General features: G+C 44.8%; 3 protein-coding genes and 1 long non-coding RNA gene across 11 annotated transcripts in view; 1 reads left to right on the top strand and 3 right to left on the bottom strand.

Annotated features, from left to right (window-relative positions):
- Positions 1–16,502: 16,502 nt before the first annotated feature.
- Positions 16,503–23,828, bottom strand: LOC131104320 (uncharacterized). 3 transcript variants are annotated; one of them, XR_009119772.1, is made up of 6 exons: positions 22,988–23,828; positions 22,556–22,718; positions 22,363–22,475; positions 18,730–18,973; positions 17,843–17,920; positions 16,503–16,563 (listed from the first exon to the last, which is right to left on the bottom strand). It is a non-coding gene; the product is annotated as an uncharacterized LOC131104320 (long non-coding RNA). The 3 variants fall into 3 exon arrangements; XR_009119773.1 differs by lacking the exon at positions 16,503–16,563 and having other exon boundaries at positions 16,570–17,920; positions 22,984–23,828; XR_009119771.1 differs by lacking the exon at positions 16,503–16,563 and having other exon boundaries at positions 16,570–17,920; positions 22,988–23,820.
- Positions 23,829–24,696: 868 nt separating this feature from the next.
- pofut1 (protein O-fucosyltransferase 1) lies at positions 24,697–48,365 on the bottom strand. 2 transcript variants are annotated; one of them, XR_009119725.1, is made up of 8 exons: positions 48,053–48,365; positions 47,803–47,924; positions 47,527–47,709; positions 46,556–46,668; positions 46,306–46,498; positions 45,993–46,235; positions 42,374–44,441; positions 24,697–25,933 (listed from the first exon to the last, which is right to left on the bottom strand). XR_009119725.1 is itself a non-coding variant. In XM_058050861.1 (7 exons), the coding sequence occupies exons 1-7, from the start codon at positions 48,174–48,176 to the stop codon at positions 44,202–44,204; spliced, it is 1,218 nt and encodes a 405-aa protein (XP_057906844.1). In that variant the 5' UTR covers positions 48,177–48,365; the 3' UTR covers positions 41,720–44,201. The 2 variants fall into 2 exon arrangements, 1 of the variants encoding a protein (XP_057906844.1); XM_058050861.1 differs by lacking the exon at positions 24,697–25,933 and having other exon boundaries at positions 41,720–44,441.
- On the bottom strand, positions 27,774–38,221 carry LOC131104080 (rap guanine nucleotide exchange factor-like 1; the record flags this gene model as incomplete). The annotated part of the gene is made up of 16 exons (XM_058050860.1): positions 27,774–29,722; positions 29,802–29,856; positions 29,928–29,992; positions 30,077–30,164; positions 30,247–30,297; positions 30,649–30,739; positions 31,335–31,513; positions 31,651–31,773; positions 31,969–32,066; positions 32,362–32,529; positions 32,608–32,720; positions 33,735–33,832; positions 33,933–34,101; positions 34,207–34,285; positions 37,708–37,937; positions 38,082–38,221. Coding segments are annotated over 16 exons (1,872 nt in total), but the record flags the coding sequence as incomplete, so codon positions are not given.
- Positions 48,366–52,304: 3,939 nt separating the features above from the next.
- plagl2 (pleiomorphic adenoma gene-like 2) overlaps positions 52,305–72,089 on the top strand; it is a 34,237-nt gene continuing 14,452 nt past the window's right edge. For 2 of the 5 annotated variants that reach the window (XM_058050854.1, XM_058050856.1), the window contains exon 1: positions 52,305–52,584. The gene's annotated coding sequence lies outside the window, so the exon portion shown is untranslated. The remainder of the gene's footprint in view (positions 52,585–72,089) is intronic. The other 3 variants (XM_058050859.1, XM_058050858.1, XM_058050857.1) reach the window with 3 other exon arrangements.

The following is a 72,089-nucleotide window of genomic DNA, read 5'->3' as shown; positions in this document are numbered from 1 at the left end:
TAACCCTAACCCTAACCCTAACCCTAACCCTAACCCTAACCCTAACCCTAACCCTAACCCTAACCCTAACCCTAACCCTAACCCTAACCCTAACCCTAACCCTAACCCTAACCCTAACCCTAACCCTAACCCTAACCCTAACCCTAACCCTAACCCTAACCCTAACCCTAACCCTAACCCTAACCCTAACCCTAACCCTAACCCTAACCCTAACCCTAACCCTAACCCTAACCCTAACCCTAACCCTAACCCTAACCCTAACCCTAACCCTAACCCTAACCCTAACCCTAACCCTAACCCTAACCCTAACCCTAACCCTAACCCTAACCCTAACCCTAACCCTAACCCTAACCCTAACCCTAACCCTAACCCTAACCCTAACCCTAACCCTAACCCTAACCCTAACCCTAACCCTAACCCTAACCCTAACCCTAACCCTAACCCTAACCCTAACCCTAACCCTAACCCTAACCCTAACCCTAACCCTAACCCTAACCCTAACCCTAACCCTAACCCTAACCCTAACCCTAACCCTAACCCTAACCCTAACCCTAACCCTAACCCTAACCCTAACCCTAACCCTAACCCTAACCCTAACCCTAACCCTAACCCTAACCCTAACCCTAACCCTAACCCTAACCCTAACCCTAACCCTAACCCTAACCCTAACCCTAACCCTAACCCTAACCCTAACCCTAACCCTAACCCTAACCCTAACCCTAACCCTAACCCTAACCCTAACCCTAACCCTAACCCTAACCCTAACCCTAACCCTAACCCTAACCCTAACCCTAACCCTAACCCTAACCCTAACCCTAACCCTAACCCTAACCCTAACCCTAACCCTAACCCTAACCCTAACCCTAACCCTAACCCTAACCCTAACCCTAACCCTAACCCTAACCCTAACCCTAACCCTAACCCTAACCCTAACCCTAACCCTAACCCTAACCCTAACCCTAACCCTAACCCTAACCCTAACCCTAACCCTAACCCTAACCCTAACCCTAACCCTAACCCTAACCCTAACCCTAACCCTAACCCTAACCCTAACCCTAACCCTAACCCTAACCCTAACCCTAACCCTAACCCTAACCCTAACCCTAACCCTAACCCTAACCCTAACCCTAACCCTAACCCTAACCCTAACCCTAACCCTAACCCTAACCCTAACCCTAACCCTAACCCTAACCCTAACCCTAACCCTAACCCTAACCCTAACCCTAACCCTAACCCTAACCCTAACCCTAACCCTAACCCTAACCCTAACCCTAACCCTAACCCTAACCCTAACCCTAACCCTAACCCTAACCCTAACCCTAACCCTAACCCTAACCCTAACCCTAACCCTAACCCTAACCCTAACCCTAACCCTAACCCTAACCCTAACCCTAACCCTAACCCTAACCCTAACCCTAACCCTAACCCTAACCCTAACCCTAACCCTAACCCTAACCCTAACCCTAACCCTAACCCTAACCCTAACCCTAACCCTAACCCTAACCCTAACCCTAACCCTAACCCTAACCCTAACCCTAACCCTAACCCTAACCCTAACCCTAACCCTAACCCTAACCCTAACCCTAACCCTAACCCTAACCCTAACCCTAACCCTAACCCTAACCCTAACCCTAACCCTAACCCTAACCCTAACCCTAACCCTAACCCTAACCCTAACCCTAACCCTAACCCTAACCCTAACCCTAACCCTAACCCTAACCCTAACCCTAACCCTAACCCTAACCCTAACCCTAACCCTAACCCTAACCCTAACCCTAACCCTAACCCTAACCCTAACCCTAACCCTAACCCTAACCCTAACCCTAACCCTAACCCTAACCCTAACCCTAACCCTAACCCTAACCCTAACCCTAACCCTAACCCTAACCCTAACCCTAACCCTAACCCTAACCCTAACCCTAACCCTAACCCTAACCCTAACCCTAACCCTAACCCTAACCCTAACCCTAACCCTAACCCTAACCCTAACCCTAACCCTAACCCTAACCCTAACCCTAACCCTAACCCTAACCCTAACCCTAACCCTAACCCTAACCCTAACCCTAACCCTAACCCTAACCCTAACCCTAACCCTAACCCTAACCCTAACCCTAACCCTAACCCTAACCCTAACCCTAACCCTAACCCTAACCCTAACCCTAACCCTAACCCTAACCCTAACCCTAACCCTAACCCTAACCCTAACCCTAACCCTAACCCTAACCCTAACCCTAACCCTAACCCTAACCCTAACCCTAACCCTAACCCTAACCCTAACCCTAACCCTAACCCTAACCCTAACCCTAACCCTAACCCTAACCCTAACCCTAACCCTAACCCTAACCCTAACCCTAACCCTAACCCTAACCCTAACCCTAACCCTAACCCTAACCCTAACCCTAACCCTAACCCTAACCCTAACCCTAACCCTAACCCTAACCCTAACCCTAACCCTAACCCTAACCCTAACCCTAACCCTAACCCTAACCCTAACCCTAACCCTAACCCTAACCCTAACCCTAACCCTAACCCTAACCCTAACCCTAACCCTAACCCTAACCCTAACCCTAACCCTAACCCTAACCCTAACCCTAACCCTAACCCTAACCCTAACCCTAACCCTAACCCTAACCCTAACCCTAACCCTAACCCTAACCCTAACCCTAACCCTAACCCTAACCCTAACCCTAACCCTAACCCTAACCCTAACCCTAACCCTAACCCTAACCCTAACCCTAACCCTAACCCTAACCCTAACCCTAACCCTAACCCTAACCCTAACCCTAACCCTAACCCTAACCCTAACCCTAACCCTAACCCTAACCCTAACCCTAACCCTAACCCTAACCCTAACCCTAACCCTAACCCTAACCCTAACCCTAACCCTAACCCTAACCCTAACCCTAACCCTAACCCTAACCCTAACCCTAACCCTAACCCTAACCCTAACCCTAACCCTAACCCTAACCCTAACCCTAACCCTAACCCTAACCCTAACCCTAACCCTAACCCTAACCCTAACCCTAACCCTAACCCTAACCCTAACCCTAACCCTAACCCTAACCCTAACCCTAACCCTAACCCTAACCCTAACCCTAACCCTAACCCTAACCCTAACCCTAACCCTAACCCTAACCCTAACCCTAACCCTAACCCTAACCCTAACCCTAACCCTAACCCTAACCCTAACCCTAACCCTAACCCTAACCCTAACCCTAACCCTAACCCTAACCCTAACCCTAACCCTAACCCTAACCCTAACCCTAACCCTAACCCTAACCCTAACCCTAACCCTAACCCTAACCCTAACCCTAACCCTAACCCTAACCCTAACCCTAACCCTAACCCTAACCCTAACCCTAACCCTAACCCTAACCCTAACCCTAACCCTAACCCTAACCCTAACCCTAACCCTAACCCTAACCCTAACCCTAACCCTAACCCTAACCCTAACCCTAACCCTAACCCTAACCCTAACCCTAACCCTAACCCTAACCCTAACCCTAACCCTAACCCTAACCCTAACCCTAACCCTAACCCTAACCCTAACCCTAACCCTAACCCTAACCCTAACCCTAACCCTAACCCTAACCCTAACCCTAACCCTAACCCTAACCCTAACCCTAACCCTAACCCTAACCCTAACCCTAACCCTAACCCTAACCCTAACCCTAACCCTAACCCTAACCCTAACCCTAACCCTAACCCTAACCCTAACCCTAACCCTAACCCTAACCCTAACCCTAACCCTAACCCTAACCCTAACCCTAACCCTAACCCTAACCCTAACCCTAACCCTAACCCTAACCCTAACCCTAACCCTAACCCTAACCCTAACCCTAACCCTAACCCTAACCCTAACCCTAACCCTAACCCTAACCCTAACCCTAACCCTAACCCTAACCCTAACCCTAACCCTAACCCTAACCCTAACCCTAACCCTAACCCTAACCCTAACCCTAACCCTAACCCTAACCCTAACCCTAACCCTAACCCTAACCCTAACCCTAACCCTAACCCTAACCCTAACCCTAACCCTAACCCTAACCCTAACCCTAACCCTAACCCTAACCCTAACCCTAACCCTAACCCTAACCCTAACCCTAACCCTAACCCTAACCCTAACCCTAACCCTAACCCTAACCCTAACCCTAACCCTAACCCTAACCCTAACCCTAACCCTAACCCTAACCCTAACCCTAACCCTAACCCTAACCCTAACCCTAACCCTAACCCTAACCCTAACCCTAACCCTAACCCTAACCCTAACCCTAACCCTAACCCTAACCCTAACCCTAACCCTAACCCTAACCCTAACCCTAACCCTAACCCTAACCCTAACCCTAACCCTAACCCTAACCCTAACCCTAACCCTAACCCTAACCCTAACCCTAACCCTAACCCTAACCCTAACCCTAACCCTAACCCTAACCCTAACCCTAACCCTAACCCTAACCCTAACCCTAACCCTAACCCTAACCCTAACCCTAACCCTAACCCTAACCCTAACCCTAACCCTAACCCTAACCCTAACCCTAACCCTAACCCTAACCCTAACCCTAACCCTAACCCTAACCCTAACCCTAACCCTAACCCTAACCCTAACCCTAACCCTAACCCTAACCCTAACCCTAACCCTAACCCTAACCCTAACCCTAACCCTAACCCTAACCCTAACCCTAACCCTAACCCTAACCCTAACCCTAACCCTAACCCTAACCCTAACCCTAACCCTAACCCTAACCCTAACCCTAACCCTAACCCTAACCCTAACCCTAACCCTAACCCTAACCCTAACCCTAACCCTAACCCTAACCCTAACCCTAACCCTAACCCTAACCCTAACCCTAACCCTAACCCTAACCCTAACCCTAACCCTAACCCTAACCCTAACCCTAACCCTAACCCTAACCCTAACCCTAACCCTAACCCTAACCCTAACCCTAACCCTAACCCTAACCCTAACCCTAACCCTAACCCTAACCCTAACCCTAACCCTAACCCTAACCCTAACCCTAACCCTAACCCTAACCCTAACCCTAACCCTAACCCTAACCCTAACCCTAACCCTAACCCTAACCCTAACCCTAACCCTAACCCTAACCCTAACCCTAACCCTAACCCTAACCCTAACCCTAACCCTAACCCTAACCCTAACCCTAACCCTAACCCTAACCCTAACCCTAACCCTAACCCTAACCCTAACCCTAACCCTAACCCTAACCCTAACCCTAACCCTAACCCTAACCCTAACCCTAACCCTAACCCTAACCCTAACCCTAACCCTAACCCTAACCCTAACCCTAACCCTAACCCTAACCCTAACCCTAACCCTAACCCTAACCCTAACCCTAACCCTAACCCTAACCCTAACCCTAACCCTAACCCTAACCCTAACCCTAACCCTAACCCTAACCCTAACCCTAACCCTAACCCTAACCCTAACCCTAACCCTAACCCTAACCCTAACCCTAACCCTAACCCTAACCCTAACCCTAACCCTAACCCTAACCCTAACCCTAACCCTAACCCTAACCCTAACCCTAACCCTAACCCTAACCCTAACCCTAACCCTAACCCTAACCCTAACCCTAACCCTAACCCTAACCCTAACCCTAACCCTAACCCTAACCCTAACCCTAACCCTAACCCTAACCCTAACCCTAACCCTAACCCTAACCCTAACCCTAACCCTAACCCTAACCCTAACCCTAACCCTAACCCTAACCCTAACCCTAACCCTAACCCTAACCCTAACCCTAACCCTAACCCTAACCCTAACCCTAACCCTAACCCTAACCCTAACCCTAACCCTAACCCTAACCCTAACCCTAACCCTAACCCTAACCCTAACCCTAACCCTAACCCTAACCCTAACCCTAACCCTAACCCTAACCCTAACCCTAACCCTAACCCTAACCCTAACCCTAACCCTAACCCTAACCCTAACCCTAACCCTAACCCTAACCCTAACCCTAACCCTAACCCTAACCCTAACCCTAACCCTAACCCTAACCCTAACCCTAACCCTAACCCTAACCCTAACCCTAACCCTAACCCTAACCCTAACCCTAACCCTAACCCTAACCCTAACCCTAACCCTAACCCTAACCCTAACCCTAACCCTAACCCTAACCCTAACCCCTAACCCTAACCCTAACCCTAACCCTAACCCTAACCCTAACCCTAACCCTAACCCTAACCCTAACCCTAACCCTAACCCTAACCCTAACCCTAACCCTAACCCTAACCCTAACCCTAACCCTAACCCTAACCCTAACCCTAACCCTAACCCTAACCCTAACCCTAACCCTAACCCTAACCCTAACCCTAACCCTAACCCTAACCCTAACCCTAACCCTAACCCTAACCCTAACCCTAACCCTAACCCTAACCCTAACCCTAACCCTAACCCTAACCCTAACCCTAACCCTAACCCTAACCCTAACCCTAACCCTAACCCTAACCCTAACCCTAACCCTAACCCTAACCCTAACCCTAACCCTAACCCTAACCCTAACCCTAACCCTAACCCTAACCCTAACCCTAACCCTAACCCTAACCCTAACCCTAACCCTAACCCTAACCCTAACCCTAACCCTAACCCTAACCCTAACCCTAACCCTAACCCTAACCCTAACCCTAACCCTAACCCTAACCCTAACCCTAACCCTAACCCTAACCCTAACCCTAACCCTAACCCTAACCCTAACCCTAACCCTAACCCTAACCCTAACCCTAACCCTAACCCTAACCCTAACCCTAACCCTAACCCTAACCCTAACCCTAACCCTAACCCTAACCCTAACCCTAACCCTAACCCTAACCCTAACCCTAACCCTAACCCTAACCCTAACCCTAACCCTAACCCTAACCCTAACCCTAACCCTAACCCTAACCCTAACCCTAACCCTAACCCTAACCCTAACCCTAACCCTAACCCTAACCCTAACCCTAACCCTAACCCTAACCCTAACCCTAACCCTAACCCTAACCCTAACCCTAACCCTAACCCTAACCCTAACCCTAACCCTAACCCTAACCCTAACCCTAACCCTAACCCTAACCCTAACCCTAACCCTAACCCTAACCCTAACCCTAACCCTAACCCTAACCCTAACCCTAACCCTAACCCTAACCCTAACCCTAACCCTAACCCTAACCCTAACCCTAACCCTAACCCTAACCCTAACCCTAACCCTAACCCTAACCCTAACCCTAACCCTAACCCTAACCCTAACCCTAACCCTAACCCTAACCCTAACCCTAACCCTAACCCTAACCCTAACCCTAACCCTAACCCTAACCCTAACCCTAACCCTAACCCTAACCCTAACCCTAACCCTAACCCTAACCCTAACCCTAACCCTAACCCTAACCCTAACCCTAACCCTAACCCTAACCCTAACCCTAACCCTAACCCTAACCCTAACCCTAACCCTAACCCTAACCCTAACCCTAACCCTAACCCTAACCCTAACCCTAACCCTAACCCTAACCCTAACCCTAACCCTAACCCTAACCCTAACCCTAACCCTAACCCTAACCCTAACCCTAACCCTAACCCTAACCCTAACCCTAACCCTAACCCTAACCCTAACCCTAACCCTAACCCTAACCCTAACCCTAACCCTAACCCTAACCCTAACCCTAACCCTAACCCTAACCCTAACCCTAACCCTAACCCTAACCCTAACCCTAACCCTAACCCTAACCCTAACCCTAACCCTAACCCTAACCCTAACCCTAACCCTAACCCTAACCCTAACCCTAACCCTAACCCTAACCCTAACCCTAACCCTAACCCTAACCCTAACCCTAACCCTAACCCTAACCCTAACCCTAACCCTAACCCTAACCCTAACCCTAACCCTAACCCTAACCCTAACCCTAACCCTAACCCTAACCCTAACCCTAACCCTAACCCTAACCCTAACCCTAACCCTAACCCTAACCCTAACCCTAACCCTAACCCTAACCCTAACCCTAACCCTAACCCTAACCCTAACCCTAACCCTAACCCTAACCCTAACCCTAACCCTAACCCTAACCCTAACCCTAACCCTAACCCTAACCCTAACCCTAACCCTAACCCTAACCCTAACCCTAACCCTAACCCTAACCCTAACCCTAACCCTAACCCTAACCCTAACCCTAACCCTAACCCTAACCCTAACCCTAACCCTAACCCTAACCCTAACCCTAACCCTAACCCTAACCCTAACCCTAACCCTAACCCTAACCCTAACCCTAACCCTAACCCTAACCCTAACCCTAACCCTAACCCTAACCCTAACCCTAACCCTAACCCTAACCCTAACCCTAACCCTAACCCTAACCCTAACCCTAACCCTAACCCTAACCCTAACCCTAACCCTAACCCTAACCCTAACCCTAACCCTAACCCTAACCCTAACCCTAACCCTAACCCTAACCCTAACCCTAACCCTAACCCTAACCCTAACCCTAACCCTAACCCTAACCCTAACCCTAACCCTAACCCTAACCCTAACCCTAACCCTAACCCTAACCCTAACCCTAACCCTAACCCTAACCCTAACCCTAACCCTAACCCTAACCCTAACCCTAACCCTAACCCTAACCCTAACCCTAACCCTAACCCTAACCCTAACCCTAACCCTAACCCTAACCCTAACCCTAACCCTAACCCTAACCCTAACCCTAACCCTAACCCTAACCCTAACCCTAACCCTAACCCTAACCCTAACCCTAACCCTAACCCTAACCCTAACCCTAACCCTAACCCTAACCCTAACCCTAACCCTAACCCTAACCCTAACCCTAACCCTAACCCTAACCCTAACCCTAACCCTAACCCTAACCCTAACCCTAACCCTAACCCTAACCCTAACCCTAACCCTAACCCTAACCCTAACCCTAACCCTAACCCTAACCCTAACCCTAACCCTAACCCTAACCCTAACCCTAACCCTAACCCTAACCCTAACCCTAACCCTAACCCTAACCCTAACCCTAACCCTAACCCTAACCCTAACCCTAACCCTAACCCTAACCCTAACCCTAACCCTAACCCTAACCCTAACCCTAACCCTAACCCTAACCCTAACCCTAACCCTAACCCTAACCCTAACCCTAACCCTAACCCTAACCCTAACCCTAACCCTAACCCTAACCCTAACCCTAACCCTAACCCTAACCCTAACCCTAACCCTAACCCTAACCCTAACCCTAACCCTAACCCTAACCCTAACCCTAACCCTAACCCTAACCCTAACCCTAACCCTAACCCTAACCCTAACCCTAACCCTAACCCTAACCCTAACCCTAACCCTAACCCTAACCCTAACCCTAACCCTAACCCTAACCCTAACCCTAACCCTAACCCTAACCCTAACCCTAACCCTAACCCTAACCCTAACCCTAACCCTAACCCTAACCCTAACCCTAACCCTAACCCTAACCCTAACCCTAACCCTAACCCTAACCCTAACCCTAACCCTAACCCTAACCCTAACCCTAACCCTAACCCTAACCCTAACCCTAACCCTAACCCTAACCCTAACCCTAACCCTAACCCTAACCCTAACCCTAACCCTAACCCTAACCCTAACCCTAACCCTAACCCTAACCCTAACCCTAACCCTAACCCTAACCCTAACCCTAACCCTAACCCTAACCCTAACCCTAACCCTAACCCTAACCCTAACCCTAACCCTAACCCTAACCCTAACCCTAACCCTAACCCTAACCCTAACCCTAACCCTAACCCTAACCCTAACCCTAACCCTAACCCTAACCCTAACCCTAACCCTAACCCTAACCCTAACCCTAACCCTAACCCTAACCCTAACCCTAACCCTAACCCTAACCCTAACCCTAACCCTAACCCTAACCCTAACCCTAACCCTAACCCTAACCCTAACCCTAACCCTAACCCTAACCCTAACCCTAACCCTAACCCTAACCCTAACCCTAACCCTAACCCTAACCCTAACCCTAACCCTAACCCTAACCCTAACCCTAACCCTAACCCTAACCCTAACCCTAACCCTAACCCTAACCCTAACCCTAACCCTAACCCTAACCCTAACCCTAACCCTAACCCTAACCCTAACCCTAACCCTAACCCTAACCCTAACCCTAACCCTAACCCTAACCCTAACCCTAACCCTAACCCTAACCCTAACCCTAACCCTAACCCTAACCCTAACCCTAACCCTAACCCTAACCCTAACCCTAACCCTAACCCTAACCCTAACCCTAACCCTAACCCTAACCCTAACCCTAACCCTAACCCTAACCCTAACCCTAACCCTAACCCTAACCCTAACCCTAACCCTAACCCTAACCCTAACCCTAACCCTAACCCTAACCCTAACCCTAACCCTAACCCTAACCCTAACCCTAACCCTAACCCTAACCCTAACCCTAACCCTAACCCTAACCCTAACCCTAACCCTAACCCTAACCCTAACCCTAACCCTAACCCTAACCCTAACCCTAACCCTAACCCTAACCCTAACCCTAACCCTAACCCTAACCCTAACCCTAACCCTAACCCTAACCCTAACCCTAACCCTAACCCTAACCCTAACCCTAACCCTAACCCTAACCCTAACCCTAACCCTAACCCTAACCCTAACCCTAACCCTAACCCTAACCCTAACCCTAACCCTAACCCTAACCCTAACCCTAACCCTAACCCTAACCCTAACCCTAACCCTAACCCTAACCCTAACCCTAACCCTAACCCTAACCCTAACCCTAACCCTAACCCTAACCCTAACCCTAACCCTAACCCTAACCCTAACCCTAACCCTAACCCTAACCCTAACCCTAACCCTAACCCTAACCCTAACCCTAACCCTAACCCTAACCCTAACCCTAACCCTAACCCTAACCCTAACCCTAACCCTAACCCTAACCCTAACCCTAACCCTAACCCTAACCCTAACCCTAACCCTAACCCTAACCCTAACCCTAACCCTAACCCTAACCCTAACCCTAACCCTAACCCTAACCCTAACCCTAACCCTAACCCTAACCCTAACCCTAACCCTAACCCTAACCCTAACCCTAACCCTAACCCTAACCCTAACCCTAACCCTAACCCTAACCCTAACCCTAACCCTAACCCTAACCCTAACCCTAACCCTAACCCTAACCCTAACCCTAACCCTAACCCTAACCCTAACCCTAACCCTAACCCTAACCCTAACCCTAACCCTAACCCTAACCCTAACCCTAACCCTAACCCTAACCCTAACCCTAACCCTAACCCTAACCCTAACCCTAACCCTAACCCTAACCCTAACCCTAACCCTAACCCTAACCCTAACCCTAACCCTAACCCTAACCCTAACCCTAACCCTAACCCTAACCCTAACCCTAACCCTAACCCTAACCCTAACCCTAACCCTAACCCTAACCCTAACCCTAACCCTAACCCTAACCCTAACCCTAACCCTAACCCTAACCCTAACCCTAACCCTAACCCTAACCCTAACCCTAACCCTAACCCTAACCCTAACCCTAACCCTAACCCTAACCCTAACCCTAACCCTAACCCTAACCCTAACCCTAACCCTAACCCTAACCCTAACCCTAACCCTAACCCTAACCCTAACCCTAACCCTAACCCTAACCCTAACCCTAACCCTAACCCTAACCCTAACCCTAACCCTAACCCTAACCCTAACCCTAACCCTAACCCTAACCCTAACCCTAACCCTAACCCTAACCCTAACCCTAACCCTAACCCTAACCCTAACCCTAACCCTAACCCTAACCCTAACCCTAACCCTAACCCTAACCCTAACCCTAACCCTAACCCTAACCCTAACCCTAACCCTAACCCTAACCCTAACCCTAACCCTAACCCTAACCCTAACCCTAACCCTAACCCTAACCCTAACCCTAACCCTAACCCTAACCCTAACCCTAACCCTAACCCTAACCCTAACCCTAACCCTAACCCTAACCCTAACCCTAACCCTAACCCTAACCCTAACCCTAACCCTAACCCTAACCCTAACCCTAACCCTAACCCTAACCCTAACCCTAACCCTAACCCTAACCCTAACCCTAACCCTAACCCTAACCCTAACCCTAACCCTAACCCTAACCCTAACCCTAACCCTAACCCTAACCCTAACCCTAACCCTAACCCTAACCCTAACCCTAACCCTAACCCTAACCCTAACCCTAACCCTAACCCTAACCCTAACCCTAACCCTAACCCTAACCCTAACCCTAACCCTAACCCTAACCCTAACCCTAACCCTAACCCTAACCCTAACCCTAACCCTAACCCTAACCCTAACCCTAACCCTAACCCTAACCCTAACCCTAACCCTAACCCTAACCCTAACCCTAACCCTAACCCTAACCCTAACCCTAACCCTAACCCTAACCCTAACCCTAACCCTAACCCTAACCCTAACCCTAACCCTAACCCTAACCCTAACCCTAACCCTAACCCTAACCCTAACCCTAACCCTAACCCTAACCCTAACCCTAACCCTAACCCTAACCCTAACCCTAACCCTAACCCTAACCCTAACCCTAACCCTAACCCTAACCCTAACCCTAACCCTAACCCTAACCCTAACCCTAACCCTAACCCTAACCCTAACCCTAACCCTAACCCTAACCCTAACCCTAACCCTAACCCTAACCCTAACCCTAACCCTAACCCTAACCCTAACCCTAACCCTAACCCTAACCCTAACCCTAACCCTAACCCTAACCCTAACCCTAACCCTAACCCTAACCCTAACCCTAACCCTAACCCTAACCCTAACCCTAACCCTAACCCTAACCCTAACCCTAACCCTAACCCTAACCCTAACCCTAACCCTAACCCTAACCCTAACCCTAACCCTAACCCTAACCCTAACCCTAACCCTAACCCTAACCCTAACCCTAACCCTAACCCTAACCCTAACCCTAACCCTAACCCTAACCCTAACCCTAACCCTAACCCTAACCCTAACCCTAACCCTAACCCTAACCCTAACCCTAACCCTAACCCTAACCCTAACCCTAACCCTAACCCTAACCCTAACCCTAACCCTAACCCTAACCCTAACCCTAACCCTAACCCTAACCCTAACCCTAACCCTAACCCTAACCCTAACCCTAACCCTAACCCTAACCCTAACCCTAACCCTAACCCTAACCCTAACCCTAACCCTAACCCTAACCCTAACCCTAACCCTAACCCTAACCCTAACCCTAACCCTAACCCTAACCCTAACCCTAACCCTAACCCTAACCCTAACCCTAACCCTAACCCTAACCCTAACCCTAACCCTAACCCTAACCCTAACCCTAACCCTAACCCTAACCCTAACCCTAACCCTAACCCTAACCCTAACCCTAACCCTAACCCTAACCCTAACCCTAACCCTAACCCTAACCCTAACCCTAACCCTAACCCTAACCCTAACCCTAACCCTAACCCTAACCCTAACCCTAACCCTAACCCTAACCCTAACCCTAACCCTAACCCTAACCCTAACCCTAACCCTAACCCTAACCCTAACCCTAACCCTAACCCTAACCCTAACCCTAACCCTAACCCTAACCCTAACCCTAACCCTAACCCTAACCCTAACCCTAACCCTAACCCTAACCCTAACCCTAACCCTAACCCTAACCCTAACCCTAACCCTAACCCTAACCCTAACCCTAACCCTAACCCTAACCCTAACCCTAACCCTAACCCTAACCCTAACCCTAACCCTAACCCTAACCCTAACCCTAACCCTAACCCTAACCCTAACCCTAACCCTAACCCTAACCCTAACCCTAACCCTAACCCTAACCCTAACCCTAACCCTAACCCTAACCCTAACCCTAACCCTAACCCTAACCCTAACCCTAACCCTAACCCTAACCCTAACCCTAACCCTAACCCTAACCCTAACCCTAACCCTAACCCTAACCCTAACCCTAACCCTAACCCTAACCCTAACCCTAACCCTAACCCTAACCCTAACCCTAACCCTAACCCTAACCCTAACCCTAACCCTAACCCTAACCCTAACCCTAACCCTAACCCTAACCCTAACCCTAACCCTAACCCTAACCCTAACCCTAACCCTAACCCTAACCCTAACCCTAACCCTAACCCTAACCCTAACCCTAACCCTAACCCTAACCCTAACCCTAACCCTAACCCTAACCCTAACCCTAACCCTAACCCTAACCCTAACCCTAACCCTAACCCTAACCCTAACCCTAACCCTAACCCTAACCCTAACCCTAACCCTAACCCTAACCCTAACCCTAACCCTAACCCTAACCCTAACCCTAACCCTAACCCTAACCCTAACCCTAACCCTAACCCTAACCCTAACCCTAACCCTAACCCTAACCCTAACCCTAACCCTAACCCTAACCCTAACCCTAACCCTAACCCTAACCCTAACCCTAACCCTAACCCTAACCCTAACCCTAACCCTAACCCTAACCCTAACCCTAACCCTAACCCTAACCCTAACCCTAACCCTAACCCTAACCCTAACCCTAACCCTAACCCTAACCCTAACCCTAACCCTAACCCTAACCCTAACCCTAACCCTAACCCTAACCCTAACCCTAACCCTAACCCTAACCCTAACCCTAACCCTAACCCTAACCCTAACCCTAACCCTAACCCTAACCCTAACCCTAACCCTAACCCTAACCCTAACCCTAACCCTAACCCTAACCCTAACCCTAACCCTAACCCTAACCCTAACCCTAACCCTAACCCTAACCCTAACCCTAACCCTAACCCTAACCCTAACCCTAACCCTAACCCTAACCCTAACCCTAACCCTAACCCTAACCCTAACCCTAACCCTAACCCTAACCCTAACCCTAACCCTAACCCTAACCCTAACCCTAACCCTAACCCTAACCCTAACCCTAACCCTAACCCTAACCCTAACCCTAACCCTAACCCTAACCCTAACCCTAACCCTAACCCTAACCCTAACCCTAACCCTAACCCTAACCCTAACCCTAACCCTAACCCTAACCCTAACCCTAACCCTAACCCTAACCCTAACCCTAACCCTAACCCTAACCCTAACCCTAACCCTAACCCTAACCCTAACCCTAACCCTAACCCTAACCCTAACCCTAACCCTAACCCTAACCCTAACCCTAACCCTAACCCTAACCCTAACCCTAACCCTAACCCTAACCCTAACCCTAACCCTAACCCTAACCCTAACCCTAACCCTAACCCTAACCCTAACCCTAACCCTAACCCTAACCCTAACCCTAACCCTAACCCTAACCCTAACCCTAACCCTAACCCTAACCCTAACCCTAACCCTAACCCTAACCCTAACCCTAACCCTAACCCTAACCCTAACCCTAACCCTAACCCTAACCCTAACCCTAACCCTAACCCTAACCCTAACCCTAACCCTAACCCTAACCCTAACCCTAACCCTAACCCTAACCCTAACCCTAACCCTAACCCTAACCCTAACCCTAACCCTAACCCTAACCCTAACCCTAACCCTAACCCTAACCCTAACCCTAACCCTAACCCTAACCCTAACCCTAACCCTAACCCTAACCCTAACCCTAACCCTAACCCTAACCCTAACCCTAACCCTAACCCTAACCCTAACCCTAACCCTAACCCTAACCCTAACCCTAACCCTAACCCTAACCCTAACCCTAACCCTAACCCTAACCCTAACCCTAACCCTAACCCTAACCCTAACCCTAACCCTAACCCTAACCCTAACCCTAACCCTAACCCTAACCCTAACCCTAACCCTAACCCTAACCCTAACCCTAACCCTAACCCTAACCCTAACCCTAACCCTAACCCTAACCCTAACCCTAACCCTAACCCTAACCCTAACCCTAACCCTAACCCTAACCCTAACCCTAACCCTAACCCTAACCCTAACCCTAACCCTAACCCTAACCCTAACCCTAACCCTAACCCTAACCCTAACCCTAACCCTAACCCTAACCCTAACCCTAACCCTAACCCTAACCCTAACCCTAACCCTAACCCTAACCCTAACCCTAACCCTAACCCTAACCCTAACCCTAACCCTAACCCTAACCCTAACCCTAACCCTAACCCTAACCCTAACCCTAACCCTAACCCTAACCCTAACCCTAACCCTAACCCTAACCCTAACCCTAACCCTAACCCTAGCCCTAGCCCTAACCCTAACCCTAACCCTAACCCTAACCCTAACCCTAACCCTAACCCTAACCCTAACCCTAACCCTAACCCTAGCCCTAACCCTAACCCTAACCCTAACCCTAACCCTAGCCCTAACCCTAACCCTAACCCTAACCCTAACCCTAACCCTAACCCTAACCCTAACCCTAGTCCAAGTCTAACCCTAACCCTAACCCTAACCCTAACCCTAACCCTAGCCCTAGCCCTAGCCCTAGCCCTAGCCCTAACCCTAACCCTAACCCTAACCCTAACCCTACCCTAGCCCTAACCCTAGCCCTAGCCCTAACCCTAACCCTAACCCTACCCTAGCCCTAACCCTAACCCATACCTAACCCAACTTACCTTGGGGTATTCCGCCATCTGGTGGTCACCTAAAAGCAGTGCAACTTAACATGTGAAATTCCGCCATCTGGTGGTCACCAAAAGCAGTGCAACTTAACATGTGAAATTCCGCCATCTGGTGGTCACCAAAAGCAGTGCAACTTAAAATGTGAAATCCCGCCATCTGGTGGTCACCAAAAGCAGTGCAACTTAAAATGTGAAATTTCGCCATCTAGTGGTCACCAAAAGCAGTGCAACTTAACATGTGAAATTTCGCCATCTAGTGGTGACTTAAAAGTACTGCAACTTAAAATGTGAAATCCCGCCATCTAGTGGTCACCAAAAGCAGTGCAACTTAACATGTGAAATTCCGCCATCTAGTGGTGACTTAAAAGTACTGCAACTTAACATGTGAAATTCCGCCATCTAGTGGTCATCCAAAAGCAGTGCAACTTAAAATGTGAAATCCCGCCATCTAGTGGTCACCAAAAGCAGTGCAACTTAACATGTCAAATTTCGCCATCTGGTGGTCACTTAAAAGTACTGCAACTTAACATGTGGAATTCCGCCATCTGGTGGTCACCAAAAGCAGTGCAACTTAACATGTGAAATTCCGCCATCTAGTGTTGACTTAAAAGTACTGCAACTTAACATGTGAAATCCCGCCATCTAGTGGTCACCAAAAGCAGTGCAACTTAAAATGTGAAATCCCGCCATCTAGTGGTCACCAAAAGCAGTGCAACTTAACATGTGAAATCCCGCCATCTAGTGGTCACCAAAAGCAGTGCAACTTAACATGTGAAATTCCGCCATCTAGTGTTGACTTAAAAGTACTGCAACTTAACATGTGAAATCCCGCCATCTAGTGGTCACCAAAAGCAGTGCAACTTAACATGTGAAATTTCGCCATCTAGTGGTGACTTAAAAGTACTGCAACTTAACATGTGAAATTCCGCCATCTAGTGGTCACCAAAAGCAGTGCAACTTAAAATGTGAAATTTCGCCATCTGGTGGTCACTTAAAAGTACTGCAACTTAAAATGTGAAATTCCGCCATCTAGTGGTCACCAAAAGCAGTGCAACTTAAAATGTGAAATTCCGCCATCTGGTGGTCACTTAAAAGAACTGCAACTTAAAATGTGAAATTCCGCCATCTAGTGGTCACCAAAAGCAGTGCAACTTATAATGTGAAATTCCGCCATCTAGTGGTCACCAAAAGCAGTGCAACTTAAAATGTGAAATTTCGCCATCTGGTGGTCACTTAAAAGTACTGCAACTTAACATGTGAAATCCCGCCATCTGATGGTCACTTAGAAGCAGTGCAACTTACCTTGGGATATTCCGCCATCTAGTGGACACTTGAAATTACTGCAACTATACTTGGGAATTTCCGCCATCTGGTGGTCACCTAAAAGCAGTGCAACTTAAAATGTAAAATTCCGCCATCTGGTGGCCACTTAAAATGACTGCAACTATACTTGGGAATTTCCACCATCTAGTGGCCACTCGAAATTACTGCAACTATACTTGGGAATTTCCGCCATCTGGTGGCCACTTTAAATTACTGCAACTGAAACTGTGAATTTCCGCCATCTAGTGGTCACTTAAAATTACTGCGACTGTACTTGGGAATTTTTTTTTTTTTTTTTTTTTTTTTTTTTTAGGTACTGCTAATATTCTTTGGAAATTCCGCCATATAGTGGTCACTTGCATGCATTTAAAATACTACAAATACAATTATTGAGAAAAAGAAAAGATAGAAACAAATGCTTTTAAAGGTCCAAAAAAGTACACAACAAGTGGAGCGATTGTAACCCATAAATACTGCAAAAACATTCCTTATACAAAGTGTGACATTTTTTGTAAGTACTAACATGACTAGATTATTGCAAAATACTTCCATTGTTGTCAACAGATGCTCCCCTCGTGTAGACAAGTGTTACAGTTGGTTTAGCCTTAAGCTTTAACAAAGAGTACAAGTGGTGATTAAGAAGAGAGTAGCTGTCAGAGCTGGGAAGAAATGTAGGCCAATTGTAATGACCTCCATGTGGCCGGCTAACATTGTGCTGTAACAGCCAGAGCAAACTTTACAGCCAAAGCATTAGTCATGGCACTCGTGTATGAATTGCATATCTTTTGTCATCTATTCATTTATCCTGTGTTACTGTGCTACATGTGTGTATGTATCATGTCATTTACTTGAACAAGTCTTCCTACCTGTGAAGAACGCCGAGGCCATGTTGTTGATGGTGTGCCAACACGGTTACATGAGTCCTTCCCCGGGGGCCGACAGACTGCTGATGGACGCAAAAGGTTGAAGCTCCAGAAAATGGCGTCTTGTGCGTGCAATAGGTGAAACAGTCCACTGGAGAACGTATGGCATCACATGACGATTTGGAGCTCATGTTGAGATGGATGCAGAGGGATCCCACGGGCTGTTAAGCGCCAAGCGGCTTTTCATCTGTAACAGAAGTAGGAAGATTAGCTGCTATTCCATTGCTGTAATGAAATACTGAGTTTTATGAAATTCATTACTGCATTGAATACTTATTGTAATGAAGTGGTGTTTAGAAGTGAGTTTTTTTTTTAGTCGCCATAAAAATAGACCGAATAAGGGGGAAGGGTTATGAGTGTTTTCTCTTCCGTTGTCACAACGATGCTCAAAGATGAAATCAGCGGCTTACACTCACCTAAGAGATGCCTCGCCTCTGATGGCAACAGGCACGAACTTAACACGCCATGCACACGACTTAACCAGGACATCAAGGGATTTTCACGTCAAAAGAAATATTTAAAAATAAAGCACTTTTGACTATGACGAGGGTAGCAAAATATACTTTTAATAAATCGGTGTCAATTTGGGCCAAAGTCGTTGACATTATGTTATGGATTGCAAATGAACCGGTTGAAACAATTGCTTCCGTTATTTGGAGCATGCTGCGCGCCAATTACAGTCCCTGACAAAAGTCTTGTCGCTTATCCAAGTTGTAGGAACAACAAATAATAACTTGACTTGTAGTTGCTCAATTGGAATCAGAAATGACTTATATGAAAGGCAAAGCCCTCTAGATGATGCTTTTTATATCAAAATAAAGTTTTGTACCATTCATTGAGTTTTATCATTTAATTAGGACATAAAGGTCAGATTTTGCTTGGACAAAAGTCTTGTCGCATACAAAAAAATGTAGAAATACAGTGAAGAAAATAAGTATTTGAACACCCTGCTATTTTGCTATTTCTCCCACTTAGAAATCATGGAGGGGTCAGAAATTTTCATCGTAGGTGCATGTCCACTGTGAGAGAGATAAACTAAAAAGAAAAATCCAGAAATCACAATGCATGATTTTTTAACAATTTATTTGTGTGATACAGCTGCAAATAAGTATTTGAACACCTGTGTATCATCTAGAATTCTGACCCTGAAAGACCTGTTAGTCTGCCCATTAGAAGTCCACCTGCACTCCATGTATCATCCTGAATAAGATGCACCTGTTTGAGGTCGTTAGCTGCATAAAGACACCTGTCCACCCCATACAATCAGTAAGACTTTAACTTGTAACATGGCGAAGACCAAAGAGCTGTCCAAAGACACCAGAGACAATATTGTAGACCTCCACAAGGCTGGAAAGGGCTACGGAGCAATTACCAAGCAGCTTGGTGAAAAAAGGTCCACTGTTGGAGCTATCATTAGAAAATGGAAGAAGCTAAACATGACGGTCAATCTCAATCGGAGTGGAGCCCCATGCAAGATATCACCTCGTGGGGTCTCAATGATTCTAAGAAAGGTGAGGAATCAGCCCAGAACTACACGACAGGACTTGGTCAATGACCTGAAAAGAGCTGGGACCACCGTTTCCAAGGTTACTGTAGGTAATACACTAAGACGTCATGATGTGAAATCATGCATGGCACGAAAGGTTCCCCTGCTTAAACCAGCACATGTCAAGGCCCGTCTTAAGTTTGCATATGACCATTTGGATGATACAGAGGAGTCATGGGAGGAAGTTTTATGGTCAGATGAGACCAAAATAGAACTTTTTGGTCATAATTCCAATAAGCGTGTTTGGAGGAAGAAGAATGAAGAGTACAATCCGAAGAACACCATCCCTACTGTGAAGCATGGGGGTGGTAGCATCATGCTTTGGGGGTGTTTTTCTGCACATGGGACAGGACGAGTGCACTGCATTAAAGAGAGGATGACTGGGGCCGTGTATTGTGAGATTTTGGGGAACAACCTCCTTCCCTCTGTCAGAGCATTGAAGATGGGTCGTGGCTGGGTCTTCCAACACGACAACGACCCGAAGCACACAGCCAGGAAAACCAAGGAGTGGCTCCGTAAGAAGCATATCAAGGTTCTAGCATGGCCCAGCCAGTCTCCAGACCTGAACCCAATCGAAAATCTTTGGAGGGAGCTCAAACTCCGTGTTTCTCAGCGACAGCCCAGAAACCTGACTGATCTAGAGAAGATCTGTGTGGAGGAGTGGGCCAAGATCCCTCCTGCAGTGTGTGCAAACCTGGTGAAAAACTACAGGAAACGTTTGACCTCTGTAATAGCAAACAAAGGCTACTGTACCAAATATTAACATTCATTTTCTCAGGTGTTCAAATACTTATTAGCAGCTGTATCACACAAATAAATTGTTAAAAAAATCATGCATTGTGATTTCTGGATTTTTCTTTTTAGTTTATCTCTCTCACAGTGGACATGCACCTACGATGAAAATTTCAGACCCCTCCATGATTTCTAAGTGGGAGAAATAGCAAAATAGCAGGGTGTTCAAATACTTATTTTCTTCACTGTAATACATATACTTAATATTGAATACACAAATATGCTACAATAACATCAGAACATAAAGTAATTGTACCTTGGAAAAAAGAATGAATATTGTGTATGGCTTCCATGAGCTTGGAGGACTGCATCCTTACGTCTTGGCAATGACTCAAATAAGTCATCTGGAATGGCCAAGAAAGCAGTCTTGCAGGACTCCCAGAGTTCATCAGGATTTTTCGGCTTCATCTTCCAAGCCTCCTCCTTCATCAACAACCAACAGCCTGAAATATCAAGAAATTCTCGCTGCCCATTACATTCCAAACCACAAGAAAGGGCAAATTCTGCTTCCTTCTCATACTTCAGCCTCCACATCCAAGTTCCTGAAAGCCAAGAAGGTCAAGGTGCTCCAGGATTGGCCAGCCCAGTCGCCAGACATGAACATTATTGAGCGTGTCTGGGGTAAGATGAAGGAGGAGGCTTGGAAGATGAAGCCGAAAAATCCTGATGAAGTCTGGGAGTCCTGCAAGACTGCTTTCTTGGCCATTCCAGATGAGTTATTTGAGTCATTGCCAAGATGTATGGATGCAGTCCTCCAAGCTCATGGAAGCCATACACAATATTAATTCTTTTTGCAAGGTACAATGACTTTATGTTCTGATGTTATTGTAGCATATTTGTGTATTCAAAATTAAGTATATGTATTATTTCTACATTTTTTTGTATGCGACAAGACTTTTGTCCAAGCAAAATCTGACCTTTATGTCCTAATGAAATGTTAAAACTCAATGAATGGTACAAAACTTTATTTTGATATAAAAAGCATCATCTAGAGGGCTTTGCCTTTCATATAAGTCATTTCTGATTCCAATTGAGCAACTACAAGTCAAGTTATTATTTGTTGTTCCTACAACTTGGATAAGCGACAAGACTTTTGTCAGGGACTGTATGTCCACAAAATGACGGCCTCGGCTTCAGCTCGTCAACTTCGACATCGTTTATGTACTGTGTATTGTCCTATTGTCGGAGCGAAACGCCACTATTCGTGCTTCAACGTGACTTGAAACTTTGATACTGACCTTGTAGCATTGCTTGTGTGGCGTCAGAGTTAGATGGCAACTCCGGTGTTCTCCGTCAGGGTGTTGGAACGCCGACTCGATGCCGAATTAGGTTGGCGCCAATGAAAACGATGCTGTTGAAAGACAAACAGTTTACTTGGGCACATTTTCACGGTCGTGGCGGTGTTAACTGTCAGTATTTTCAGCCCCATACCGTGGTAAGGGGCGGCCTGATTTCGTCAGGGAAAGAAACACGGTTGCCTGCTGCTTCCCGGCAACTTTCTTTTTCCACTACCCAGCAACGAGAGAACACACGAGATCCCCGCACTTCCTGGTTCACGCTCAACCCGGCCGACAATAGCTGGCCAAACACATGCCTGTAACAGTGTTGAAAAGTAGAAAAAAACAAAGCGATACACATGTTACATATTGTCAAGCATTTTCAATATATTCTCAAGCATTTTCGATAAAAAGTTTCAAAAATGACGTCTATTAGTTTTACAAACAGTAGTCGATGAATGTCCAACGGAGGTACGACTATGGCCTAGCATTTTAGCTTGAACATATACATCGTCGGTTGTTTTAACACGGCACCGATGTTGCAGCGTTTTTGACATCTCAAAACATGAAATAAACACGTACTTACGGCATTCCCTGTAGAATACTTGAGCTTGGCTGCAAACAGATTGACACGGCGTGATTGGGATGGTCGGCGCCATGTTCCGGACGAAACCAGGAAGTGCAAACAGGAAGTTTCAGCGCGGATGTGACGTCGTGTTTCACAATGATTTTACACACTATAACAAGAGAAATAATACTTTCTAAGTACTTAAATACTTTCTAATACTTTCCTGAAGCACCTTGGGCACCGTTCGTAGGGTGCTGTGAAAAAAGAGTTTTTATTTGATTAGTTGTATTTCACGTAACGTCATCGCTGACTGGCGGATCAGTACGGTGGCCTGTGACGGACATACATAGATGAAGTTGAGTGTATTTGGGACTGACAAGTGTATGTTGAGAGCACACAAATGACACATGATACAAATAACATAGCCAAGATTGACATAAAAATAATTTTTAAGGAGAAGAAATGAAAGAATTGAGGCCCTTAATTGACATCCTCCCTCGCCCGCATCATAATCAGCAGTTCCTTGTCCTCTTCATAATGTAGAGTCGATAGGCGCACATCCCAGCGTGCTTTGCGGGACTGTCTATGAAAGAAATATCTGTAAAATTACTTGTTTTAAGCCACGTAAATAGGTTATTCTTGCACACGACTATCCAAGTCTGTTGTAGATATATATAGAATAGATATATTGTGTTGATGTTTGATGGGGTTTTTTCATGACACCCTAACCCTAAACGTTATGATGGGCAATCATATACTGTGTTTTCTCAACGGTGAAGTTGTGGCTAAAGTAAGCTTTGTCTTACTCTGCTGAAGATTGCGGCGGCGGCGGCGGCGGCGGCGGCGGCGACGACGACGACGACGACGACGACGACGACGACGACTAGAGAGCATAATGAAGACGGCGACGACGGCGACTACAGAGCATTATGAAGACGGCGGCGACGGCGACGGCGACGAGAGAGCATTATGAAGACGGCGGCCGCCGGCGACTAAAGAGCATTATTAAGGCGGCGGCCGCCGGCGACTAGAGAGCATTATTAAGGCGGCGGCCGCCGGCGACTAAAGAGCATTATTAAGGCGGCGGCCGCCGGCGACCAAAGAGCATTATTAAGGCGGCGGCCGCCGGCGAGCAGTCTGCAGCGGCCGGCGAGGAACGGAACCTGGGGCGGTGCCGGGTGGCGGCCGCCGGTGTCCGCGGGGCCGCCGCCCATGCGGGGCTCGGGCCGAGGCGGGGCCGCCGCCCATGCGGGGCTCGGACCGAGGCGGGGCCGCCGGCGAAGCGGGGCTCGGGCCGAGGCGGGGCCGCCGCCGAAGCGGGGCTCGGGCCGAGGCGGGGCCGCCGCCGAAGCGGGGCTCGGGCCGAGGCGGGGCCGCCGGAGCGGGGCTCGGGCCGAGGCGGGGCCGCCGGAGCGGGGCTCGGGCCGAGGCGGGGCCGCCGCCGAAGCGGGGCTCGGGCCGAGGCGGGGCCGCCCATGCGGGGCTCGGGCCGAGGCGGGGCCGCCGCGGGAGCGGGGCTCGGGCCGAGGCGGGGCCGCCGCGGGAGCGGGGCAGCCGCGGGAGGCGGGGCCCGGGCCGAGGCGGGGCCGCCGCGGGAGCGGGGCCGCCGCGGGAGGCGGGGCCCGGGCCGAGGCGGGGCCGCCGCGGGAGGCGGGGCCGCCGCGGGAGGCGGGGCCGCCGCGGGAGGCGGGGGCCGAGGCGTGGCTTGGCCGCCGGGTAGGCGGGGCCTCCGTGGGCCGCCGGTGGCAGCGGGGCCGTGAGCGTGTGGGATCCTCGGGGCGTGGCCGGTGCAGCTGGGCGCCAGGCCACAAGCAATTTCATCAACCCAAACTGCAAAGTTGCGTCACATTGAATGGCAAGGTCTTAACATCCTTGCAGACCTTCTACCACAAAAGGCTGACAAATACTATAGGTAGCCCTGCGACTGTAGTGTCCTTTATAGGAGTCTATTTTACTATTTTATTGTCATTTGGTGTAACTTACAACCTTTGTGTGACTATGTATTCGTATATGTTCAAACTTTACATTCCATGAGATAAAACTGAACCTTTCTGTCAATGGGCTGACATGGAATTGCCTTTTGGAATCAAAATCGTTATTCCTTTTGTCCACTACAGGCCGCCATAGTGATGAATACAAATAAAGCTTTGATGCTGTCAAAACATTATGGCTGACTCAACTGGCTGTGTCTCATTGTAGTGTGTGCATCGGCATGTCCTACTGAAAAAAAATTTAACAATTTAGCTCACAATGGCCACTTCCCTTTAAGGAATAAACTTTTACAACACATGAGATTTAACTGGACACTTACATACAATATCCAACTGATAATTTATGTTGGCACACAGGTGAAGAGAAGAAATTAACTGCTAAAGACAGTACAGAAGCATAGTTATACAAACATCAGGACTTTGCCAAGTGAAACAACATTTCCCGGGTTAATCAGGACCTGTTGACATGAAAACATCATTGAAAATACTCCATTTCTTCAAATCAACTCACCTAATGCTAAAATATAAGAATTCCGACCGCTATGGTTAAGACAGACAGCCATCATCATGGCAATCTGAATGATTTCTTGTATCTTTAATGGTTGCTAATCCCTCAACTCAACAATCTACCAACCGGAAATGAATGAATGTTTGTAACCTCTGGCCACCTCTGATGGAACAAACTGTCTAGTCTGACTGCCTATAGGGGCGGAGTTCAACTTGTTCCATCATCGTTGAGATGGAAGACCAATGGAGTAGGAGGAGTTGCTTGGGAAGGTAAAAACACTGTCAGATAGGGTGATGAGTCTGAGGATGAAAAATGAAGGTGCGCTGTTCAATGTTGTTAGCGGGTATGTCCCATGAGCGGGATGGGAGTTGGAGGAAAAAGAGAAAAACTGGCTGGACGCCGATGAAGTCTTACAGAGCATTCCTGGAAGGGAAGGAGTTGTCATCGGGGCAACCTTGAATGGACCTGTTTGTGCAGGACATACAGATGATGAAGAGGTGATGGGCAGGTTAGCTATTCGGGAGAGGAACGCAGAAGGACAGATGGTGGTGGACTTTGCCAAAAGGATGGAAATGGCTGTAGTGAATGCTTTCTTCCGGAAGAGAGAAGAATATAGCGTGACCTGTAAGAGCGGGGGTAGGAGTCCACGGGTAGACTACATCTTGTGTAGACGCTGTCATCTGAAGGAGATCGTGACTGCAAAGTAGTGGGAGGTCAAAGTGTAGCCAGACGGCATAAGACGGTGGTGTGTAGAAGAACCCTCACGGTGAGGAAGACCGAGAGGGCAAAGGCAGAGCAGATGACCAAATGCTCAAATCTGAAACAAAAGTGTTATAGGACTTTTAGCCAGAAATTGAGACACGCTCTGGATGGTCGGGAGGTGCTTCCTGGATGACTGGACCATGAATGAGGAGGTGCGGGAGTGTATACGGCCAAAAAGGTTACCTAAGAACAAGTGGGACATGGAGAGGACTGAAGAGAGTAGAGGGGGAGTACAGAGAGATGAATGCTAAGGTGAAAGTAGAGGTAGGAAAGCCAAAACAAGAGGTCTATGATGACTCCTACGCTAGCTTGAACAGTAAGGAGGGAGAGATGGATCCCTACAGGTTGGCGAGGCAGAGAGACGGACACGGGAAGGGCGTGCGGCAGGTTAGAGTGGTCCAGGATAGGAATGGAAGTGTACTGACAGATGCCGGTTATGGGTTGGGAGGATGGACAAAAAAAATTTCAAAAGTCGATGAATGAGGAAAACAAGAAAGAAGGAAGAGTAGAAGAGGTATCTGCTGTGGACCTGGAAGTACCAAACATTGGTAAAGAGGAAGTGAGAAAAAAGAGATGAAGAGTAGGAAGGCACCAGATGGTAGTTATGGCATAGACTACTTGAAGCTAGGCTAAGGGCAGAGGTCACCACGTGGGAGCAGCAGTAGGGTTTCATGCCAAAAAAAAAGAGTACTACAGATGCTGTATTGCTTTGAGAATGTTCATAGAGAAGTACAGAGAAGGTCGGAGGGAGCTGCATTGTGTCTTTGTAAATCTGGAGGGGGAAACATCAGAGGCCACGCACTCCTGCATCCAAAGACACAATTATGCATTGCGCTCATCAAACACCTTTGCCGCTACGCCCCCCCACCCCCGGTGCAGATATTAGGATGCTGACGTTCTCGTTGGGATGGATAGGATCGTGAACAAGTTCATCTGAAAGACATTACATGTTAGAGACCTTAGACATAAAGTCAGAGAGGACGGACTGAGATGGTTGGGACATGTCCAGAGTAGAGATAGTCAATATATCGGTAGAAGGATTCTGCCGGGTAGGAGGTGTACAGGAAGGCCAAAGAGGAGCTTTATGGATGTAGTGAAGGAGGACATGAGGGTAGCGGGTGTGAGAAAGACACATGCGAAAGACAGGGTTGGATGGAGGCGGCTGATTTGCCGTGGCGACCCCTGAAGGGAAAAGCAGAAAGAAAAGAAGAAAAAGACACATATGCACACATATACACATCTCAAATTAAAAGGGACAAAATACAAAACACTCAAATATGAAAAAATATATACAAATTATAATTCTGTGTACCGATATGGACCCGACTGAAGGGGGTTGGACATCGGTGCCATACGGGACGCGCCGCGCCCGTACTCACATGATCCAACACAGGAGATTTGTCCCTCTGGAGTGACATTCCCTGGTGCCCCTTGGAGGAGGCGTGGGCACTCGGCCCTACACGCCTCACTCCAGGGGGTGATTTCCGTCCATCACACACATCGTGTGATGCCAGGCGTGATGACACAATGGAAGAGCACAATGTCGCCTTCATCAGGTTTATTTGAGCAACTGCAGGAAACAACATTGTGATGCATCGTTTCAAAATAGGAATGCCATCTTAAAGTGCCAAATCATTACAAAGAAAAAGGTTGCAAAAATATTGGTGGTTGTCTCCATACTTTTAAAGCATACAAATTCTTGGTTACATTTCAGAGAACAAAGTTACAAGTTCACAACTGAAAGCGCAAATGCTACAGCACTGCCAGCTCGTGTAGCTCGCTCCTCGACCCTTGACAAATACCATCGTCATGCTAACGTGGATCTTTACTTGTCATGGCTCACGGTTTGGCACAATGTAAACAACACACGTGAATAAAATCTCATCTCTACGTGAAACAAACATCTTTAAAATAGATTCTCCTTTCGTTTGGAACTATTTACACACTCACACTATGTACATGTTTCAAGGTCAGCCACTCCATACGCGACCTTTACAAACGGACACGCCTGAGTTTTACAGCAAAGACCGGCCGTTCACGTCTACTTTGAATGTTTCTATGTTGTCCGGCAGGAGGCTTCAACACCCAGCGAGTTTCCTGAGACTACCTGTGATGCTAACAGGTCAAAATACTTCTTCTAAATCGATCTGAAAACACAAGGATGCCGATCTTGTTTCAATATGACAACGCTAATTGGTTAACACTTTGAGCATACGGGAGGCGCTGTTACTCACTATCAGACCTGGCTCACCGACAGATATTTTAGTCAGCGGGTAAATTCATCTACTGATTCATTTCTTTCATTCATGGACTCGGAAGATTAAACAGTTCATACTGTCCGGCCATCCGTTTTTTACACCGCTTATCCTCACTATAGTGGTGGGGGTATGCTGGAGTCTATCCCGGCTGTCTTTGGGGGCGAGAGGCAGGGTACACCCTGTACCGGTGGCCGGCCGATCACAGGGCACGTATCGACAAACAACCGTTCCCACCCACATTCATACCTATGGACAATTTGGAGTGGCCGATCAAGCTAACAGCTAGCATGTTTTTGGAACTGGGGAGGAAAGCGGATTACCCGGAGAAAAGCCATGCACAGGGAGAGCATGCTAACTCCACGAAGAGATGCCCGAGCAGAAAATCAAAGCCGGATCTTCTCGCTGTGTGGACTACATGCTAAACACTCATCCGCCGCGCGACCCAACATTCATACCCTGTCTCATGTGTATTTTGTAATTGGAATTTTGTCATCTTTTGAGATGCCTGTTTGATATTTGGAAATGAATGACTTGAATCCAGGACTGGCCGCAGCAGAGCCCCGCCAGGTGTCGACTAGCAGACGTGTGATGTCATTTAGCGTTGCAATGAGACAACGTTTAAAAAAATATCCCTCTGTCTTTGTTGATCGAAATGATCCAAAGACAACAAGGGAAAGAAGAAAAATAAGTCTTAATCATCATCACAAAAAGTACACAAAACCTGGGAGCCCTGAGCGTCGTCGACATGCTTGGTTGACACCAGACGTGCGTCGCCTCCTGTTATTGCACAAGCGCCGCCCATAGAGTGTCACGGTACACCTTCCCAGACAGAAATGACTAAACATTTGTTTACTTCTCTGCTGTCCTCCTCATTCATTAAGAAGAAAGACACGCCCCTGAGGTCAGAGGTTGACCTTTGAAGAGATAAATCATCCATCACTAGGCTCACCTCATCAGCTGGGTGGAGGTCAAACTGCGACTACATGTCGTCTGTGGTCAGGAAGGAGACAAGATGGCTGCCGAGCTTCGCCTGATTGGCTGCCTGTTAAGAAGCTTTTAACGTGTTCGCTGAGAGGGAGGAAGAGGAGGTGGGACGCGTCCTGGCATCTCTACGTGTCTCTGGGCTCCAGTTTGCAGGACAGGTCGAAGAGATGGTTCTGGTTGTCGATCACCTGCAGCTGTCGCACGTACGCTTTGGTCTGCAGGTGGGATGGCGACGTCTCCATATCCATGGCTACCAGAGGTGTCAAAACTGTTAGCTTCATTAGCATTTATATTGTATGTGTGTCTGTCTGTGTGTGTGTGTGTGTTACCCAGCTGTCCACTACGGTATCTTCGTATGCTTCGCACCATGTCGGCAACTTTGTGCTGAATACAAAAAATGACCAAAGGTAAATGCCACCATGTACCAACAACTGCAAAGCAATTTTTTTTTTTACCATCTTGTCAAAATTGACCAGCTGGCCGTGAAAAGTCTTACAACTCTCATGAAGAAAAGTCAAATCTGACAAGGAAACAAAAGAACAAATGTTGGTACTCCACACCTCAGTGTGCTTGTGCGTGTGCGTGTGCGTGTGCGTGTGTGTGCCTTTAAGCAGCAGAGGAGTGAAGGGGATGAGTGGAGGTCTCAGACTGGTGATCAGGTCTCTGTAGGACTTGTGGTTTCTGGAAGGATCCTGAGGTTTTACAAAAGAAAAGAAGACATCAGACGAGGGACGAAAAACAAAAACAACATTGAGTGAAGAAAAATAACCTCACAGCAATGCTTTCAAACTGCTGAAACTGTTTCCGGAACTTCCCTGGAAGACCCTGATGCGCGCACGTACATAGGTACGTGTGCATGGACACACACACACACACACACACACACACACACACACACCACAACATCAGGTTTGTTCAATTGGAAAATAAAGTAAATGTTGATTCAATAAATAAATCAACTCTCTCATGATCAGCAGGTCTAATGGTCTACCAAGTCTGCACTACTGGAACGAGACCTTTATCCAGGGTACCGCTATAGATTCTTCCAATGAAAGAAAATGACTTAGACCGGTAGAAATGATGAAAAACGTAAACAACCTCCGACGTGGTCATCACATTTGAGCGAGCGTTGGAAGTGCCAACATGACCTCAGCGTGTTGTGTGACGTGACATTACCTCCCAGGTAAGCCGCAGTCTGCTGAGGGCGGGGTTGTCGAGGCCGAGCAGCACAGCCAGGAAGGACAGAAGGTCCTGCTGCTGTTTACAGCTGAAACACATGACCATGGCAGCTTGGTCACATGACGATGTCCACAGAACACAAGGCTCACATGTACGTTTATGCACGTTTGGATAAGTACTTAAAGTCATTTTCTAACAAAGAGGTCAAATTGAAATAAATCTGTAATATGAGGAAAAATATATCAATTTAGTACAACAGAGTTGGAAAAAAGTTGACAATATTTTATAAAAAAGAATGGTTAGAGAATTGACAAACCTAATTTTGGGAAAGTTATGATGCAACAATAAAGAAAATCATCATGGGAACAAAGTCACCATATTACCAGAAGCGCATTTGGGAAAATGACATAAGATGAAAGTTGGAATATTCTTCCAAAGGTTATTTAAGAAGAAATATATTTGGAAAATAAAACGGCAAAATTTTGCAAAAAGGGAAGTTGATATTAATCTGCTTTTTCACAGAGTGACGAAGCTGAGATGAATGACATATGACTTCTAAGCACATACGGATACGTGGGTGGCCCTGGCTGGAAAGCCGAGTCTACCCTGCTGTAGCACATCTGCGGCGCCACAAAGCGCCGTGTTCTTGCGGCAGATTATGACATTAAGGTTGGGGGACTCACAGCGCTGCGATCTTGATGAACTTGCGGAGCAGTTGGACTCGTTTTGGCAGGGAGTGACACTGCAGGATCTCGGTGGCAACCCAGTGCTGGACCTCACTGCAGCGCTGCAGTACCAGCTCCAGGTTGAGGGGGCGCCAGCGGGACTGCTCTCCATGAAACAAGTAACACACAAACTCCACCTACAATGGGTGACAAGGCAGACGAGACTCACAGAAGCGGTCTTGCTGTCAGAGTGTCACTGGTATTGTTTATTGTGACAGTCAGGTGGCGTGTGTGCATGGACCGTGCGTGTGCACGTGGGACTTGCTGCTCCGACCTCGTGCACGCAGCTGAAGAGCTCCCGGTCAAACGCCACCAGCTGGTTGGCCACTTCCTCTGCTGACATGTCATGAAGTTTGCTGTCTCCGGGTGTCCAGTGGATCTCCTCGGGAAGAGGAAGCTGTTGGAACAGGAAGTGACATCATACACACAAAGCCAGCCCTTTCTGACAATAACCCAGATGTCATAAAGCTTCCCGGCCTGCAGCGGACTCTGCTTCTAGATCCATACTGAGCTTCATGCCAAGAAGCCAAACTGAAAGAAGCAGGAAGTTTGCAGTGGCGATGCCAAAAAGACCTTTTGTGGTACCACTCACCAGCGACTCCAGTTCAGAGGGTTCACAGGTGAACAGATGAGTGTTGACCCCCAAAGTGGTGAAGACGGCCTCGTCACTGGGCCGAAACACTGCCTTTTCTGCACATGCACACACAAGAACGCAGGTAACCATAACCATTGACGCCAACGTTACATCATTTAGGGAAAGTGTGACGTAGAATGAGGACAATTTGAAGACTAGGAAGTCGTCACGGTGAGTCATGTGACTACGTCAGGGCCGTTGATTGGGGAGGGGGGGGGGGGCAAACGGGTATCTTGTCTTACATTATTTTGACCCGGGCCCGGCAAAGCTGTCAACGGCCCTGGACGACGTCACAGTCGAAGCCAGTCAAGCCAGCGGTGAAATGGGAACTAGCAGCTGGTGTCAGCTGACCTCCAGCCGACGTGACCGCCACCAGGATGAGGTTTCCGGGAAGAAGCGGCTGCTCATCGCTGTACTGCAGCTTTTCTCGAACCAGAGCCAGGATGTCTCCCACACGGCAGGACAGGCGACTGCAGATGGTGACGTAGGAATGATCGGGAGTGGAGACCCTGCAGAAGACTGGCAGCGTAGATGCACAGCGTTAGCTTAACATGCCACCGTTCTAGATGAAACAGGTCTAGTCAAGAAATGCCGCACTCTCATCAGAGCCTCTGAACGCCTCCCTGGGCTGCAGACAGGCGTCGATTCGTCGAAAGTGTCTGAAGAGCGGTCGCACTTGCTTCCTTCTGCTTTCCTTCTCCTCGTCACAGCTGACAAAACACATACACACACACACACACACACACACACACACACACTCGCAATTCAATCCACTTCATTTATCTAGCGCATTTTATAAAAGCACTGCACGTAAGACCTGATTCATATATCAACCCCTATACCCATTACATTACCAAAGTGGGGTTCCTTTGTAGTTGGGAAGCACTTTGGGCGTGTGACCAATCACAGCAGAGTGGGTGTTGCCCGAGGCAGGCAGTGGGTGGAATAAATTAAACAGTCCGTTTTGGCGGGAGGCACAAATCCAATGAAAGAAAGCCGACATAGGTACAGAATCTCAAAAGTTTTCTGTGCAGGTTATTGTGTTTAGTAGCCGACCGAGTAAATCCTTCCATACATGAACGCTCAATCTCCTCACCATGACAGCCTTTCATTCATCTTTAAAATCTGCCACGGCGCCATGTCATCAACGCGGCTTGTTTACGTTTTATCATTTCTACCGGTACAAGTCATTTCCTTATTGGAAAAATCTTTACCGGTACCCTGGAGGATAAATGTCTGGTTCGAGTAGTGCAGACTTGGCAGTAACATTAACAGCCACTACAGCTGCCCAGCTCAGTGGCTGGAGGTTGTCGGGGTTCACACCACCTGAAGTACCCGGAGGGAGAAGAGGCCGGAGAGTACAACGCTCATCGTGTTGCCCAGTAATGGACATTAACGCAGTTTGTTTGGCCCATCATACTCTTGTTTCACACACAATGTCCTAGATTTGAAGTGATCCCTGACCATCATACACCAGCAGAGGTGTTATGAGGTCCATGGTCCTCAGAACAAACGACAAAACAAACATAAAACCAATCACAGTGAGCTGTGGGAAGCGGCGAGCCAGACACACTGGTGCCATCTTACCCACCATTTTAACACATGAGTGTGTGTGTGTGTGTGTGTGAGTGTGTGTGTGTGTGTGTGTGTGTGTGTGTGTGTGTGTGTGTGTGTGTGTGTGTGTGTGTGTGTGTGTGTGTGTGCGTGCGTGCGTGCACACGTACGGGCAGTGTAAAATTTCTGTCCAGCGTTGCAGTTTGACCACATCGTCCACCAGCTCGGGATGACAACTCAGTTCCTGAAGCGCGCACCCGTACAACTCCTCCACACACACACACACACACACACACACACACACACACACAGAGTCATGATGTGTGTAGTCACACCTGTGTATAGTTGTGTAGTGTTGTGTGTATCACCTTGGGGAACTTGTCGCCCTCCTCTTGCAGGAGTTCTCGGTACGTGTCGAGGTATCGGAAGGCAACACTGAGGACCGCCCGCTTCCTGTGCACGGCATCCAGGCCCCCTCCTTCTCTGTCATCCTTTTCACCACCTGGCCCTGGCCCCTCCCCCACATGCACAGAAAATCTGAGCGTGGTAGTGAAGGAGTTTACCCTCAGTTTTGTCTGCCAGGCTAGGAGTGAAAACATCACAGTCCACGTGTTTGTGTGTGGTCATGCACATGGAGGATACTGCTGCAGTAGAACTTGCTGGAAGGTGTCTGCCGTCAGGAAGATGGGATGGGTCAGCATGAAGTCGTCCAACAACGTCTCTATACACACACACACACACACACACACACACATCATGATTTTAAATCACATACACACATTTCCAAACACATTTTTGTACTTAAGTGTGTCACTGTGTGTGTGGGGGGGTGGGGGGGGGGGGTGAGTGAGACAGAGCGAGAGCACGAGAGACAGAGATCCTAACTGCAGTGGGAGTGTCCTGCCCAGCCTGCCTTGCTGCAGAGGGTTGCCATGGAGACAGCAAGAGGATGAAAAGGGAAGTGAGATAGATGAACAGTGTGCATGAGTATGTGCACGTGTACCAAAGACAACATGGCAGAAGAAATGTGCGCATGAGGAGAGGGAAGTCAAAGGCGGAGCCAGCCAAGATAATGGGTGGAGCTATGCCAGTCACATGACTGATGGCTCCCTCTTTCAGCTAGGGTCAAGTGAGGTCAAAAGGTCAATGTGTGCAGCAATAATCACTCACATGTAAGTACACGACATGGCTATAACATTCTATATACACACTGAGTGATGCACGCAGCTCAAATACATCAAATGAGAAACATAACAGTAAAAAAATAGAAAAGCATTCAAACACAACATTCAGAGCTAAAAAAAAGGCCCATACATAATCATAATAACCCATTTAAGGAATAAATAAGCTTGTGCGTGTTACTATAAAGGTGTTCAAGCTGAGAAGTGAACAAGCAGTGATGTCGGGAGTTCAGTGTTGAGTTTCAGATTTGCGTAGGTAACGGAAGAAGAAGATGCAGCAGCGATGATTGGGCCCGTTGTGATGATATGCAAAGTCCAAAAAGGCTGTTGCAACATCAGGGCATGCTGGCTTTTCTCTCCAACATTACAGTAACATTACTGACACCTAGTGACCACTGTACATTTGGGGTAGACGATCAAGTGAAGCTGAAAAATTGGAGCACAAAGTAGCAATATTATTGGTAGTAATACTTTTAGTAATAGCAAAATTACTTAGTTACATACTAGAAATGACTAAAGTATAATATTACTAGAACTAATATGTAGAGTATGATTTTCAGTTAGAGAAAAGGGTTGTACATCACTTGTGTGTTCTTGTTGGCGCATACTGACACACACACACACACACACACACACACACATTCCTGTACAAACACGCAGGAACACACCAGAAGAGTATTAAGCAGTCTGAAAGAGGACAGCAGGGATTATGTAATTCCCCCCCCCCCCACACACACACACACACACCTCAACGCGTCTGCCTTTCTATTTATTACACTGATAAAATACAGGGCTCCATTTGCTTGGAAAAAAGCAAGGCAAGTTTTTACATCACGTTATTATATAGTGGTTCGCAGGGTTAGAAGTGCTTCTCCAACGTTTTACAGTCACGTACCCCTTCAGCCATGTACCCCCTACTCCTGCTTACATCACGTTATTATATAGTGGTTCGCAGGGTTAGAAGTGCTTCTCCAACGTTTTACAGTCACGTACCACTTCAGCCATGTACCCCGTACTCCTGCACACTTCAAAAGCATAAACCATATTATGTTCACAAACTTCAAATTTTGAAGATAATTCATTTGTTCATTCTAGGGCCGCAGCTATCGAATACTTTAGTAATCAAGTATTCTACCAAAATTTTTGCCGATTAATCAAGTGATCGGATAAAACACATTGTTGCTCGTTTAAAGAGAAATAATACATTCACAAGAAAAAATAAAACATTTGACTAAGTAACGAAGAAGTAATTGGTTGAATTATTTAGATATTCCAGCATTTTATTTCTTAAATTGATATAGTACATAGTGTAGGTAGTGGTTATGTTTATATAATGTGTGTATACTGTGTGTATATATATATATAAATATAACCACCACCTACACTGTGTACTTTGTCCATTTAAGACATATATATCTATAGGTTTCCAATGTTGTCAAATGATCTCCTTCTGTCGGGGCTCGCTCAGGGGCTTTGAATTGGTTGCGGCGGGATTTCCCGGAATCCACTCATCACGCAGGCGCAGTTGGAGCAGAGTAATTCCGACCAGCAAACTTTCAGCTTATTAAAGACAAAAATCCAAACTATGTGTTTTGAACAAATGTAGATGAATTCAAAACGTTATATATTCTTGTCAAGAGACAAACCTCATTTGCAGAGACGTAATTATGTTACCATTACATATTCTCAGAATGACCTTTTTCAGTGTAGGGTGACCATAATTTGATTAGAAAAAAACAGGACACTTGGCCCACCAATGAGATACTCACAGATGTAATCGGATAAATACATTTAAATACATTTAAAGGGGAAGGACACCTTCCTTGGAATTTTGCCCATCATCCACAGCCCTTATGTGAAACATGAACACACATTTCTTTCCCTTTTCTGTGCATTCCAACAAGTTTTAAATGACCTCATGTGAACGAGTTAACGATGCACTTCATTGGGATGTACCTATTTCGACTATGAAAAAAATAAAAAATAAAAAATGTTTTATTGTTTGATATACATGCTGTGATCAAGCATTAACGTGTGCACTGATGGTAACATGTAATACTTAGTGTCTTCCATATTTTGATGACACTGCAGAAACGTCTTTCCCAGGCGCATCGATTTCACATCGCCCGTGCAGCTTAGCTACTTCAGTCAATAACAGCAGCATAGATACAGCAACGGGATGGCTTCCAGTACAAGACGTGTGCTCCGGTCCTCAGGTCAAAGATGCTGGCAGGAGACCAGCATCTTGTTGAGTCTTGGTAGCCACGTGGAGAGTTAGGTCTTCCGTCGTTCCGTCTATGGCACAAGCAGCTCACAGAGTGTGGTGTTAGTCCGCCAGATGTGGTTGGTTAATATAGATATACAGTAAAAGGGAAAGAAATATGTGTTCATGTTTCACATGGACTGTGGATGACTGGCAACATTCCCCAAAAGTGCAGTTCCTCTTTAATGTACGCCTCCTTTACAGATAGAAAATTGTTGTATTTCATAATACTATCCATAACCGCGCACACAAATTCACTGTCTCACAATGACTCACCATGCTGTATTATGGCTAAGTCATATCTCTTTGACAAGATGAAATGGTGCAAAATAGCTGTAAAATCTGTGGAATCAAATCAGATTTTATTAGAATTGCCCGATAAGAAAATAGCTTACTTTCAAGACTGACTGGGCAATCTAAAAATATGAAATAATATCAGCTGTATGAGCAAATCCAGTCTGATGGCTGAATAAAAACAGCAAAAAAATAAGATATCTTCATGACTTTCTTGAAAGAAAAACAGCTAGAAAGGTGGACATTTGACGTCCTCTGAGGTTTTCGAGTTAGGGTTTTATTCGTCCGTCTTTAAACGCAAGTGCATTCAGTGTGTTTAGTAATCAATGGCATATGTTTAGTAAGAGTGGACGTTAGCCATTAACAAGAAGGCTGACGACCGTGCCACTCGGTCACATGACTCACCAGTGCACTGCCCGTACCGTCTTCCGGTCACGCTGTCCAGGAGGGCGAGGGTGAGATTTTCGGGCGTGTCGGCGTGAAGCGTCACCTCGCCCCCGATGATGTCGGCGACCACGCTGGCCTCGGAACTCTGCTCGTCGCTCGACTGGGACGGACTGCGGACGTCTCCGCAAGCCGAGCCGTTGGCCGGAGCGGCAGCGGAGGGCCAGGGGGGAGGGTCTTCGCTGTCGGGACTGCAGAAGTCAAAGGTCAGACGAGACGTTGACGTGAAAGTCTCTCGATCGTGAAAATCAGGCTGCAGGCTGATGCTTGTGACGTCATCGTACTCTGCGTGTTGCGTAACCGAGCAGCGCACCCACGGCCCTCCGCCCTCTTACCTGAGCACCTCCCGGGCTTGCCCCCCCTCCGGAGACGTCTCCCTGAAGAACGGAACCACACGCGACAGGCTGGCCCTTCGCCGCGATGCCGCGCTCCCCCCGCTGGCCTTGTGATGAAACCAGGAAGTGCAAACAGGAAGTTACAGCGCGGATGTGACGTCGTGTTTCACAATGATTTTACACACTATAACAAGAGAAAGAATACTTTATACTCCTGAAGCACCTTGGGCACCGTTCGTAGGGTGCTGTAAAAAAAAGGAGGTATTATTTAATTTGTTGGATTTCACGTAATGTTACCACTTACTGGCGGATCAGTACGGTGGCCTGTGACGGACATACATAGATGATATTAGCCTCTATCGCCCTCCTGTGGCCACTTCGAAAACACACAAACGTCTTTTTGAAGTGTACTGTATTTTGGACTAACAAGTATATGTTGAAAGCACACAAATGACACATGATACAGATAACATAGCCAAGAGTTGCATAAAAGTAATTTTTAAGGAGAAGAAATTCAAGAATTGAGGCCCTTAATTGACATCCTCCCTCGCCTGCATCATAATCAGCAGTTCGATAGGCGCACATCCCAGCGTGCTTTGCGGTACTGTCTATGAAAGAAATAGCTGTTAAATTACTTGTTTTAAGCCACGTAAATAGGTTATTCTTGCACACGACTGGCCAAGTCTGTTCTAAATCTATATATTGTGTTGATGTTTGATGGGATTTTTTCATGACACCGTGACTGTAATCCTTATGCTGGGCAATCATATACTGTGTTTTCTCAACGGTAAAGTCATGGCTAATGTAAGCTTTATCTTACTCTGCTGAAGATTGCGGGACAGCGGACTGACTGCGACAGCGACGACTAGAGAGCAATATGAAGGCTGCGGCCGCCGGCGACCAAAGAGCAATATGAAGCCGGCGGCAGGGCGCAGACTGCAGCGGCCTGCCGGCCTGCGGGAAAACTGGAAACGGTGGCCGGCCGGTGGGCAAACTGGAGGTGAGGGTTGGAACCTGAGGCCAAGCATCAAGCTAGGTCCACCAACTTTTCACCATATCATCAGACAATTATTCTGCACGAGTGTGCAAAATTTCAGGGACGGGACTCAACAGGAACCATGTTTTCTTCCCAAATAGATTGACCACAAAGCCGGTCAAAGGCCCTAAAAAAAACAAAACTTTAATAAATTCATCAAGCATCGAGCTAGGTCCACCAATTTTTCACCATATCATCAGACAATTATTCTGCACGAGTGTGCAAAATTTCAGGGACGGGACTCAACAGGACCCATGTTTCCTTCCCAAATAGATTGACCACGAAGCTGGTCGAAGGCCCTAAAAAAAACAAAACTTTAATAAATTCATCAAGCATCGAGCTAGGTCCACCAATTTTTCACCATATCATCAGACAATTATTCTGCACGAGTGTGCAAAATTTCAAGAGTCTAGCTCTAAAGGAACCTTGCCTAGTAATCGAACAGACTGCTCAAAGGTCATAGGTCACCATCAATTTGTTGAAATTAGAAACACTTTTTCTTGGAGTTTTTTTTTCATTTTTCAATATGTTGCAGACAGTATCCCATCAATTAGGAAGATATTGGTCCCAGCTCGATACAACCTTGCTAAAGCTAAGTAGCTAACCAAAGGTTGCACAGATGTGAAACTGTGCACACTTGCTTTATATTCTTTGTAGATGTTCTGTTGCGTTTTTTGACACATTTGAACATTTTTTGTCCCATCGGCGGGGGCGTGAACATGAGGAAACAACGAAATTCCGATGCCCGCTGGTCGAAAAGTACATGTCCGACCGACACCCGACTGATGTCGATCCGCTCATCTGGAGGCCCCCAACAACATACTCGAATTTCAGACCTCTGCGTTGTCTGGAAAAAAGATTTCTGCGGATCAGGTCTGAAGAGCACGACAATGACTCTCAAAGCCTTTGTGGCCATTTCAGCCAGATTTGGAAAATAAAATTATGATAAAAAATGAATGGACTTTCTTCCATTGGAGTCTCACGAGGCTGGAAAGACAAAACCTCTGAAAAATATGGGGTCGCTGGGGTCAATATGGGCCTCGCAGGGTGTGAAAAACTGCTTTCCCTCCCAAAACCCCCTCTTTTTTCCCATAAATCTCGGACCCTTTGATCCAGGACCCTGATTTTTTGATATGTGTATCAGGGGCTGGCCGCTGACCTGTGTGCCAAGTTTCAAGTGTCTGGCTCAAAAGGGGGCGTGGCTAGACCTGCAAACCCACTAAATTGAGGCCTGCTTGAGGTCAAAGGTCACCCCTTTCTGAACTAAAATGGACTGACTTTCTTTCATTGGAGTCTCACGAGGCTGGAAAGACAAAAACTGAAAAATATGGGGTCGCTGGGTTCAATATGGGCCTCGCAGGGCATGAAAAACTGCTTTCCCTCCAAAAAACCCTCTTTTTTCCCACAAATCTCGGACCCTTTGATCCAGGATCCTGATTTTTTGATATGTGTATCAGGGGCTAGCCGCTGACCTGTGTGCCAAGTTTCAAGTGTCTGGCTCAAAAAGGGGCGTGGCTAGACCTGCAAACCCATTAAATTGAGGCCTGCTTGAGGTCAAAGGTCACCCCTTTCTGAACTAAAATGGACTGACTTTCTTTCATTGGAGTTTCACGAGGCTGGAAAGACAAAAACTGAAAAATATGCAGTCGCTGGGGTCAATATGGGCCTCACAGGGCGTGAAAAACTGCTTTCCCTCCAAAAAACCCTCTTTTTTCCCATAAATCTCGGACCCTTTGATCCAGAACCCTGATTTTTTGATATGTGTATCAGGGGCTGGCCGCTGACCTGTGTGCCAAGTTTCAAGTGTCTGTCTCGATACGAGTCGGGGGTGCTCCCAAAAGCCCGTGCCCACTTATGGGGGGGGGGGGTCGTCCTCGGGAAAAATGCCGTAGGATGTACCGTTCGAGTTATTTGGTTTTGGTACGAGCTACCAAGACCTCCTTCACCCCTATACCTACACCTAATACTGTGTCGCCATCTGGTGGTCAATTAAATGTACTGCAGGCGAATACCGACACTTTCTGGTCATTCCTATGTACTGCAACTCCAACCATGCAATGTCAATGGAGGATGCGTTTTTTCGCCTATTACTCACCAACGGAAGCTCGTATCTAAACGGGACCCACTTCCACCGACTCTAATTCGACCCCGAGCTTTCTGTCGAGACCACCGCCAACGCTCTACGACTTCCGGTTTCCGAGATACGACAGTTATAGGAGCAGCTATAGGAGTCTATTTTACTATTGTCTTGTAATTTTATGTAACTTATAACCTTTGTGTGACTATTTATTCGTATATGTTAAAACTTTACATTCCATGAGATAAAACTGAACTATTGACCTTTGTGTGAATGGGCTGACATGGAATTGCCTTATGTAAACGAAATCGTTATTCCTTTTGTCCACTAGATGCCGCCATAGTGATGAATATAAATAAAGCTTTTATGCTGTGAAAACATTACGGCTGACTCAACGGGCCTGTGTCTCATTGTAGTGTGTGCATCGGCACGTGCCACTGAAAAAATACTAATTTAGCTCACAATGGCCAGTTCCCTTTAAGGAATAAACTTTTACAACACATGAGATTTAACTGGACACTTGCATACAATATCCAACTGATCATTTATGTTGGCACACAGGTGAAGAGAAGAAATTAACTGCGAAAGACAGTACAGAAGCATAGTTATACAAACATCAGGACTTTGCCAAGTGAAACAACATTTCCCGGGTTAATCAGGACCTGTTGACATGAAAACACCATTGAAAATACTCCTTTTCTTCAAATCAACTCACCTAATGCTAAAATATAAGAATTCCATCACACCGACCGCTATGGTTAAGACAGACAGCCATCATCATGGCAATCTGAATGATTTCTTGTATCTTTAATGGTTGCTAATCCCTCAACTCAACAATCTACCAAACGGAAATGAATGAATGTTTGTAACCTCTGGCCACCTCTGATGGAACAAACTGTCTAGTCTGACTGCCTATACCTATTCAACTTGTTCCATCATGGTTGAGATGGAAGACCAATGGAGTAGGGGGAGTTGCTTGGGAAGGTAAAAACACTGTCGGAAAGGGTGATGAGTCTGAGGATGAAAAATTAAGGTGCGCTGTTCAATGTTGTTAGCGGGTATGTCCCATGAGCAGGATGGGAGTTGGAGGAAAGAGGAAAAACTGGCTGGACGCCGATGAAGTCTTACAGAGCATTCCTGGAAGGGAAGGAGTTGTCATTGGGGCAACCTTGAATGGACCTGTTGGTACAGATGATGAAGAGGTGATGGGCAGGTTAGCTATTCAGGAGAGGAACACAGAAGGACAGATGGTGGTGGACTTTGCCAAAAGGATGGAAATGGCTGTAGTGAATGCTTTCTTCCAGAAGAGAGAAGAATATAGCGTGACCTGTAAGAGCGGGGGTAGGAGTCCACAGGTAGACTACATCTTGTGTAGACGCTGTCATCTGAAGGAGATCGTGACTGCAAAGTAGTGGGAGGTGAACGTGTAGCCTAAGAACAAGTGGGACATGGAGAGGACTGAAGAGAGTAGAGGGGGAGTACAGAGAGATGAATGCTAAGGTGAAAGTAGAGGTAGGAAAGCCAAAACAAGAGGTCTATGATGACTCCTACGCTAGCTTGAACAGTAAGGAGGGAGAGATGGATCCCTACAGGTTGGCGAGGCAGAGAGACGGACACGGGAAGGGCGTGCGGCAGGTTAGAGTGGTCCAGGATAGGAATGGAAGTGTACTGACAGATGCCGGTTATGGGTTGGGAGGATGGACAAAAACAAAATTCAAAAGTCGATGAATGAGGAAAACAAGAAAGAAGAAAGGGTAGAAGAGGTATCTGCTGTGGACCTGGAAGTACCAAACATTGGTAAAGAGGAAGTGAGAAAAAAGAGATGAAGAGTAGGAAGGCACCAGATGGTAGTTATGGCATAGACTACTTGAAGCTAGGCTAAGGGCAGAGGTCACCATGTGGGAGCAGCAGTAGGGTTTCATGCCAAAAAAAAAAAAGAGTACTACAGATGCTGTATTGCTTTGAGAATGTTCATAGAGAAGTACAGAGAAGGTCGGAGGGAGCTGCATTGTGTCTTTGTAAATCTGGAGGGGGAAACATCAGAGGCCACGCCCTCCTGCATCCAAAGACACAATTATGCATTGCGCTCATCAAACACCTTTGCCGCTACACCCCCCCCACCCCCGGTGCAGATATGAGGATGCTGATGTTCTCGTTGGGATGGATAGGATCATGAACAAGTTCATCTGAAAGACATTACATGTTAGAGACCTTGGACATAAAGTCAGAGAGGACGGACTGAGATGGTTGGGACATGTCCAGAGTAGAGATAGTCAATATATCGGTAGAAGGATTCTGCCGGGTAGGAGGCGTACAGGAAGGCCAAAGAGGAGCTTTATGGATGTAGTGAAGGAGGACATGAGGGTAGCGGGTGTGAGAAAGACACATGCGAAAGACAGGGTTGGATGGAGGCGGCTGATTTGCCGTGGCGACCCCTGAAGGGAAAAGCAGAAAGAAAAGAAGAAAAAGACACATATGCATACATATACACATCTCAAATTAAAAGGGACAAAATACAAAACACTCAAATATGAAAAAATAAAAACAAATTATAATTCTGTGTACCGATATGGACCCAACTGAAGGGGGTTGGACATCGGTGCGATACGGGACGCGCAACTACTGCTAGTTTTTACAAAAAGAACAACCTGAGAAGGAATGGGAAAAAAAGGCTCATACACGGGCGGGCCTAGATGCTATTAGCTGGCCCCACGTACCTTTTTGTATTATATTCTTGTAAAGTTACTTTTTTCTCTAAATATTACAACTTTGACTTTTCCATTGAATATAATGACCATTTTTGTGTGACAAGGCAAAATACTGAGATATTTTCTTTGCTTTAAAACATCTTTACTGCAAAATTGTAAAACCATCAGCACTGCCCTGGGATTTAAAACTGGTCCCAACTTCCTGGTGGAAAAATACTCTATTTGTGTGCCAAGGGAGGTCACATGACCCTGCAGAGAGCTAGTCCTTCACTTTCTCCCAAAGAAACAATTATAAATGATTACAGATCAGATTTGCTGAGTCGTCGTGTGTCCTGCTGCCATCCCTCGTTCGATGAAGTCTGGGTGGCGCTCCTGGTTTGGTCCATCCCAAAGAAAGAGGACGGAAGGTGACGGACGTCTCTCTCTCGCTTCACAAAGGCAGAAAAGGACGACACGCAGTTCCCGATGAAGTGGTCGGCCTGCGCCAGGATGTAGAGGTCCGTCTGGGCCCAGTCAGGATGCAGGCTCACCACTTTCACCTGCTCACATACACACACACGCACCACCGCTGAGTACACACAACTTTTTTTGACTATAAATATTACAACCAGAAAAATATTTACTGAATATTATAAAGTGTGAAAAGGAGTTAGCCCACCTTAAAATTTAATTGACATCTAGCATTGTGGAAAAGGCTATAAAGCCATTTGTAAAGGTTTGGGACTCCAGCCAACCGCAGTGAGAGCCATGACCAACAAATGGCAAAAACATGGAACCTTCCCAGCAGTGGCGGCCAACCAAAATGACCCCAAGTGTGCAGCCAGGACTCACAGAAGATACTCAAAGGACCCCACAACAACATCCAAAAAAGTGCAGGCCTTACTTGACTCAATTCATGCCAGTGTTCATGACTCCACCATAAGACACTGGGCAAAATCGGCCTGCATCGCAGTGTTCCAAAACCACTTCTCGACAAAAACAACATTACGACTGGTCTCCATTTTGCCAGAAAATATCTTTATCAAGACCTTTGGGAAAACACTCAATGGTTGAACTTTTTGGAAGGTGTGTCCCAATACGGCTGGCATTTAAGAAAAAGAAAATACGGTTAGGGTTAGTGTGATGGTCTGGGGCTGTTTTGCTGTGATAAACCGAGTGGCCTAGTCTAAGTACTGAGCTGTATCCTATTGAGATGCTGTGACATGACCTTCAAAAGGCGCTTGATGCTGGAAAAGCCTCCAATGTGGATGAATGACAGCAGTTCCTCCACAGCGCCGGCAGAGACGCATTGCAAGTTATCACAAAGGCTTGTTGCGCTCGCTGCTGCTAGCGGTGGCCCAATCACCTTTTCACACAGGGACACGGAGCTTTCAATTTTTTCTCTCTTCATAATAAAAACTTTCATTTCAAATCTGCTCTTTATGTTGTGTTGTCAGTGACTACTATTAACATTTGTTTGATGATCTGAAACATTTAAGTGTGACAAAGAACTCTGGAAAGGGTCAAAAACCTTTTCCACCACTGCTTATCACTCTGAAACTTCCAGAGGATGAGACGTCTTCTTAAAGACGACTTTGGTGATATTGTCTTCTTATCACTTGTTTTAAAATGTTCACTTTTTATCCCCATCATTTGGCAAGGTTATTCCTGAAAATATATTTTTTCATTTTATGACCTTTTCCATTTAATATTGACTTTATTCTTGTAAAATGATTTTTTTCCCCACATCACCTGACCACTTTTTTGCCTCTCAATATTACAATTATCATTCATTCATTTTCTACCGCTTATCCTCACGCGGGTGGCGGGGGGGCTGGAGCCTATCCCAGCTGTTTTCAGGCGAGAGGCGGGGTCCACCCTGGACAGTCCCAATGAACCAATGACTTAATCCTTGTAAAATGGCTACTTTTTACCCATGTTATGTTATCTTGAAAAACCTAATACCTTCTTACTGCCATTGTTTTTTCTTGACGAGGATGGCTTCCTCCTCAAAGGATTATGGTATTTGAAACGTTTGACAGTGTATAAAATGACAAATGACTATAGAGGATATATGAATGATTGGAGAGCGTATGAATTGACTTCCACACCTTGCCCTGAAAGAGTGAGTCGATATCGCAGCTGTGGGACTCGGAGTCAGTAGCTATGTAGACAGAGCGAGCTGAGGTCTTCTTCACCCACATCTTGACAGCCCGCAGGATCTCAGGCAGGTCGGGCAGACACATGGTGGTGGTGAGGGGCAGCGCCCTCTGGCGGCTGTAGCCCACACACTGGGGGGAGGCCATGAAGTGGGGGCCCGCGTCGCCGCTTTTTAGCAATTGGCACGCATTTTGCTGTCAGAAGAAGTGGCAACGTCAAGGTGATGATTCACTGCGCCAACGCTCCTGTCCGCCCACATCTCACCCAGTCGCTGCCAATCCTCAGGTGAAGTCCAACATAGGGTCGGGTCAGGAGGGCGGCGATGCGCTCCTGGCCCTCCTGCGCCATCCTGTCCGACCACACCACGTACCGCTGCAGGCCCACGTGATCCTCCAGCACCGGGAACTGGGCCGGTGCTCCGGGCATGGCCAGGACCGGGTGCTCGGTGGCGGGGAACCTGACCCAAATAATCGGTGAGCGCTTTGTCCAAATGAAACAAAGGATTGCTCCTCACCTTGTCATCCACTGCTGCTGGTGGAGACTGCTGAAGGAAATTCCACTGAACAGAACCGATTCATCAAATTCCACGCCCACATAGTCCCAGAATGGACCGAACGGGTTCCCATCCTGAAAGAAGGCCAAGCATCATTACACACTACGTGTCATGTGGTGCCTGCACCACCAGAGGACAGCATTTCATCACCCATCAGATGATGCTCCACACTTGGAAACATGAAGATGCAGAAATGCAGCACAGTACTCCTGTCTCCTCCTTGACCAGCACTTTTTGCAGTAGATCCTTAGACAGTGCTCCTGTCTAATAGATGATCCTTACAAAAGAGGCACACTCCTGTCGAATAAAGGATCTTTGACTCAGGTTTTTTTTTTTTTTTTTCAATAAATCCTTCATAAAACAAACCCAACATATCAGCGGATCTTTAGCTAGCATTTTTGCAGCATATTCCCAACAGCACAGCACTCTTATAGATGATTTTGATTAGCATTTTTTTCAGTAGATCCTTCAAAAAAGCTGACTAGTGCTTTTGCAGCATATTCCTAAAACAGCACTCCAACAGAAGATCTTTGACTTGAATTTTTGCAGTGCAGCCCTAAAAACAGAGGGGCGCTGCTGTCTAATAGAGGATCTTTGAACAGCATTTTACAGTAGGTTCTTAACCAGCAGTGCACTCCTGTATAATAGCTGATCTTTGACTAGAAAGCAGATCAATAGAGGGCTGTCACATACAGGATCTTTCACTCACATATTTCTAGTAGGTCCTTGACGAGCATAAACATATTCCATCCACCCATATACTATATTTGCAGATATTATCCATATGGTGAAGTCGGCATTTCTACATAAGTAACAACCTTGCTTTGACGTGATTCCAAAATAAGAGTCATAAAAAGAAAGAAAAAAGGGAAGTGAGGAAGTGGAATGGTGCTGGTCTACAAAATGACGTCAGAGCTCGCTCGGATCATTACCTTCATGGGACAGGATCGTTTGTCGGCGCTCCGCTGGGCAGCCGCCTCAAAGCAGTAGGCCGTCCTGCGTCCTCTCGGCCAGTGCTTGTCCGCCAAGTCCCGCATGAAGTCCTCCAACGCCACCACGCGATGGTAGGCCGCCAAGGCCTCCAGCTGGAAGAAGTCCCTGTAGGGCACGTGCACCTGCATGAACAACACGGAAGACCACGCTGGGTGGGAGCGTCACGCGCAGACCTGCATGTGGACTGGCCAAGTGAGCGGGGAAGCAAAACTTACATTAGTGTAAGGGGGGGTGTTGTGGCGGTACACAATCCATGGAGGGACGGCCAGGGTTCGGTTTAGCATCTTGGCGAAGGCCAGGGAACCCAGGAAGTGGTCTGCCTGGTTCCCAAAGCGACCTGAGCAGAGAAATCGGTGTGTTCACGGCAAATAAAGTGCATCCCTCACTTCACGACCGAATTCCTAGCAACAGCTTAATTAGTTACAACTTAAACGCAAGCTAATGTCGAACAAAGGTTTTTGTTACCCATGCAAGGACAGTACAAGACGTAGCCGTTTTCATCCCACTTGAGAGCTCCTGCAGCGGTCCCTAAACAAAGTAAGTAAATGAACGTCAAAGTTCGCAGCGCTAGGTTCTCCCTGGTCGCCATTGTGGTTCAAAACACATCCCAGCATGCAACGCGCGGTCTTGTGAGTCTGTCGTTTAGTGGTGCCGTGAAGCGGGTTAGAACGCCTGCTGCCACCTGGAGGGCTGGAAGCGTATTGCAGCAGACATAATAAGGCTTTTTTTCATAGTTCATGATACAATGTTATTTTTTATGACACGTAGCAATCTCTTTAGAAATTAATAAATAAATACATTATTCCAAAATAAAACAAAAATATTATATTAGTGTAAATTTTAACCTTACATTTACTATGCCGCTTATTTTCTCTTGGGAACATTTGAGACATATAGTGCAAATTTACATAACATAACTACATTTTTTTCGTGATTGTAATTTTGTTAAAATATTTTAACTTAAAATATAAAGTGTTCAAGCCAAAAATCAGTATGCGGATCAAAAGATCCACTGTGGCGACTCCGTAATCAGACAAAAGCAAAAAAAAACATTCATCAACTTCATTTTGTGGCTATATGCATCATATACTGCTTTTGTACAAACTTTGTAATGTGTATGATACACACACACAAGCACAATAAAGAATACAAACATAAAATGTGGGTGAACTTCCTCCCAAAATACTACACACGAAATGCTTGGAAAATTACGTTATTTTTAAAAGTCGTAATTTTATGAAAAACAAACAAAAGAAGTTTACATTTTTTGAAAAACAGGTTGGAGGAAAAAATATATTCTCAGAATAACGTCATAACATAACCAGAGGAAAGTTTAATAAAACTTAACAAAAATTGTTTCATGAGAATAATGCCAAAATGTCAGATAAAAAAATCCAACGACAAAAAAAGAAATAACATCCGAATATTAGGAGGAATAATAAAATCTAATTTATAAGAAGAGAATTGTAATATTTTGAAAATGTACAAAAAAACTGTGATGCAGTTTTTTGCAAGTTGAAAGTTTTTGTTTTCTCTCTCTCTTTCTCTCTCTCGCTCTCTCTCTCTCTTTCTCTCTCTCTCTCTCTGTGATGCTGGGCAGCTGGCTGGCTGTTGTTTGCCTGCTTTCCTACAAGCACTCCTCCCCCACCCCCGGAGCACACACACTGTTTTTCATTGTTGCCGATGACAGCCGCGATAACAATACGCACCAGTGCCATAACTCAGCACAGGACCCGGCGGTGGGCGATGGAAATGTTTTCACTCGCATTTCAGCTGTCGTATCTTAATTTTTAATATAATTTCATATTATATATATTTTTTAAATATAGTATAATGCCGTAACTCTAAACCACCTTAACCACGGCAGGAGGTTGCCTACAGCCATATCTGCTAATGTTACTATTATCCGACCAACACTTCAAGGTTTTTTGTGTATTTTTCTTAGGGTTAGTTAGGGTTAGCTACTTTGGTAGCCCACACACCCAGCGACTATAGGAAACTGCAGTTAATTGGATCAGTAGATGACTAACGAAATAGCACTGATGGTAATATGACAACGACATAACAGCAGGTGGCATCCCGGGCAGGCAGTCAGATCCGACCTTCCAATCTTCCGCCCATCCATCCTTATCAACCTGCGGCAGAACCCCGACAGCAGCTGATAGTCGGCAATGGCAGGGCTGAGATAGCTGACAGGCTAGCTGGCACGCTAGCGGGCACGCTAGCTTGCCTGCGCAAGACTTGCAGTGTTTCCTCAAGTCTGGGAGTGCTGACCAGTATTTAGATGTTAATATAATTTTATTACAACATATTTTGGTATTTACTTTTTCATTTTCTGTATTATATTATTTTCTATATACATTTATACTTTTGCAAAATTGTTTACAGGGCTGCGCGGCGGTGGTGGTTAGCAACCAGGCCTCAGAGCTAGGAATTTGAGTTTGATTCCACCCTCGGGCATCGCTGTGCGGCGTTTGAATGTTCTCCCCGTGCATTCGTGGGTTTTCTCCAGGTACTCCGGTTTCCTCCCACATTCCAAAAACATGCTAGGTTAATTGGCCACTCCAAATTGTCCATAGGTATGAATGCGGGTGGGAATGGTTGTTTGTCTATATGTGCCCTGGGATTGGCTGGCCACCAGTCCAGGCCACCGCCTCTCACCCAAAGACAGCTGGGATTGGCTCCAGCACCCCCCGCTACCCTCGTGAGGATAAGCGGTAGAAAATGAATGAATGAATAATAAATGATACCACAGTGCCTGCATGGTAGGCTGCATCAGTGGTTAGCATGTAGGCCACAGTCAGTGGATGGGGAAGATCTGGGTTCGAGTCTCCACTTGGGCATGTCTCTGAGGAGCTTGCATGTTCTCCCTGTGTTGGCGTGGCTTTTCTCAGGTAGCATAAAAACTTGGATTAAAAGGCTGGCAATTAAGTTTTTAGCACAGGAATTGTTTTATGTATGTTTACATGCTTTATATAATATTATTTGATTATATCATTTATACACTATAGCAGGGCCGTTGACAGCTTTGGCTGGGCCCGGGAAAAAAATATTCTGAGTGGGCCCCCGCCCCCTCACCACACACGCACACACACAGCCATCATGTCTACCTGGGCTGATTTCCAACAAAATATGGTGTAATTAACAAGATGCAGCGTTCCACTGGCTTTCGATTCCAGCTCAGTGCAGCTCAGCATAGCGTGCCTGAAACATCAGGATATGATTTCCAGCTCATGTGCATATTCTTGGGTTCAATGAGAAATCTGCAACAGAGTTATTAAACCACTATGTTTATGAAATAATTGAAAACCCTGTGCATTTCAGTGTTCACTCTAGGGTTAGGGTGTCGCCATGAATGCCGTGTCACGCATGCCGTTACATTACGGAGATGGGTAGAAAAAGTTTGTTGTGTCTTACCTAGCTCAGCGGCCCCACCTGCTGCATCATCTGAATCTTTTTTTTAATATCTATACAGTGAGCCAATGAGGCTCTTGGCTTCTTCATCTCTTTTTCACTTTTCTTGTGCATGTTGGCAAACGGTCTTGCGCGCTTATTGAAAAGTGTCATGTTTTTTTTTACGCCTAAATCAGACCAAATCATTTGTGCATTAGAGGTTGTAGGGGGATTCTTGACTCTATTTTACCAAAACAATAATGATGTGTTATGGCACATTTTCTCCCCCAAATCAACACATTTTGAAATTAAACTGGGCCCCCCCTCATGCCTGAGGTCGGGACAAGATACCCGTTTGCCCCCCCTGTCAACGGCCCTGCTCTATAGTATAACACCAGAAAGGAAGAGAACAAAAACAGCCACACTGATGTGATGAAAAACCTAAAAAGTAGGATTTCAAATAAAAGCAAAGTTTTTATTGTTTTTCTTTATTTGTTATTGTTTTTATGAAAGCAGAAGTTGACAAAAACAACACAGGTAAGGTGGTCGCGCTTTGGGGGCGTGGCCTAGACGGCAAAATGCCTCTGGTGCGTTCAGTTGCAGTCGGAAATGATATAACCTCGGAAAAATGACTCCCGCCACGAAGATTTTTCTTTTCGTAAAATGTCGTTACTGCAATCAAAAGACATTTTAAAAATGACTTCATTAGACAAAGTTAGCATGTTGCAAGCTAATGACTTTGCACCAAGTACTCTTTTCAATTTACGGAGAATTTGGTGGCTAACGAGAGGACCCTGAAGGCACCACCGTTGATTCGCCCACCCCCTTGGCTGCACAAACATGCCCCCTCCCTGAGCTGTGTGTGTGTGTGTGTGGGGCGGGGGGGGGGGGTGCTGCCAGGAGGAAACCACTTCATGTGCCCTGGAAGTCATTCTTTTTTTTCTTCAGCCAAGAAAATCTACTCCCATATATTTCATTTGTGTATTTCCAGAATGTTTTTAAACACATTTCTTGTTTTCTTGTCATGGTTTCATTTTGTACATATAAAAAGGAAAATAATTCATTTGTTTAAAAATCTATATGTATGTGTTCGTTCCCCGGTGCTATTTTTGGACATATTAAAAGGTATAATATCTTTTATAATATATACCTCTTGTTTAGCTGAAGGCCAAACTTGATTTAAAAAAAGACGATATAATAATGTCACTTTTTTCTGGTGCAACATCTATTAATGATTGAGTAGTCATTGAAATAAATATGAATGAATATATTGTCTAAATAGCTAAAATGGGATTTAGTTTAAAAATGTTTGTGACATGTTATACATATGACAAACAAAAACAAAGCCCCAAAAGTGAGTGAAGGTGTGATGACGTCACGGCCCCACAATGCTTACCGCCCATAACTGTGCTGCAGCCTGAGTAGAAACACTCTCCCTCCCAGGCCACAAATATCTGCTTGGTTCCTGCAAACATCTTCCAAAGTAAGAGCAAAGGAGCCACCGACAAGACGTCGAAGGGTTTGTGTGGATTTCGTCTTGCTTTTTTCAGCGGGGGGGGGGCTCCATGTGAAAGTTGAACTCATGCGGCGCTGGAAACTTTTTGGTGGGTAAACGAGTTTTTTTCTGCGTGTGTGTGTGTGTGTGTGTGTGTGTGTGTCGTGTTTGCTGTGCGTGTTTGGAAGCACTTTTACGCAACTTTTGACGTCGACGTGCGCGACGCTGGCTGAGCTATGTGTGACTTGTTGTGGCCGAAGAAGCGCCATCGGGGCTCTTTGCGTCATGTTTTTGCGTCTTTTCCGTGTGGTCGGTCGGTCGGTGCGGGCATTTAACAGCCGTGGTCGACTTCTGAGTTGCCGTGGGTTCTTGTAGCTGTGGTGCTTTAAAAAAGAAATGTAAGTAGTGTGTGTGTTTTGGTGGTAAAAAAATAAACCCGGAATGAAACAAGTTGCTTGATGGTGCGTTCAAGTGTCACGTGAAGCGTGGGGATGTGTTCACTGCACGTTTGAAACGGGCCCGGATGGCTCGTGTGTGATGTTTGGTGCTCCTCGGATGTTTTTGGCCTTTACGTTCGGCGCGCATGCGCGTGTGCGTGTGCTTTTCCTGGGAAGCAGTAAATCACATCCAACAAGTGAAAGTGTGTGTTGTATAACATCATGACCTCCAACTGCTATCTCTTACACATCCATACTATATTCTATATCACATCAATATTTCACTACTGGCTGGGAAACCAGACTCCTTGGGAAATAGTCAGTTCTAGGGTCAAACTGTGGCCGCCGTAAAAGCTTCATGAGGTGTGCAGGCAATGCTGTAAGTCACATTTGAATATTTTTGACTGTTGGAGGCATCTGGACGAGATGCCCGAGCCACCTCAACTGGCTCCTGTCCATGTGAAGGAGAAGCGGCTCTACTCTGAGCCCCTCTCGGATGACCGCGCTCCTCTCTTAGGGTGAGTCCAGCTACCCTACGGAGGAAACTCATTGCTTGCTTGTATACGTCATTTACTTCTTTGGGTCACAACCCAAAGCTCATGACCATAGGTGTGTGTGTGTGTGGGGGGGGGGGGGGGGGGGGGGTTTAAATTGAGTGCTTTGCCTTCCGGCTCAGCTATCTTTTCACCATAACGGTCTGGTAAAACCTCACGCTCCCACCTTCCTTCACTCGTGAACAAGACCCCGAGATACTTGAACTCCCCCACCTGGGCAGGACCACGTTCCCAACCCGAAGGGACCTCTCCACCCTTTACGGACTGGGAACCATGGCCTCTGATTTGGAGGTGCTGAGTCTCATCCCAGAAGCTTCACACTCCCATGCAAACCGTCAAAGCCTGAAGACGCCATCAGGACCACATGGTCCGCAAATAGCAGAGATGAGATCCTAAGACCCTCCGAGCGTACTACCTCAATGCCTTGGCTGTGCCTAGACATTCTGACCAAGGGCAGCCTTGGCAGAGGCCAACGTCCACTGGGAACAGGCTGGACTTCCTGCTAGCCATGCCAACCAAGCTCCTGCTCCGGTTGTACCAGGTCCCAATGGCGCATCGTAGCACGCCACCAATCCCGTACTCGTCGCCCCCCCCGTCCGCATATGTGTCCTCTGGCTCTGCTTGCCCTATGAAAATGGATTAAAATGCTACTATGCTAATTGTAACATAATGTCCTAACCAACTTTAACATGCTAAAACCTAGCATGATCGTGCTGAGTGTTTAAGTATGTGTCTACCTATGGAAACCGATACGAAGGCTACTGTGCTAATGTTAACATGCTAGCAATGCTGACATCAGCATGCTAAAACCTAGCATGATTGTGCTGAGTGTTTATGTTAAGTGTGCCTACCTATGTATACCTATGAAAACAGCTAGAAACGCTGCAATGCTAATGTTAGCACCTAGCACAGCTAGCATAACAATGGTGTTTATATAAGTGACTACCTCTGAAAATGTCTAATAATGCTAACATGCTAACAAGTTTGTTTCTTTAGGCTTGTTCCTGATTTCAGAGTAAATAAAAAAAAGTCACTTTTTAACATTCTTAACTGTAATACTAATGTGATGAGAAATTAACCACTGCTTATAATAGTTTGCAGGGCTCTACGTTAAAAACAAAAATGACTTGCCCATGGGGAATCCTTAAGGTGAGAACTACTTGCCCGAACTTGCCCCATGTAAAATGAAAAGACTGCCATAATGATATCATATATCAATATATGCTGATAATTCATCAGATAATAGTACTGATGCATTGTATTTGGAGGAATGTCTGAAAATTTGTGGAGATGTATGTTAACATGGCAAGCCATGCTACCTTACACATGGTAGTCGTAGTAAGCAGTGATATTTATAAGTTGTGTACCTCAATGAAACATTTGACACATTTGTGTACTAGTAAAGTGTTTTTAATCCAGAAAAAATGCTCAATGGTCAAACAATAATTTGTGAAGCAAAGGTGAGAAAAATACACAGAGAAATGAAACCGCTAGGTTTTGTAGCTTGTGCAAAATCAGCACTTGGTATTGGATCTAATGGGTGGTGTTTCATTGTGACCACTTCAAATTGTCACAGCAATGTGATTCACTCACCTTTGCCATCATTTGATTTGCTGCCGCTAATAAAATACTTGTTTAGGAGGCACTGTTTCATCACTTTTTGGTGTTTTCCTTCAGAAGTTGTTGAAGAATTAGACGATGTTGGCAGGGACGCCATGATAGATGTTTTCCTAGTAAAACGATCGCTGATTGGTTGATCGCGAACAAGAACGTGTGTGGGTAAAACGCGGATTGTGGATTACGGACCGCGGTCTAAATAAACGATTCTGATTGGTCCATTTCAAGATTTGCAAGGATTGGTTTGCAAATTACCACCGGAATTACGCAGTCCGTGTTTTACCAACACCCAACAAGAACCGCTTTAAAAAAAACTCTTGGCAGTACGGCATGCTAAAGTGCACTTGCCCGACGGGAATATTAATGATTGGATTTACTTGCCCCAATTTTGTTTTAACTTGCCCCGGGCCATCGGTACAACGTTATTGTCGAGCCCTGGTTTGATTACAAATAGTTTGTTCCAGGGTCAAACCGTGGCCATCCTGAAAACTTTAAGTGTACAGGCAATGTTTTTAAAAAGTAACCCTTTTTTAACTTCCTTGCCTGTCAAGTGTAAATATAGGATCACCCCAATAATGAAGAATGAAAAGGGTAAAAGCTTTTATGATGGCTACAGCTTGACCCTGACGTTTGACACGGAATCACTAATACGTTTGCAGTTTTCCTAAATTTTTACACTGCGCCTAGAAATTCTGTCCATGAAATTTTCCCCACTGGGACGAGCCGAGGTAGTTAACCAGCCACATTGGTTATGATTAGCCTGACCACCCGAGCTAGCTACACTGTCTGCTTGTGATTAGCCTAACCACCCGAGCTAGCTACACTGTCTGCTACCACCATTGTGACATTATTTGCATTATATTCTGAATTTTTCCCCTAATATTCGAACTTTATATTCATCACATTCTGACCTTATTCCCATAATATCATAACTTTATTTCTACAGTAGTCTGACTTTATTCCCAATATGTTTGGACTTTATTCCTGTAAGATTCTGACTTTATTCCCATTATATTATGACTTTATTCCTATAATACTATGACTTTGCCCCCCACCTAATTTTGCTTGTTTCTCATAATATTACAGCATTCATTCATTCTTTTTCTACCGCTTATCCTCGTGGGGGGGGGGCTATCCCAGCTGTCTTCGGGCGGGGTCCACCCTGGACTGGTGGCCAGCCAATCCCAGGGCACATATAGACAAACAACCATTCACACTCACATTCATACCTATGGACAATTTGGAGTCGTCAATTATATTACAACTTCAAAAACATATTTATTCTTTAATATTTAAACTCTGTTTTACTTTTCCCTCATAATATTACAGAATTATTCTGGTATTCTGGTTCTCCGTTTTTCTCTTTCTATTTGGACTTTATCCAGGAAAAATGTCCCGCTCTTGAAGTTGGACAATGAATCTTCTTCTGACTTCATGCATTCATGCCTGGTGTTGCTGTTGCGCCCCCTGGTGGCGGGAGGGTGCAAGAGAGCTCTTTTGGAGTTTTGTCACTTTGATGTCCCCTGCGTGTTTGTGTGCTATTGAGCTTTTGGGGTGGGGGTGGGGGCTGACTGATTTCCATGAGAAAGGAGCGTGAGTTGTGCAGGAGGAAAGAGAGGACGGCCCTCCGTGGGGACAAATGGCAGTTAATAAGCAGCGAAGAATCGGAAAACCTCCTGTTTTTTTCTTTGTACTTGCTCACCTTCTGCAGGCCGCCCTGGAAGAACGAGGAGGAGGAGGAGGGTGACGAGCGGGAGGGAGGGGGCGGGATTGGGGGTGGTGGGGTGTGTGTGAGGACAACGGGTTCATGTGAGAATGTTTTTTGTTTTTTTGCTTTTTCACTCAAGGCTGCGGGAGAATCGTTGTTGCCTTCTTTCTACCGCTGTCTTATTGTACCTCCGCCAAGGAACAATTGATGATTTTTCATCATAACAACATCTGTGTTGCCTATTTTAGGATTTATTGGATATTACATTACTTACTGTATGGTATAGATTATATTTCATATACCTATACTCGTCTATTAATGGGCAATTGGAGTCTTTAAAAAAAAGAAAAATTACAAAATATAACAATTAATTTAGAATAATAAAACTGTAATTTATAATAATTCATTTTTGTTGAGTTATTTTTATTCATATATTTTCCAATTAGCGGCCATTTAAAGTCAGTCAAGGCCAATACGCAATTATTGGATTACTATTATTATTTTATTAATAAAGTATTAATATATTACTATTTTTTAGTCTTAAAAATATATTATTTTTGTATTAATATTATTCTATTTGATCCTAAAAAGTAAATCATAACTAACAATGATGATATAATGTAATATATAAAATACATGATAATAATGATACTAATATACATCCATCCATTTTCAATACCGCTTATCCTCAATAGGGTTAGGTGTATGCTGGAGCCTATCCCAGCTGTCTTGGGGCGAGAGGCGGGGTCCACCCTGGACTGGTGGCCAGCCAATCCCAGGGCACATATAGACAAACAACCATTCACACTCACATTCATACCTATGGATAATTTGGAGTCTCCAATCAACCTAACATGCATATTTTTGGAATGTGGGAGACAAACGGAGAAAACCCGGCCCATGATACTAATAATTGACAAAAAAAGGAATATAATATACATAGAGCAGCCATATGTGACAATATGTCATTGGTTTAAATGCAATGGTGTAGAAGAATGGTCTGGGGGTGCTGAGGGATCAGTTTTTAAAAGAAAACACAGCTGTAATTTTACAAAAATGAAGTCAAAATATTAAGGGAAGAAAGCCGTATTCGAATAAACTAGGAACACGAACACTCAAAGACTGCAGACCTACGCCAAGTGCCACACATGCTAACATATGCATGCTAACACCTAGCATGATAGTGCAAAGTATTTATATAATAGTGGACCTATGAAAACTGCTATAAATTCTGATATGATAACTTTATTATTTTGATATGCTAACAATGTTAACATGATATAGTTAGCATGGTAACACCTAGCTAAATAGTGGTATATGTTTATTTAAGTGTATAGCTATGAAGATGGCTAAAAATGCTACTAAGCTAGCAACATTAACATAGTGTTTATATATATATGTATATTGTGTCCCTATGAAAATGGATAGGAAATGCAATGCTAACATGTTAAAGCTTGCATGTTAACACCTAGCATAATAGTAGCATGTGTGTGTATATGTGTGCAGCTATGAAAATAGCTAAAAATGTTATGCTAATGTTACCATGCTAACATCTAAGATGATGCATAGCAAAAGTTTTATATACCTGTATATGTCTACCTGAAAATAGCTAAAAATGCCAGTGTGATAATGTTATCAAACTATCAAATACTTTACACAAGGGGTGCACGATAATGCTCTACAGGTTTTCCCATTGCCAAATTTGTATTGAAAACCTTGAAACCTGAAGAAAATGTAACTTTTTAGTGATGTTTAATTTTAGTAGTCATTTAAATTTCTTTTTTTATGGTAATGGTTTAATTTTATTTGAACATGCATCAGGTTACAATTGAATGCATCACATCATCAATTCACAGTTCTACAACAAGGAAGAAGCAAAGCTTATTGAATCCTACCCCTCCATCTATTACTTTTACAGTCTGTAATTGATACATTTGTTCACTTCCTGCTGTCCTGATGTTATGGACATATAACTCATTCATTCATTCATTTTCTACCGCTTTTCCTCACGAGGGTCGCGGGGGTGCTGGAGCCTATCCCAGCTGTCTTTGGGCAAGAGGCGGGGTCCACCCTGGACTGGTCGCCAGCCAATCACAGGGCACATATAGACAAACAACCATTCACACTCACATTCATACCTATGGACAATTTGGAGTGGCCAATTAACCTAGCATGTTTTTGGAGTGTGGGAGGAAACCGGAGTACCCGGAGAAAACCCACGCATGCACGGGGAGAACATGCAAACTCCACACAGAGATGGCAGAGAGTGGAATTGAACCCTGGTCTCCTAGCTGTGAGGTCTGCGCGCTAACCACTAGACCGCCGTGCCGCCCGGCCATATAACTGATAACCCTAACCCTAATATGACCATTTAATCTCTGACCTTTTTAATTTTTTCTTCTGTGCTTCCTCCGGAACAAAAAGCAGTGGTATCATCCGCAAATCATACCAGCTGTAAGTCTTTGGTAACTTTGTAAATGTCATTGACTTGTCATTGAGTTTTGGTCCCAGTATTGACCCCTGGGGTACTCCACACGTAATATTTAAACTTCCAGATGTGTGTTCACCTAGCTTAACAAATTGCTTCCTGTCAGCCAAGTAGCTTTTGACCCAGTTGTTTAGTTTATATACTCAAATAATTTTGAGTGAAAATAACTCTGATGACTGATCATTAAAAAAATAAAAATAAACCTGAACTGTGCAAGGGAACAAGTGAAGCACTTTTTATTTTTATTTTAACTTCCCCTGAGCTCATGTTCACTGTAAGAGGAAGCCATTTTGCCTGCTAATCATTTTATTTGAAGTTTTTATTTATTTATTATTTTATTTCAACTTTTTATTTTAAACTTCAAGTTAAATGAATGAATTAATTTTAAGAGGAAACCATTTTGTGTGCCAATCATTTATTTATTTGTATTTTTGCTTTTATTAATGACATTTTTATTGTAATTTGGGAATGCTGATACTCCAGATGTGAACATGACTGAGATGAAAGGTGATAACGGGGCTACTATTGCATCGGTGCGCGTGGTGGCTGCTATTATTTGATGTGGAGTGATTGATTAGCCTTGGTGGAGGTTCCTTGGAGTTTGTGTTTTTGGTGTTTTGACGAGCTGCGTCTCAAGCACACTTGTGCGTCTCATTACTTCCTCGGAGAGGGAGCCTTTCTTCTCCTCATGCTTTGATTTTTTTGTTCTCCCCCAGCCTCTCTTTAACCCTCCGCCCCTCCCTCGGTGACCATTACCAAATTTAACCCCTCACCCACTCCCTTGCGGGCATTCCAGCCAACGCTTCCTAAACACACACATGGTAGCAAACATCCTGGCATCTTGCGGTTTGATGGAAGGCCTCCTTTCTGTGAAAGATGTCCTAATTGAATGATAAAGTGGGCCGAGATGGAGTCCAGTGAAAAGGCAACAATGGCCAGCCTGTGTGTGGCAGAGGATTCTGGTTCAGGTCCAGCCTCTGCCTCTCAGCGCCGAGAGGGGGGCCTATTATAACGCTCTCCACTGGACTCACTCACGTGACGCGCACCCCCTTCCTAGTCAGCCATGTCAGCCCGGGCCAGTCCCACTCACGTCCTTTAGCGTCCGCCATTAGTTTATGGGCCTGCAAGCACAAGTTGATCTGATCTCACAGCAATAAATAATAACACAGAGGGTTCATCTGTTCCAGGGTCAAACAAAGCACCGTAAGCAACTCAAACAAACCAAAAAATATTCAGCCTTTGATAACACGTAACTGCTAACAGAAGGCAACAAGAAGTTGAACAATGCTGATGATGATGATGATGATACTGATGATAAAGGGGATATTGCTGATGATGATAATGCTACTGATGATGTTGATAATACTGATAACGGTGATGATAATGTTGATATGATAACGGTGATGAGGATGATGATAATGTTGATGAAGATGACCATGGTCTGGATGACTTTTTGTCTGTCCATACCCATCTAACCATCACACAAAGCAACACCACGCTATCGGCACACCATCACGCTAGCAACACTAGTACTGCTGACTGGTATGCTGGAGTCTATCCCAGCTGTCTTTGAGTGAGAGGACTTTGACCAGGACTGGACTGGTGGCCAGCCAATTGCAGGGCAAATATAGACAACCATTCACACTCGCAGTCATACCTATGGACAATTTGGTGTCGCCAGTGAAGGAGTACCCGGAGAAAAGCCACGCATACACAGGGCGAACATGCAAACTCCACACAGAGATGCCTAAGCGGAGAATCGAATCCAGGTCTTCCCTATCTGCTGACTGTATGGCCTACATGCTAACCACTCATCCACCATGCGTCCCATGGAGTTGAAGAATAAGTGAAAAAGTTTTTCTTCAGTTGTAATGTTATGTGAGAAAGCAAACAAAACAAGTTTAAAAAAATTATCTTGGGGGTGGAAAAGTTCAATTATTATTTGAATAAATATATAATAATAATATATATAATATATGTATATATAATAAGATATAAATCATGTTGTTCAGCAGTATATTTACCATTAAACATTTTAACAACGGATGGAAATAATTTTGTCCCCTTAACCTGCATTTATTAACTTATTCTTTACTTCATTATTTCGTTATTTTATTTGATCTATTAAACCATTTGCATTGCGCCTCTCTTGTCAACTAACTAAAATTATTACTATAAAGGCTTCAAATAATATAAGCACACTGTAAAGAAATGAGCATAGCGCGTTCCTTCGATGCCCAAAGCTCGCTGATCAGCTCAATTGGTGCCAATTAAATGAACCACCGCGAGCCGCCGTGTGCACCTACGCGACACAGGCGATCGACGGTGTTCCAGATCCCACTTTCTAACTAATTGTACCGTGTTAACTTTTAATCCAGTAACGATAACTAAAATGAGGCGCGCGTCACCGGCGGCTGTCTCATCCAAAAAAAAAGGCGCGTCAAACCACAGCGCTAATATTAAAAGGAATGTCTTACCGGCTGCCTCTTCAGTGTTGTATAGCTCCAGTTTGCGCAAGGTTTGGGGTGCAGTTCTGACTACCTTCTCGATACCGCTTGTCTGCAGCCTTACCTGCTGAGAAAGGAAGTGCCCTAATGCAGACGCCCAGGTGCGCTTAAAACTGATTCCCACTTCCGGTTTAGATTTTCCCCACCTGATCTCCCGTGTTTAATTTAGTAAAATAACGTGCTAGTTACAACGAAAATTTATTATTCCCTTAATGAGGGCTATGAAAAGTATTTTTTATTTTTATTTATCTTTTTATTTATTTTTTTCCTGTCTGCCTTATCTAAATTATTTTGGACAAGGGTTTGACTTGACACTCATAATATTATGAGAAGAAAATGTACTAGAAATGCCTTAAATATTCGGAAATAATACCATGAAAGTAGAAAACAAGTGTCATTTTATGTGAATAAAGGAAACATAATTATATATATATATATATATATATATATATATATATATATATATATATATATATATATATATATATATATATATATATATATATATATATATATATATATATATATATATATATATATATATATATATATATATATATATATATATATATATATATAGTAATAATATAATAGTCAGTGGCATAGAGTTGAAATATTCAAGAGAAAAATATGTTATTTTTATTCCCAAAAAGTGGGAACAAAACAACAAATAAAGCTGTGATTTTTTGGAAACCTTGTTTGGGGTAAAAAAATAATAGCATGGAAATAAAGCCATCAGCACACCATCATCCGAGGTCAGGTTGCAGGGGCAGCAGCCCAAGCAAGGAGATCCAAACAGGGAACCAACATCCTGAATTAGCTGGTCTGATACCCCATATTCTCAGAGTACTCCCCACAGAATTCCAGAGGGACACGTTCAAATGCCTTCTCCAAATCCACAAAACACATGTAGACTGATTGGGCAAACTCTCATGCACCCTAAAAGGTCCTGCTGACAGTATAGAACTGGTCCACAGTTCCATGACCAGGACGAAAAGCACACTGCCTGAATCAGAGATTCAAATATCCGACGGATCTTCTCCAGAAGCCCTGAATAGACCTTACTAGGAAATTATGGGAATAAAGTCAAAATATTCTGGGAATAAAATATAATTATTGTTTAAGAATAAAATTTAAGAAAAAAAGTTGAATTATTACTGAATTTTAAAAATGATTTTGAACAAATCCTCATTCATTTTTTAAAAAATTACTTCCTTTTTTTAATTAGTTGTGTTTGTTACTACGACTTGGGAAACAAAGTTTTTCTTCTTTGAATATTTCAACTTTATGCTCCTAAAAGGATATTATGATATGATAATATAACAGGTATATTCCCGTAAATTTGCCACTTTTCTTTGTCATTAGACTACCACTTTTTTCTCTGAATATTTTGAGTGCTTGTTTCAGAGGCTTTTTTCCATGCCGTATAATCGGGGCTTGGGACTTTCTTTTTTAACCCCTGCGAGGGTGCCCGGCGGCCTCCGATTCACAAAACATGATCACTTTCCAAAGAAATGCCAGGAATGCAGGCTTCCCATTGCCCCCCCCCCCCCCCCCCCCAGGTTCTGTTTATGCAAGAATGTTATTTTACCTCATCTTTACACAGTGCATCTCTCTCTCTCTCTCTTTCTATATATGTGTAAATACATATACACACACGCACATACAGTATATATGCAAACGCAAGAAAGGGGAGTGAGACAAAAAACATTTGTAACGCCACCCTGGGGAGGTGCTCAGGACACCGGGAGGAGCTGGAAGAAGTGGCGGAGGAGAGGGAAGTCTGGGCCTTCCTGCTTGGGCTGCTGCCCCCATGACCCGACCTGGGATAAGCGGTGGAAGGTGGAAGATAGAAGCTGTTTTTCCACCTGATCAACAGGCTATAAAAGCCAAAAATCTGCTCAAAATGATCATTTTTTGTCAGGCATTGACATGGTCATGCCCTCCTGATGGCTAAGCCAAGACGCTTTCTTAAACTTAAACTTTTGATCATCTGATAAACAGCGATTTCACTTTGTTGCCAAGCGTGAGCGCGTGGATGCGTTGCAACCTGTAGACTGGAAAGCGAAGCAAAGCTGCTTGAACAATGCCCGTTGTTTTAAGCCCCGCTGACGTTGCCAGACTTGGAGATTGTTTGTTGCTGACCACACACACACACACACACACACACACACACACACACACACACACACACACACACACACACACACACGGCAGCAGCACGATGCAACAAAAAGCACAGAACGGCAAATCATTCACCAACAGTATCAATTATATTTCAATCTTCATTAATTTTTCTCATGTTTTTTTCAAGATTTAGTAGTGAATGACATGTAAATTCATGTAGAATAATTCATTTATCAGTTTTCATTTAATATTTTGTTTTGATGTCCATTTTCCATCCAATTATATTTAAAAATGTATTTAGTTAAAAAGAAATATTTGTCAATTTAACCTTTTTTCTACATTTTATTATATTTATTGTTTATTACAAATATGCACATCTTTTATCATTTATTTCATCTTTTTCTTTTACAATTTTTTCTCCAATATTTATTTTTCATATACATATAATACACACACACACACATATGTATATATATATATAGATATATATATAATGTACATACATATATAGTTTGAATCTTTCTTAATTTTACCAGTTTTAACAGCAGAATACAACAAATTGTTGTTTCTCGCCACATTTGAAGCATTAATGTAAGCCAGAGAAGCAGAGAAGACAACGGCATCTGTCCATGCAGAATGAAAAACTCCAATGCTCCTATTGGGATGGGGGGGGGGGGGGGGGTATATTCATGGTTAGTTCACCACGTTGGGGGAAGACCTGTAACATCCCAACCAAAGCAGGCAGCCAAACACCAGCTTCCCCTCCATTCCTCTAGCTCATCCAATCACTAGACAGAGCACAGCCCGGATTCATTCAGGGTCTCACAGAAAGTCAGATTTTTAAAAAACGATGCATGTTTCCCCATTCGGGTGTGAAAAAATACTTGAGCATTGCCAAGGGAGCCACAACAAAGAGGCTGAAGAGCCACATGCGGCTCTGGAGCCGTTGGTTGCTGATCCCTGACCTAGTGTAATAGTGTCTATTTATGGAAAAGGATAAAAATGCTACTATGCTAAAATTAGTATTTTAGCAATGCTAGCATTAGCCAGCTAACACCTAGCATAATGGCACTAAGTGCCTACCTCCAGCATGATAGCACTGTCAGCTTAAGTTAATATTATTGAAAATCCGAAAAATGCTAGTGTGCAAGCATTAGCATGCTAACCTCCAACATGATAGTGTTGTGTTTATATATGTGTCTACCAACATAAACAGCAAAAAATGCGAGCTTGCTAACATTAGCATGGCTTTTTGAAACGTACAAGAAACACAAAAACAACCGTGCTTTTTGCTGTGGGGGTGGTCCAGGAGTGCGGAGGACTGGCGTGACGCCCACTGGCACGGTGCCCACATCTCCGACTGCTACTGCGGAGCTCCGTGTCGTGTCGTGGCCGCCGGGACTCCCTGCCAGGGCTTTTCCCTGGAATACCCCCAACACACACGCACAGCATGTGTTTCATGTCAACATTTATTTTTCTCTGCCGAGCAACGTGATTGGTCCTTTTTTTGTCCCGTCCAGCCATTGGGGCAGATGGTATTGTTGATCTAAATGCCCTTACATGCTAAACAGATTTGCTCTGCCAGGGAAGGTGTAAGCTACACCTTGCCTGTACTATGAAATGTTGTTTGGCATTATTTGATGTTTTTGTTATGTGAATTTGGAGCGGCCGGACCGGAGGGGGGGAGACACAGTAGAGAGAGAGAGAGAGAGAAAGAGAGAGAGAGGGAGAGAAAAAACAACAATTCCCATGACAACAAGAGTGACAAACAGGACTGCATGAGTTAAATGTCAATGATGGCTAAGGGTCACCATGGAGATGATATCAGTGAAATGAAACAGTCCAACTTACCAGTGGCAATAGTAACAATGAAGACATGACCCATGATAGTCAACACAATTACAGCCATACAGTTGCAGTAATTACAATCTCACTGCTTGACATCATTATTACTGTAATATTAGCATACCAATAGCATAAAGACATCAAGGATAAGACGGTAGATTGTGTAGAGAAGCACCCATGTCCCATGTGTGAGTGCCCATATGGAGGTGTGTACTTCTGTTGGTGTGCATATTCATATATATATATATATATGTGTGTGTGTGAATGTGTAACATGATTGGTCTAACGTCCTAACTTCCTGACAAAAACTTCAGTTTCAAAATCAGTACTTCCAATGTTTGGAATTCATTTTAATTCGGACAGTTCAGGCGAGGTGATCCGGGCAGGAAGTGTCCCGGGGTGACAGTTATCCCCGCCTCCTTCCGAGATGAGCTTCTGGCTAAAGTGTGTTAGCAACCACACACTCTTCCTGTTGGCCCAACGCCACCCCGGGTCAGAGGATGTTGGGGAGGGAGGGAAGTAAAACCTGGGTGGTGTGTGCGTTTGGCGGGGGGCTACAAGACTAGAAGTTTGCTGCTATGTGTTTTTATCGGAAAATGATATGCAGGCAAAAGACTAGTTTGCTGCATGCAACATTAAACTGTACAAAAAAATGATACAGTGTAGGAAAAGTTGAATAAAATGACGGCCATCAAAAACTGCATCGTACAAAAAGTAGAGCGTACAAAAAACAAAAGTTTCACTGTACATGGGCTAGTTTGCTACGTGTCACGTTTAGCTGTATAAAATCTGCGATGGTACACGTAAGCAGGGACGAAAGTCAGTCAAAAACCCTTGACGAAATCAGAATCGTAAAGTTTTGACTGGACGTGCTTTCATCTGTGCCCGATGCTACGAAATGAGGACTGGGCTGAATTGCTACGTGCATGGTAACAAACAGAGACAGTGTATAAAAACTGCGACAAAAGATCTTCAAACTGCCGGCGAAAACAGAATCATGGAAAATGTAGGGCTTGCGGATAACCCAAAGTTTTATGGTACCTGTTTTTTATTGCCAAAAGGATACGCAGGAAAAATGGACTAGTTTGCCATCATCGGTTTGTCATCAAACTTCTGTCGAAAACGGAATCATAGAAAACGCAGGGCATGCAGAATACCTGAAGTAAGTGTAAGTGGTAAGGGGTCTTTTTGTCCGTGCTCAATGCTGCAAAAGGATATGCAGGCAAGTTTGCTACATGCAGCATTTTAGCCATAAAAAATCTGTGTTAAGTGGGCTAGCCGTACTTTAGCCGTACAAAATCTGTGATGGTGCACGCAAACTGGGACAAAAGTCAGTGAAAAATTGGTTGCGAAAACCGAATCATCCAAAAAAAGATTGCCTGTAGGTGCTTTTCTCGATGCTGTGAAACGAGGACTGGGCTAGTTTGTTACAAGCAACATTTAGCCGTATAAAAAAATCAGACAGTATACGAAAATTCGGGTAAAATGTCATCAAACAGCCAAATTCCAAAATACAAAATCATACAAAAATTCGGGTGTACGACTTTGACTGCACACGTTTTTGGTCTTTTTTCCCTCTGTGTTGTTTTGTGCTAACTAACGGCCACCATCTTTGTTGCATTCACAGCCCAAAGGGAAATGGGAGTTACGAGTTTTGCGGTGCCACAGTGTGTGCTTCAACTTGCGTGCGCTCAACTTCACAACCCCCCCACCTTCTCTCCAAGCCCCCACAACCGTCATCCCCACCACACACACAAGAGCGGCTGTTGTCACCTAAACGCCACACGCTCAACTCGCCTTCTATTTTTAGGCTCTCGCTAAAGTTTGGCCCGATGGACGTTTGCTGGCTTGTTAGCCTCCTTTGGTTTTAGCCACGCCCCCTGTCTTCCCTTCCTCGTCATATGGCAACGTTTGGAGCGCTAGGGGTTAATAGCAGTCACTCAGCATGCAGGAGCTGCGCAGAGGGTGACCTCTGACCCTGCTGGAAAGGAATGTGGAAGCTCTTTCATCGGGACAGAAAGCAAAGACACCCAGGCGGAAAAAAAGCCGCCATGAAAGCTCAGCGCTGCTTTCAACCCTCCCTGATTAGAAAGCAGACGTCCGAAACCATTTTAGTGGCAAAGCCTTCCTCCGCCGCGAAGCCCATGCGGGTCATCCGTGGCCTCGTTTGGGGGACACGTGCCGGTACGCTACCGCTCGGACCGCCTGGGTCTTTGCACCGACGTACACAAACAAGATGGCGTCCCTGTCTTGACCCTTCAAGACGGTTCCCCACACGAAATAAAAATGTTTGACATTATTTTCTTGGTTCAAATTGTATTCTCTGTAAACATTTCATCTGATTTAATTAGTGCTGCAACGACTATTTGGATGATTCGTATACCTCCATAACAAAAAGTAGTCGAGGATTTTTTTCACGTTTCGAATAATCGCTTACGTCACCAACGTGCCTACGTTACCCACGTAGAGGATGAAAAAGAAGCATGGGGTTTGAAGACGCGGGAAATTTGAAGCAACTAGAAAAAGTGGTAAGACAACGAAAATGGACCCGCTATGTTGTTTGGAAAAGTGACTCGTTTGGTTGCGCTGTTCTTGCCATGAACGCCATTGTGATCGTGTCTTTTCCTCATGGACTTCTTTTATTACTGCGTGACTGAGTGACTAGTGGTGTCATTGGCTTAGCTTTTTGTTGTGTTACCTTCATTTTGTATCTTATGTTGTTTCAATCATTTTTTTTTGGTCTTTTACCAACGAGACTCAGGAAACTCTTAACCTCCATCAAAGTATTGTTTTGTTTCCTTTTTCCCCAAAAAACAGCTTATACTCAACAACATAAGTCAAAGTTGGGGTTTTGAGTCAAATCTTTTCTTTTTACTGGCTGTTTAATGAATCTATTTTGTTCCACATCCACCTTTTCCTAAACATTTATAATATAGCATTTTATTTCCACTCCATCTTTGCCTGCTTCATTCACGGTTGGACTCCCTCTAGAAGTCATTTTTCTGTGTGCAGTCAGATTACATGTACTACATATACGTAGCCCTAAACATAAGCACCACCTACACTATGTACCGCTATGTACTTTGTCCGTTTAAGACATATAGTATATATAGTATATAAACATAACCACCACCTACACTATGTACTATATCCATTTAAGACATATGGTATATATAGTATATAAACATAACCACCACCTACACTATGTACTATATCCATTTAAGACATATAGTATATAAACATAACCACCACCTACACTATGTACTATGTCCATTTAAGACATATAGTATATATACAGGGCTCGACAATAACGTTGTACCGATGGCCCGGGGCAAGTTAAAACAAAATTGGGGCAAGTAAATCCAATCATTAATATTCCCGTCGGGCAAGTGCACTTTAGCATGCCGTACTGCCAAGAGTTTTTTTTAAAGCGGTTCTTGTTGGGTGTTGGTAAAACACGGACTGCGTAATTCCGGTGGTAATTTGCAAACCAATCCTTGCAAATCTTGAAATGGACCAATCAGAATCGTTTATTTAGACCGCGGTCCGTAATCCACAATCCGCGTTTTACCCACACACGTTCTTGTTCGCGATCAACCAATCAGCGATCGTTTTACTAGGAAAACATCTATCATGGCGTCCCTGCCAACATCGTCTAATTCTTCAACAACTTCTGAAGGAAAACACCAAAAAGTGATGAAACAGTGCCTCCTAAACAAGTATTTTATTAGCGGCAGCAAATCAAATGATGGCAAAGGTGAGTGAATCACATTGCTGTGACAATTTGAAGTGGTCACAATGAAACACCACCCATTAGATCCAATACCAAGTGCTGATTTTGCACAAGCTACAAAACCTAGCGGTTTCATTTCTCTGTGTATTTTTCTCACCTTTGCTTCACAAATTATTGTTTGACCATTGAGCATTTTTTCTGGATTAAAAACACTTTACTAGTACACAAATGTGTCAAATGTTTCATTGAGGTACACAACTTATAAATATCACTGCTTACTACGACTACCATGTGTAAGGTAGCATGGCTTGCCATGTTAACATACATCTCCACAAATTTTCAGACATTCCTCCAAATACAATGCATCAGTACTATTATCTGATGAATTATCAGCATATATTGATATATGATATCATTATGGCAGTCTTTTCATTTTACATGGGGCAAGTTCGGGCAAGTAGTTCTCACCTTAAGGATTCCCCATGGGCAAGTCATTTTTGTTTTTAACGTAGAGCCCTGATATAGTATATAAACATAACCACCACCTACACTATGTACTATATCCATTTAAGACATATGGTATATATAGTATATAAACATAACCACCACCTACACTATGTACTATATCCATTTAAGACATATGGTATATATAGTATATAAACATAACCACCACCTACACTATGTACTATATCCATTTAAGACATATAGTATATATAGTATATAAACATAACCACCACCTACACTATGTACTATATCCATTTAAGACATATAGTATATATAGTATATAAACATAACCACCACCTACACTATGTACTATATCCATTTAAGACATATGGTATATATAGTATATAAACATAACCACCACCTACACTATGTACTATATCCATTTAAGACATATGGTATATATAGTATATAAACATAACCACCACCTACACTATGTACTATATCCATTTAAGACATATAGTATATATAGTATATAAACATAACCACCACCTACACTATGTACTATATCCATTTAAGACATATAGTATATATAGTATATAAACATAACCACCACCTACACTATGTACTATATCCATTTAAGACATATAGTATATATAGTATATAAACATAACCACCACCTACACTATGTACCATGTCCATTTAAGACATATAGTATATATAGTATATAAACATAACCACCACCTACACTATGTACTATATCCATTTAAGACATATAGTGTATATATAGTATATAAACATAACCACCACCTACACTATGTACTATATCCATTTAAGACATATAGTATATATAGTATATAAACATAACCACCACCTACACTATGTACTATATCCATTTAAGACATATAGTATATATAGTATATAAACATAACCACCACCTACACTATGTACTATATCCATTTAAGACATATGGTATATATAGTATATAAACATAACCACCACCTACACTATGTACTATATCCATTTAAGACATATAGTATATATAGTATATAAACATAACCACCACCTACACTATGTACTATATCCATTTAAGACATATGGTATATATAGTATATAAACATAACCACCACCTACACTATGTACTATATCCATTTAAGACATATGGTATATATAGTATATAAACATAACCACCACCTACACTATGTACTATATCCATTTAAGACATATAGTATATATAGTATATAAACATAACCACCACCTACACTATGTACTATATCCATTTAAGACATATAGTATATATAGTATATAAACATAACCACCACCTACACTATGTACTATATCCATTTAAGACATATAGTATATATAGTATATAAACATAACCACCACCTACACTATGTACCATGTCCATTTAAGACATATAGTATATATAGTATATAAACATAACCACCACCTACACTATGTACTATATCCATTTAAGACATATAGTGTATATATAGTATATAAACATAACCACCACCTACACTATGTACTATATCCATTTAAGACATATAGTATATATAGTATATAAACATAACCACCACCTACACTATGTACTATATCCATTTAAGACATATAGTATATATAGTATATAAACATAACCACCACCTACACTATGTACTATATCCATTTAAGACATATAGTATATATAGTATATAAACATAACCACCACCTACACTATGTACTATATCCATTTAAGACATATGGTATATATAGTATATAAACATAACCACCACCTACACTATGTACTATATCCATTTAAGACATATAGTATATATAGTATATAAACATAACCACCACCTACACTATGTACTATATCCATTTAAGACATATAGTATATATAGTATATAAACATAACCACCACCTACACTATGTACTATATCCATTTAAGACATATAGTATATATAGTATATAAACATAACCACCACCTACACTATGTACTATATCCATTTAAGACATATAGTATATATAGTATATAAACATAACCACCACCTACACTATGTACCATGTCCATTTAAGACATATAGTATATATAGTATATAAACATAACCACCACCTACACTATGTACTATATCCATTTAAGACATATAGTATATATAGTATATAAACATAACCACCACC

The sequence above is a fragment of the Doryrhamphus excisus genome, chromosome 16 (assembly GCF_030265055.1).
Source record: "Doryrhamphus excisus isolate RoL2022-K1 chromosome 16, RoL_Dexc_1.0, whole genome shotgun sequence".
Taxonomy (NCBI): Eukaryota; Metazoa; Chordata; class Actinopteri; order Syngnathiformes; family Syngnathidae; genus Doryrhamphus; species Doryrhamphus excisus.
This window is presented reverse-complemented; position numbering and strand designations above follow the sequence as displayed.

Bases quoted from the DNA above. Each gene is read 5' to 3' on its own strand.
- pofut1 (XM_058050861.1), bottom strand. From the start codon at position 48,176: ATGGCGACCAGGGAGAACCTAGCGCTGCGAACTTTGACGTTCATTTAC. The intron at 47,710-47,802 runs GTAAGTTTTGCT...TTGTTCATGCAG, and splicing joins ACACCCCCCCTTACACTAAT to GTGCACGTGCCCTACAGGGA. The intron at 46,236-46,305 runs GTGAGATGTGGG...TTCTTCTGACAG, and splicing joins TGAGGATTGGCAGCGACTGG to CAAAATGCGTGCCAATTGCT.